This window comes from Xenopus laevis, chromosome 2L, assembly GCF_017654675.1.
Source record: "Xenopus laevis strain J_2021 chromosome 2L, Xenopus_laevis_v10.1, whole genome shotgun sequence".
Taxonomy (NCBI): Eukaryota; Metazoa; Chordata; class Amphibia; order Anura; family Pipidae; genus Xenopus; species Xenopus laevis.
In genome coordinates this window covers 1,540,610-1,612,698 of record NC_054373.1, presented here as the reverse complement: position 1 = coordinate 1,612,698, position 72,089 = coordinate 1,540,610, and the positions used below count along the sequence as shown (strand labels likewise).

General features: G+C 43.4%; 3 protein-coding genes and 1 non-coding gene across 4 annotated transcripts; 1 reads left to right on the top strand and 3 right to left on the bottom strand.

Annotated features, from left to right (window-relative positions):
• Nucleotides 1-14,246: 14,246 nt before the first annotated feature.
• On the bottom strand, nucleotides 14,247-54,645 carry tbx15.L (T-box 15 L homeolog). The gene is made up of 8 exons (XM_018245792.2): nucleotides 54,199-54,645; nucleotides 28,014-28,230; nucleotides 25,097-25,198; nucleotides 23,266-23,437; nucleotides 22,912-23,079; nucleotides 22,681-22,745; nucleotides 19,221-19,318; nucleotides 14,247-18,159 (listed from the first exon to the last, which is right to left on the bottom strand). The coding sequence occupies exons 1-8, from the start codon at nucleotides 54,392-54,394 to the stop codon at nucleotides 17,378-17,380; spliced, it is 1,800 nt and encodes a 599-aa protein (XP_018101281.1). The 5' UTR covers nucleotides 54,395-54,645; the 3' UTR covers nucleotides 14,247-17,377.
• LOC121400266 lies at nucleotides 25,967-26,083 on the bottom strand. The gene has a single exon (XR_005965672.1). It is a non-coding gene; the product is annotated as a U4atac minor spliceosomal RNA (small nuclear RNA).
• LOC121399789 lies at nucleotides 31,858-33,351 on the top strand. Its single transcript, XM_041581393.1, has 2 exons — nucleotides 31,858-32,136; nucleotides 32,197-33,351. Exons 1-2 carry the CDS (start codon nucleotides 32,002-32,004, stop codon nucleotides 32,869-32,871), a joined length of 810 nt encoding a protein of 269 aa, XP_041437327.1. The 5' UTR covers nucleotides 31,858-32,001; the 3' UTR covers nucleotides 32,872-33,351.
• Nucleotides 54,646-60,127: 5,482 nt separating the features above from the next.
• On the bottom strand, nucleotides 60,128-70,130 carry wars2.L (tryptophanyl tRNA synthetase 2, mitochondrial L homeolog). The gene is made up of 6 exons (XM_018245790.2): nucleotides 69,974-70,130; nucleotides 66,550-66,804; nucleotides 65,635-65,715; nucleotides 64,027-64,112; nucleotides 63,753-63,871; nucleotides 60,128-60,929 (listed from the first exon to the last, which is right to left on the bottom strand). The coding sequence occupies exons 1-6, from the start codon at nucleotides 70,067-70,069 to the stop codon at nucleotides 60,481-60,483; spliced, it is 1,086 nt and encodes a 361-aa protein (XP_018101279.1). The 5' UTR covers nucleotides 70,070-70,130; the 3' UTR covers nucleotides 60,128-60,480.
• Between the last annotated feature and the right edge of the window lie 1,959 nt (nucleotides 70,131-72,089).

The window sequence follows — 72,089 nt, the reverse complement described above, 5'->3', positions numbered from 1 at the left end:
CGCTGTTCCATCAGAGGGTCGTCCCCCATAAGAAGCTGCTGTTGTTCTGATCCAGGAGAAGATGCGGGTGAGAAGCTTTAGGGGGTTTGTCATTTATACTGAAGCCGAGGGAGAATCGATGGGACCCTTGAAAGAGAAATTCCTGTGGGTGACAATATATGGGGGGGCTGGAGGAGAAGCTGATCCATCACTTCTGGGGTGAGGGGACCCTAACAAGCAAACAGATTCAGTTCCAAACTGAAGAACATAAACAATAAAAGCCCCAAGAACAAGGACATCTGATGATTTACATTCCAGGTCTTTATGGGGAGAACTTGGCCAATTGAAGAGGTTGTTCAGTGTCTGTTTCATTAATAATAAATAGATGTAAAACAATAATCGTTACCCACAAATATAAACATCTTGTGCCCAGCACTGCAGCCCCCTCACGCCCTGCTTAAATGCCCCCCCAGGAGAGACTTAATGGTGGGGAGTTTGTTGCTCTGACTCTAAACACCGTAACCGCAGGGTCATTAATAACTGAGCTGAAAATAAGCCTGGGGGGCCCCGGGGGGCTCACAAACAACATGACGGACATAGTGGGACAGGGACACTGTTTTGTGCTATTTTTTGGGGCAATGAATGGCGGGTTCATGTCTCTGCTTCATTCCCCCCCGGGGGTCCCATCTGGACAGAAAACAGCACCTGATTTAGTCCTGGGGGCAGTGGGGGTAACGTCGGTGAAACTCCATGGAAATTATATTTTTACTTTTATTCCAAGTGCAGGTGATGGGCTGGGGTTCAGCTGGGGCGGGGGCAGGTAACCTGCTATTTGGGTTGGACACAGGGGGGGGGGGTTACTAACCTGGGACACTGCGCCGCTCATTTACCCCCTGAAGGTGATGTGGAAACCCAGTGTTACATTGTTACTCTGTCAGCACATTGTCTCCTGTGAGTTGCCATGGAAACCCAGTGTTACATTGTTACTCTCTCAGCATATTGTCTCCTATGAGTTGCCATGGAAACCCAGTGTTACATTGTTACTCTCTCAGCATATTGTCTCCTATGAGTTGCCATGGAAACCCAGTATTAAATTGTTGCTCTCTCAGCATATTGTCTCCTGTGAGTTGCTATAGAAACCCAGTGTTACATTGTTACTCTCTCAGCACATTGTCTCCTGTGAGTTGCCATGGAAACCCAGTGTTACATTGTTACTCTCTCAGCACATTGTCTCGAATGAGTTGCCATGGAAACCCAGTATTAAATTGTTGTTCTCTCAGCATATTGTCTCCTGTGAGTTGCTATAGAAACCCAGTGTTACATTGTTACTCTCTCAGCACATTGTCTCCTGTGAGTTGCTATGGAAACCCAGTGTTACATTGTTACTCTCAGCACATTGTCTCCTATGAGTTGCCATGGAAACCCAGTATTAAATTGTTGCTCTCTCAGCATATTATCTCCTATGAGTTGCTATAGAAACCCAGCGTTACATACTCTCTCAGCACATTGTCTCCTATGAGCTGCCATGGAAACCCAGTATTAAATTGTTGCTCTCTCAGCACATTGTCTCCTATGAGTTGCTATAGAAACCCAGTGTTACAATGTTACTCTCTCAGCACATTGTCTCCTATGAGTTGCCATGGAAACCCAGTATTAAATTGTTGCTCTCTCAGCACATTGTCTCCTATGAGTTGCTATAGAAACCCAGTGTTACAATGTTACTCTCTCAGCACATTGTCTCCTGTGAGTTGCTATGGAAACCCAGTGTTACATTGTTACTCTCCAAGCACATTGTCTCCTATGAGTTGCTATAGTTGCATATCGCTTCCTATGAGTTGCTCTGCGCACCCCCTTCCCAATGTCAGGGAGGTTGAAGAGCAATTTGTCTTATTTACAATTCTCTGCCTAATGTTGGCTTACAAGAGATTTGGTGCAAGACGGGTTTAACATCCCACCTTTAAGGGGCTGCAATAAAGCCCCTGAGCTTTGCAAAATGATAATATTTCACTTGAACAATTGTGTATTTTGCCCCAAGCTACAGAGAGAGGCAGTAATTTCCTTATGGCAATGCCATTTCTCCGCACAGGTAATAAATCCCGACTCACAAGGACAAGTAATATCCCTTCCAAGAAGTGTTTTAATGGGCACTGGTTTTTCCTCTGTGTGAGGAGGTGACGGCGGTGGGGAGGCAGTTCCCTGACATGTGTCATTTACACTCCTTCTCCAGCCACTTAACCCTTTCACTCACACAATGTTACACATTCAATTATATACATTTACTGCACTGATATGTACCCAGAGTGTCATTGTATAAGATCCCTGATTCCAACATAACCACTAAATCTGCACATTGGGCACATTCCTTCTGTGAGTGTCAGACCCCGTGTTTCTAGCACGGCCCAATCATGAATGAACCCCTGGAACCTAGGGTTTACTGTAACTTTAACTCAGGAACCCTCAGGCACTTTAATCCAGGAACATTGTTTTATTTTGCCACTGTATCCTGAAATCAAACTACGGGATAATGGAATACACCCTTGGGAATTTAGTTCAGTTTTCGCCAGGCCTCTATTTCTCATTTTCTCCGACTCGATTACATTTGGTAAAGTACCTATGGGTTGCAAGAAAGCTGATATTATTCCTATATTTAAAAAAAGATCACAATCTCAGCCTGACAATTACAGGCCAGTAAGTCTGACATCTGAGGGGGTGGGGAGTTATTGGAACGTTTGTTAATGGGAAAGTTCACCTTCCAAACACTTTTTTCAGTTCTTTTGTGTTCAGATTGTTCTCCAGAAATTACTTTCAATTTTTTTTTTTTTACATTTATCCAGAATTAAAGTGTAAATGTTGGTGTGTGAGTGCGACAGCTCAGTGGTCCTGGTGCAAATTCTGTTCCAATTGGCTGATCCATGAGTTGATCCATTTCTCAGTAGGATCTATGGGGAATATAAGTGCAACTATTGTATCAATTCTAACCGTTGCCTTTTATGACACTCAAGGATTCTGCTCAGCAGGGACAAACACATGGATCAACTCATGGATCAGTTACAGGGTCGCTGACCCCCCTTCCACATCTGCTTCACAAACACATAAAAAGGGGAAAAGGGGGGCACAATGAGACTGTGACCACAAAAAAATCATATAGACTAGAGGTCCTCTGCACTCAACCCATTACCCTGGTCTGGCCAGTCCCACACTCACTCTCATTCACTCACACTCACCCCTGGTCTGGCCTGTCCCACACTCACTCTCATCTCATTCACTCACACTCACACAATAAATAGTGAGTGTCTGTGGCATCTTACACCTGCCCCCCTGCCCTTTGCTTTATTCTCATTGGGGCCAATCAGTTTGGGGGTGCCACTGGGACGGATGTTTCTATTCTCTGGGGAGCACAATTAACGAGCCCATGACTAAGCACCCTGAGGGGTGTGAAACGCGAAGGGTGGATGGAGATGCAGCTATATTTTTACCGTTTCTACTAATAAATATATATATTTTTTAACTGAATATCTCTGGTTCTGTGGATCCGTATGAGTGTCAGCTCTGCTTCCTTATTCGGAGCACAATTAACACCTGTGACTGATGGATTTGTGGCTCCTGGACACGTGGGGGGCTGAATGTTTCCTCTGGGGGCACCTAAATCACCGCTGACACCAACACATTCCTCTTTTCCTCGGCTCAGTCCTGCAAATATTTTCTTTTCCTCCCGACAGATCCGCCATTCAAAGCTCTGCCCCAGATTAACAAGTTTCCATTCCGAAAAAAACCAGAACCAGCACCACAGCCAGGGGGACGTGCGGTGTGGCGGGGGGCCAGCGTGGGGTCGTTAAAGTTCATGATTAGGGACTTCATTTGCTTTACACATCAGAGCCGACTCGCAAGTGCCAGTTTATGGCCGACAGCCACTGCCAAGTACAGACCCCACCCCTTTATAGCAGAGACCCTCCTCCTTTTCCTGGGGATGTGCTCCCTTACAGACCCTCCAATACAGGAGTCTATGGATAATGCATTCCTGTATTTCAGATCTTTCTGGATAATGGGTTTCCCACATTATAGACCCCATATCAGTACTGTAAGAATAGTGACAGCAGACCCTGAAGCTGCAGGGGGGCCAGGTGGTATAGGGGGCCCCATTACTAGGGATGCACCGAATCCACTATTTTGGATTCGGCCAAACCCCTGAATCCTTTGTGAAAGATTCAGCCGAATACCGAACCGAATCTGAACCCTAATTTGCATATGTATATGCAAATTAGGGGTGGGAAGGGGAAAACATTTTTTACTTCTTTGTTTTCTGACAAAAAGTCACGTGATTTCCCTCCCCGTCCCTAATTTGCATATGCATAATTTGCATATGCAAATTAGGGGCGGGGAGGGAAATCACGTGACTTTTTGTCAGAAAACAAAGAAGTTCGGAATTGGTTCGGCCGGGCAGAAGGATTCGGCCGAATCTTGCTGAAAAAGGCCGAATCCCGAACTGAATCCTGGATTCGGTGCGTCCCTACCCGTTACTGAGCAATTTGAACATATATTGGTAAAACAGCACGGCCTCTGCATATGTTGGGGGCCCTAAACTGAACTCGGTAACATATAGAATATATATAATATATACTGTGCTCCCTCACACGCCCGCACCCTATATATATATATATAGATAAATATCTATATCTATATCTATATATATCTCTGTACCTCGCCTGCCCCCCGGCTTCACATTCTGTCACCTCATTTGAAGGAACGTACAGGACCCAGTGGAAATGTCATAAATCAGCAGGTCCATCAATCAAACTCCGGCCCCTCCCCATGCAGAAAGGCCGCCTCTCCCCAACTGTCATCGCAGCCCTCCCATAAAAATCTCAGCTGTCACCGGGAGGAACATACCATCCTGGAGAAGGGGCACATCTGCTGCTGGCACAGGAACATTCCATGGGCCCCCGGGATTCCTGGAGACGTGGAGCTGTCACTTCAAGGGCATTAACCCTTCGAACAACATGAAAATCAGTTTCATAATATTTATATTATATTTTAACTTTAATCACAGACCCTCAGTCCACCTACTGTATATAGAGATATACACCTACCTGCACTTACCTATATGCCCTATAGAGATATATATATATATTCTGGGCTCTGACCTAGCGGAACCCCTGCATTAGACAAACACAAATGAAAACAAAGAAGTGAAGGCTCATGGGGTCCCCCAACATCACTGAGCAACAAGTGGGGGTGTCAGTATCTGCCCATGTCACACAATGGACTTGAGCCCCAGAACCAGAGGCAGAAACCTGACATGTGATCCCTGTGACTAAATGTACAACAGGAGCAGCTAATTATACATTAACGGGATCAGTTCAGGCAAATCAGAGCAGGGATTTGGGTCGATGGAACATTTCAGATTTAGCAGAAGAGGAGAGAAGAGGAGAAGCTGGAAGGAAACAACTGCTGCAACGGCCAATAACTTCCCAAAAGATTATTCCCACCTATACTGGACCCCCAGCTTGAGTACAGGGTACAGAGTAGCCCCCCGATACATTAATAAACATATAGACCCAGTGAAAGATCATGTCATTCTAACTCCCCAATATCCATTAATTCCTCATTCTCTGCACTGCTGCTTCTGACTCCTGATACAACTTCCCAATATCCATTCATTCCTCATTCTCACTGGGTTTATAGTTCTGTGTAACTGTCATTGTGTCTGTCCCTTTCTCTTCTCTGCACTGCTGCTTCTGACTCCTGATACAACTTCCCAATATCCATTCATTCCTCATTCTCACTGGGTTTATAGTTCTGTGTAACTGTCATTGTGTCTGTCCCTTTCTCTGCACTGCTGCCTCTGACTACTGATACAACTTCCCAATATCCATTCATTCCTCATTCTCACTGGGTTTATAGTTCTGTGTAACTGTCATTGTGTCTGTCCCTTTCTCTGCACTGCTGCTTCTGACTCCTGATACAACTTCTAATATCCATTCATTCCTCATTCTCACTGGGTTTATAGTTCTGTGTAACTGTCATTGTGTCTGTCCCTTTCTCTTCTCTGCACTGCTGCCTCTGACTCCTGATACAACTTCCCAATATCCATTCATTCCTCATTCTCACTGGGTTTATAGTTCTGTGTAACTGTCATTGTGTCTGTCCCTTTCTCTGCACTGCTGCTTCTGACTCCTGATACAACTTCCCAATATCCATTCATTCCTCATTCTCACTGGGTTTATAGTTCTGTGTAACTGTCATTGTGTCTGTCCCTTTCTCTTCTCTGCACTGCTGCCTCTGACTCCTGATACAACTTCCCAATATCCATTCATTCCTCATTCTCACTGGGTTTATAGTTCTGTGTAACTGTCATTGTGTCTGTCCCTTTCTCTGCACTGCTGCTTCTGACTCCTGATACAACTTCCCAATATCCATTCATTCCTCATTCTCACTGGGTTTATAGTTCTGTGTAACTGTCATTGTGTCTGTCCCTTTCTCTTCTCTGCACTGCTGCTTCTGACTCCTGATACAACTTCCCAATATCCATTCATTCCTCATTCTCACTGGGTTTATAGTTCTGTGTAACTGTCATTGTGTCTGTCCATTTCTCTTCTCTGCACTGCTGCTTCTGACTCCTGATACAACTTCCCAATATCCATTCATTCCTCATTCTCACTGGGTTTATAGTTCTGTGTAACTGTCATTGTGTCTGTCCCTTTCTCTTCTCTGCACTGCTGCTTCTGACTCCTGATACAACTTCCCAATATCCATTCATTCCTCATTCTCACTGGGTTTATAGTTCTGTGTAACTGTCATTGTGTCTGTCCCTTTCTCTGCACTGCTGCTTCTGACTCCTGATACAACTTCCAATATCCATTCATTCCTCATTCTCACTGGGTTTATAGTTCTGTGTAACTGTCATTGTGTCTGTCCCTTTCTCTTCTCTGCACTGCTGCTTCTGACTCCTGATACAACTTCCAATATCCATTCATTCCTCATTCTCACTGGGTTTATAGTTCTGTGTAACTGTCATTGTGTCTGTCCCTTTCTCTGCACTGCTGCTTCTGACTCCTGATACAACTTCCCAATATCCATTCATTCCTCATTCTCACTGGGTTTATAGTTCTGTGTAACTGTCATTGTGTCTGTCCCTTTCTCTGCACTGCTGCTTCTGACTCCTGATACAACTTCCCAATATCCATTCATTCCTCATTCTCACTGGGTTTATAGTTCTGTGTAACTGTCATTGTGTCTGTCCCTTTCTCTTCTCTGCACTGCTGCCTCTGACTCCTGATACAATCAGTAGAATCCTCATTGGTGAATTTTCTTGCCCCTATAATTAAGATTTTTGTAACTAGGGGGCGCTGTGGGACGATTGAGTTTACAACTCCTACAATATCACCTGGGTGCTATTAACTAATAAAAGACCAAACAGCTTAATTACATATGTCAGGCTGCAGTTAACCCTTCTTTTAACTGAAAACATATACTGTGTCATCTAAAAAATATCTAAAAGTCAAAAATTTACATATTCTTTGCATGGCAACATTTCAAAAACACAATAATTTGTATATAATAAATCCTTGGAAGGAATGGGATTGGGATGAGGAGAGGAATTTGGCTGGTTGATCAATACTGCAGTTCTTATTGGTTTCCACAAGAAGAAAAAGTCAGTCCTTTCCCAGGAATGGTGATTTGCAGAACCAGTATTATGTGATATTAAGCACACAATTTTCTCTCCATAAGATAAAGGTAATGAATTATATAATGTATTGGTGGGTTATAGATTTTAATTGCGTGTTGTTATTATTAATAATGCATGGGCTAAGCCTAGATCTCACTAATGTCAATTATCTGCTGCAATGATGCCCAGGAAATTTCTACTGATCCAGAACTTCATTATAAATGCAAAAGCACTGACCAATGAGAATGCTGATTGCCAGTCCCATGTCAGACATGTTGCTGTTATGTTACATACAGAGATAATGATATTATTTGTTCTTCATTATATGACACTGGAATGAGACATGGGGATAAAGGACAGACTTGTTCACTGAAACTGGGCTTAAAGGGATACTGTCATGGGAAAAAAATGTTTTCCAAAATTAATCAATTAATAGTGCTGCTCCAGCAGAATTCTGCACTGAAATCCATTTCTCAAAAGAACAAACAGATTTTTTTATATTCAATTTTGAAATCTGACATGGGGCTAGACATATTGTCAATTTCCCAGCTGCCCCAAGTCATGTGACGTGTGCTCTGATAAACTTCAATCACTCTTTACTGCTGTACTGCAAGTTGAGTGAACAATGGGAAGGTAACCAGATAACAGCTCCCTAACACAAGATAACAGCTGCCTGGTAGATCTAAGAACAACACTCAATAGTAAAATCCCATGTCCCACTGAGACACATTCAGTTACATTGAGAAGGAAAAACAGCAGCCTGCCAGAAAGCTTTTCTCTCCTAAAGTGCAGGCACAAGTCACATGACTTGGGGCAGCTGGGAAATTGACAATATGTCTAGCCCCATGTCAGATTTCAAAATTGAATATAAAAAAATCTGTTTGCTCTTTTAAGAAATGGATTTCAGTGCAGAATTCTGCTGGAGCAGCTCTATTAACTGATGTGTTTTGAAAAAAACATGTTTTCCCATGACAGGATCCTTTTAATGTTTCTAACTCCAGTTGCAGAACAAAGAACATGGAGTCAGATTTACTCACATCAGCTGCGATTCTCATTGGGGGAGGAATTCGCATATTAAAGCAGTCATTGAATGTGGACATTTGGGGAGTTTAATTGTGCACTATTGCTTTAAAAATACAACCCTGATGTTGTTGGACTACAGCTCCCAGCATGCCTCAGCCTTCATTATCTGTTACATTATTGTGCGATTCGTAGTCCAGCAACAATGTTTGGTTGAGCCGTGCAGTGCGGCAGGAGAACTGCAGGAAACTTCATGTTGCTTTAAAAGCAGAACAATGTGATGTTCCATATGGATCCAATTAAACCCACTCGATGCCTCTGTAATGATGTGTCTGTGCCGAGGATTTGTCTGCCTGGAGCCAGGATTTGGGAATATTGAATCTCAGGGCAAAATCTGCTAAATCCAGTCCAGCTATAGACCTTTATTACCCGCAAGGGCCAGAGCCACAAATATCACCTTAAGAAACTGGAGGCGCCTCTGTGCTGGAAAACTGATGTCACTGGGGGCGGAGGAGGGGAGAGAGACGCATTTGGGCAAAGTTTCTTCTGTTAAATTAAAGAAAAAGAGGAAAAGTATTAGTAGTAGATTCATGGTCTTCTCCCTGAATACACTGGCCCCTGAGTTACGGCCCTAGGGCAAAGGTTTTCATTCTCAATGTCACAACTAGAACTTTTTTTAAATCTTGGGGTAAAGGCATTCTAATTAAAGGGTGAAAAATGCTCCCACAAATTCTGGTGCACCCTAACTGGCCTTCAGACTGGGCCCCCTGGGCCCCCTTAGCTCATAACAGGTTACACAATGTCAGACTGGGACTCAAAGGGCCCACCCAAATACCTTAGATCAGAGGCCCACTCTCAGTACTATATTCTTCCTCTCCTCACTCAATTTCTAGTCTCCTAGTCTCTTGGGTTTACATACTATAATACTATAATCTCTTATTCCATCTATTTAGGCTCTTTGTTCTCATAGAATGAGGGAATGGCCATGAAATAGGCCAACACTGAGGAGCATGAGGGCCCACTGGCACCTGGGCCTACCGGGAGTTTTCCTGGTATCCCGATGGGCCAGTCCGACACTGAGGTAAGAGATATATAGAAACATTGGGGTGTCACCCTGCTATAGTTCCAGGGGTACCCAGGGCACAAATAAGCACTCACCCCAAATCTCCCCCTAACTGACCTTCAGACTGGCCCCCTTAGCTCATAACAAGGTTACAGATATATAGAAACATTGGGGTAACAGTCACCCTGCTATAGTTCCAGGGGTACCCAGGGTACAAATAAATACTCACCCCAAATCTCCCTCTAACTGGCCTTAAGACTGGGCCCCCTTACTCATAACAAGGTTAGAGATAAATAGAAACATTGGGGTGTCACCCTGCTATAGTTCCAGGGGTACCCAGGGTACAAATAAACACTCACCCCAAATCTCCCCCTAACTGACCTTCAGACTGGGCCCCCTTAGCTCATAACAAGGTTACAGATATATAGAAACATTGGGGTGTCACCCTGCTATAGTTCCAGGGGTACCCAGGGTACAAATAAACACTCACCCCAAATCTCCCCCTAACTGACCTTCAGACTGGGCCCCCTTAGCTCATAACAAGGTTACAGATATACAGAAACATTGGGGTGTCACCCTGCTATAGTTCCAGGGGTACAAATAATCACTCACCCCAAATCTCCCCGTAACTGACCTTCAGACTGGGCCCCCTTAGCTCATAACAAGGTTACAGATATATAGAAACATTGGGGTGTCACCCTGCTATAGTTCCAGGGGTACCCAGGGTACAAATAAGCACTCACCCCAAATCTCCCCCTAACTGACCTTCAGACTGGGCCCCCTTAGCTCATAACAAGGTTACAGATATATAGAAACATTGGGGTGTCACCCTGCTATAGTTCCAGGGGTACCCAGGGTACAAATAAACACTCACCCCAAATCTCCCCCTAACTGACCTTCAGACTGGACCCCCTTAGCTCATAACAAGGTTACAGATATATAGAAACATTGGGGTAACAGTCACCCTGCTATAGTTCCAGGGGTACCCAGGGTACAAATAAGCACTCACCCCAAATCTCCCCCTAACTGGCCTTCAGACTGGGCCCCCTTAGTTCATAACAAGGTTACAGATATATAGAAACATTGGGGTAACAGTCACCCTGCTATAGTTCCAGGGGTACCCAGGGTACAAATAAGCACTCACCCAAATCTCCCCCTAACTGGTTTTGACTTTGACCTGACCTGAAGAACCCCATTACCACTTTTGGAACCTGTGAACATTGGGGTGAAGGCCAAGTTTAGGGGGGAGATTGCTACGTGGGTTACTTAATTCCCATTACTATAGATACAGAGACAGAACACAATTCCCATAAGTAGATCCACGTTTAGTTCCTGCAGCAGAAAGAGATTGAGTCTCTCACATCAGGAAAGTGGAACTAATTAAAATGTAAATTAATTTGGGAGGAGCAGATGGGCCCAATTGTTTTGTGTTTATAGAGAGAAGTGCATGTGAAATGTATATGTGCTGTTTAAAGGGGAAATCTTCTATTAAATTAACAAGTCAATAAAGTCCTAAACCAAACAGACAATTCCATTGGATCAAGTGAAGGAACTGAGCATAAAAGTTGTTTATTCACTTTGAAACAATTGTAACAACAGCAGTGACTGCTGAACTCAACTGGAATTAAAGTAAATGAACAATATTAACACAAAGACTCAGACTGGGACTTCTTAACCCTTGTTGTACTGAAGGGAAATTATAACAGGGAGAAGAGAAGCCAAGAAGTTGTTAAACACTTAGTAACTTGAATTGGGACATTTCACTTCATGGCTTAGAATTTGGCAGCAAATACCCAGGCGCTGAGACGTTGGTGAGACGTTGGTGAGACGTTGGTGAGACGTTGGTGAGACGTTGGTGAGACGTCTGAGACAAGAGGAGTCGTTAACACTTTACAGGCAGAGAGAAATGGGCACAAGTGATTTATTATATGTAGAATATCCCGTAGCCACAATGCTGATAATAAATGATTCCCAGTCATTTCATTGTGTATTAATGTGATTCCAGCCCAGAGTTTGGGGTCCATTTCCCGGTGATTCATGATAATATTTGATGTGGCTTTTTGTTTGGAAGAGTTGGAGCAACATGTGAAACAGTCGGATCACGTCCTTTTTCTTTATTCTTATATTTACATGTGGTTCAGATCATCTCATACTTTACTGATACAATTCAACTGCCCTTCTGGAACACTCGCCTGTCAGCTAGAAATGAGTTTCACCAACACTGATCCTAAATTACCCCTGCCCTGTGCCCACTCACCTCCCCAACTGCCCCCTGCCCTGTGCCCACTCATTTCACCATTGCTGAGGTTTCATAGAAAAATCACTTTGCCAATGTTATGGGTCTGACTAATCACTGATTGGTGTTGTCTTTTATTATGGGCCCCTAAAACTGTCCAGTCACAGAGCCCTGAAGACAGATGAAAAGAGAAGAACAGAAATGGGTTTGGGGAGTAGAGAGACAAATGGGGGAGAGGAGAAATATAGAAGGGGAGAGAAGAGGAAGGATGGGGGAGAGTAAGGACAAACAGTTGGGGGAGAAAAGGAAAGGAGAGGGGATGAGAGACAGAAGGAGAGAAGGGAAAGGGGGTTAGGGAGTAGAGAGACAAATGGGGGAGAGGAGAAATATAGAAGGGGAGAGAAGAGGGAGGATGGGGGAGAGTAAGGCCAAACAGTTGGGGGAGGAAAGGAAAGGAGAGGGGATGAGAGACAGAAGGAGAGAAGGGAAAGGGGGTTAGGGAGTAGAGAGACAAATGGGGGAGAGGAGAAATATAGAAGGGGAGAGAAGAGGGAGGATGGGGGAGAGTAAGGCCAGACAGTTGGGAGAGAAAAGGAAAGGAGAGGGGATGAGAGACAGAAGGAGAGAGGTGAAGGGAGTAGAGTAGAGAGAAACAGAAGATGATTCTGTGCAGAAAAACACAATATAATTTAATACAATAAGTGCTGAACCTCATATACAGAGTGGAAATTTCACAGGAGCCCAAACATCCAGAGAGAAGTGGGGATCACAGGGCAATCCCATATTAACTTTCTATAGAGATTATCACTGAGCCACAGAAAGTGCAGCCAAAATGGCCAAATCCCATCCCAGAAGTGGTCACTCAGGTCTGATCTCCGACATCATCTGGAGGTTGAAAGCTCGACGCCTTGGAAAGAGCCGTCAGTGTGGAAAGTTGCACTTGGAGTCTGGATCCCATTTGGGTCAGACTTTATACAGAGAAATGATTCTCAGGCCGCTCAGCAGGAACTGGAAATTGTGCGCAAACAAATGGCAATTACTGCTCAGCTAATATCTTCCACCTGCCGCTCACAAATTGCCCATAAACTGCACAGCCATTTCTTTTATGGACACAAAAGTGTGTTATTAGTGGGGTTATTAGAGGGGTACTGGGCAGACAGTCTGTAGTCTATATTATAGGAAGAAGCTCTCACGTTGGCACTGTACTGTAGTGGGACTGATTTACCCCCGGGGGACTATGAGTGAACACAAATGGCGTCTCCCTCCGACCCCCCCACCCATTCCAGAACTTGTGCTTCATTCAGAAAAAAAGGTAAGAAATGGCGACAGAAGCAGGTCGGCCTGTGCCCTCCAATGTTGCACTTTGCACCTTGTCTACTGAACTTGTGTTTCTTTATTACTCAAATGTACTCATGTATATTGGTTACTCTACTGAACTTGTGTTTCTTTATTACTCAGCTGAACTCATGTTTATAGGTTATATTACTGAACTTGTGTTTCTTCATTGCCCAATTGTACTCATGTATATTGGTTACTCTACTGAACTTGTATTTCTTTATTACTCAGCTGAACTCATGTATATTGGTTACTCTACTGAACTTGTGTTTCTTCATTACTCAACTGAACTCATGTATATTGGTTACTCTACTGAACTTGTATTTCTTCATTACTCAACTGAACTCATGTATATTGGTTACTCTACTGAACTTGTGTTTCTTCATTACTCAACTGAACTCATGTATATTGGTTACTCTACTGAACTTGTGTTTCTTTATTACTCAGCTGAACTCATGTATATTGGTTACTCTACTGAACTTGTATTTCTTTATTACTCAGCTGAACTCATGTACTGTATATTGGTTACTCTACTGAACATGTGTTTCTTTATTACTCAACTGGACTCATGTATATTGGTTACTCTACTGAACTTGTATTTCTTTATTACTCAGTTGAACTCATGTATATTGGTTACCCTACTGAACATGCGTTTCTTTATTACTCAATTGTACTCATGTATATTGGCTACTCTACTGAACGTGCGTTTCTTTATTACTCAATTGTACTCGTGTATATTGGTTACTCTACTGAACCTGTGTTTCATCATTACTCAACTGGGCTCATGTATATTGGTTACTCTACTGAACGTGCGTTTCTTTATTACTCAATTGTACTCATGTATATTGGTTACTCTACTGAACCTGTGTTTCTTCATTACTCAACTGGACTCATGTATATTGTGAATAGGAATGAAATGTCAAATAAAATGGAAACTTAAAGCAGTGAAAGGAGCGAGAATATTTATTGGGCACCTGCTTGTGCTTGGCACTTATAAACAGAGTGCAGAGCAGAAATATTTATACATAATATGTATATTACATAACTGATTGCTGAGCTCCAGGGTCTGGAGCCCTCTCTATGCACTTAAATACACTTATCTACAACACATCCAAACACAAATAGCTTTCTACCATCATTTGCATTTTCACACAATTTGAATAATCTTTCATGTTATTCATAAGAGCAGAAGCCCCTCGTCAGGCCCTGTAATTGAGACTGGATTGGCTGGGGGCCCCATTGAGAGCTTGAAGAGTCAGATAAGTGTGATTGGGATCGGGATAACGAGATGCTGTTGTTTTTAATGAAGCAGAATGACGGAAGGAAAAGCAATGAGCTAACGATGAAACAATTCCATGTAATTAATTGCTTGCCTGATATCAATTCTCTTTCCACTGAGTCACAAGACTGAACTGCCCACTCCCTGGAACTGTCTGCTCTTGGCTCTAGCTCTCATGGCTCAATGCATAGAGGTCCTCTTCGGGCACAATATTAGCATATTAACAGAATACTTGTTATTAGCACTTATTACTTATTAATAAACAAATATAAAATTTTCTTGTATGAGTAACAAATGAACTTATTACACTGCCGTGCAGTATCAGCATTTTTTAAAGGGCATGTGCACCCAGGAACCAAAAGTAAAGCAATGAAACAATGGGTCTTTCTTATGAAAACCTAGATTTTCTACACTCTATTACAGAGAGCCCATGGGCTCCCAGTGTGCCCAAGATCTCCATAGGCCTCTTTGTATGACATTATTGTTTTATATTAAAACCCTGAAACATAGGGGGAAATTGGCCATCACCATGGAAAATCCTGGGCAGCACTGCTCAATATGGGGATTGTATCCAAAAGCCTCCTACTTGACTAGAGTTGAGGTGAAAAGGGTCACTAGAAGCAAAGGGGGCCTATGAACGGAGTTGATGGAAGAAGATGAGTCAAGTACCAACAACTAAATGTTTCTTCTACAGCAGCCACAGTGGCATCATACCATTGTACCCATCTTCTGTTTCAAATATCTACCACTGGTGAATGACGTGTTGTGGGTATGGACTCAAATATTCCTCTACATGGTTTTATTGTTCTCTAAGATGGTATCACAAGCCTTAAATGATTTTAGAAATGGTAAAAGAGTCAAAAAGAAAGATGTCCCACAATTGGACTCACACCCTACATGTCCTCATACCAACATGTCCCACCTCTCACCCTGAGTAACCAGGACAATGTACCAAATACCCAATTAGAAGAGACATAAATTACTAGAATGAATCTGTTCCCCTAGTGGCTAGTTCTTCTAAAAACTAATATAAATCATTTTTTTTATATGATTTTAATGAACAGAACATTACGAATTGCCTTCAGGGGCAAATAAAATCTTTTGAGATGACAGTATCCCTATAGACATCCAATGATGTTGTCAGTTTCCGCCAATTCAGAATGACTGACAGAGCACTACTGCCTGGGAAACTGAACATTTTAAAGACATACCGTTAACATCTGATGGGTTATTAGCTCTATAAAATCAAAATCTTACCTATTTATATAAAGTATCATAGTTGCTCTCTTGTAGAGTCTTAAAAGATGTTCAAGAACTACTCTTCTTTGTCTTCCAGTATTTGGAAATTTCCTCCCATACACATTCAGATCCCAACTAGATTACACAAAGCATTGTAATGGTCACCCTGTTATAGTTTCAGAGGTACCCAGGGCACAAATAAGCACTCACCCCATTGGGGTAACAGTCACTCTGCTATAGTTCCAGGGTACCCAGGTTCCAGAATGGCTGATTGGAGGTTTATACTTTACTAAATAGAAAAGACTTGGATAGTGGGGAATACATTTCCCTAAATGAAGGCACTAGGAATAGTGGAGTGTATGTTCCTCAATGGCTAAGGCACAGATAGAGATGGAAGGAGACCACTGTACTAAATGTTAAGGCACCAATGGTGATAGAATAAGTGTTTACTTAGCTAAATACCCTCGTACAGGGCAATCTAATTCCCCATTTTGATAGGTGGTACAGACAGAGTGTCTCTGCTTTACTAAATGGTTAAGACACAGATAAACATAGGAGAGGACTGAGCAGTAAATGGCTAAGGCTAAGTTGTGGTGGGTTCACTTGCCTGAAAGCCTAGGACATGGGAGAACACATTGCTAAATGAAAAGGCCAGTGCTCCATTGAATTCACCCAGTAGGAAGGTGAGGGAAGATAAGGTTCTACAACAGCTGGATACAGTCTTTATAAGTTACCACCTAAATGGATACCCAACCCAAGTGTAGCCTCTCGTTTCTCGACCTGCACCATTTCCATGGGTCTTGGCTGTGCAGAAAGGAAACCTGAGCATCGCCTGTGCTTTTAGTGGTGCTACAATGTATCTCATGCATGAAACCTGTCCAAACATTTACTATGTGCTTTTTCCTTCGTTGGAGAAGTTCAAAGAAGTCAATGCATCATCCCTCACTGACCCATATTGTCTAATCTCTACCTGCTCATTGCCCAGCAGATGTCCAGCCATGAGGAGTCACAAAGTCAGCGAAACCATAAAACCATGAGACCTCCAAAAAAAAAAACGTTGTACTGATAAATATCTTTAGCGTGAAGACTGAATCCAGCTTTGCCTGTTAATCCAATAATGATCCAGGCTTTAGTGATGCCAACGGACGTGAGTTTTGCTGCATTCCCACCGGCCCTACTGGAGGGATGTTCATCTTGGTGGGTTCAATTTAGTGGAGGACCCATTAGCCAGATGGATGTTCTGATCCAGGGAAAGTGCTGGACCGATGTAATGTCATGGGTGAATAAATAAGCCCCAGGGGCAGTAGATACAACCAACAGTGATGAAGGATAAATATTGGGGGGATTATGTGACATGCTGACTAGAACAAGTGCTGATGTTGATACCAATGACCGTTCTACATGGTAAATATTGAGAGCAGTGCGATCCAGGTCTATAATACCATATATTCAGTTTGACTCCTTTGATTATCCAGGAGATAAGCCAAGGCCTCCCTCCTTGGAGCTTTCAAACTGTTCCATCCATGAAGGCACGTTGGTTCCCATGTTACACGTCCCCATTTAGACCATATGCACAGACATTTGTGATGATGAGCCTGGGACTGATCCATATTGTCTGCTGTCACAGCCATTTGCTGCCTGTTGATTGGCTGAAGGGCTACCAATCATGTGCATTGCATCCATCCCCGTGGAAAGGTACTGCCTTTCCCCAAATGGAACATTAGATGGAGAGGAGCAGAGTAAAGTGCCTTGAGGTGCTGTCAGTTTCTCTGGACTTGCTGCCAAACGGGGAGAGGATGGGAAATTGTATCCGTAGAGATTGTAGGGGTTGTGAAGAGAAAACGCATTGTAGGAGCCCTGCTGCATATGGCCACCCCCAAACATGTGTGAAGATGAGGAGCCGGAGGAGGGGTTTCCAGATTGCATCATATACTGAAACTGTGAAGTTGGATATGACCCCAGCTGGCCACTGTATGTATCCATCTTGCTGTTGCTTGGCAAGGAAGGTGGCGTGGGCATCCCAGAGATCAATGATGAAGTCCTCTGTGGCATAAAAGTCTCATGAGCTTGGGGCCCAGAGGAGTTGCCACTCTGAAGCCGGTTATATCCATTGTCACTGAGGCCGGCGTAGCTCTGCAGTGCTGCCATGTTGCTCCGGGCACAAGCTGGGTACTCAGAAAGATTCAGGTTGCACAGCTGATTCTCCCTGCAGCCAACATTGAAAGAGTTGGGGTTCAGGTGAAAGGAGGGTGGGGAGCACGAGGGGGACAGAAGGTGGGACGAAGCTGAAGGTGATGGTGTCCCAGTGCTGGAGGTTGTAGGAGACGTCCCGGTGCTTCCTCCTGGGAAAGAAAAACAACAGCAAATGAAATCGCAGTAGGAATATTTGTTGTTTAAAAAACGATGATGTTGTGAGAAATTAGCTCCTCCCCAAGAACACCTGTAAACCTAAAGGTCATGGAACTCTGCAGCCCAGCTCCGCCCTAGAGGAACCGAGAAGAATTCTGCAGTGAAGCTCCGCCCTAGAGGAACCGAGAAGAATGAACCCCCCCCCCTGCTTTGGGCACTCGCTTGTCATTCTCACGAGACCTAATGAAATCAAACCCAATATTAGAATGAAAAAATATATTCTCTCTTGGAAAGCTCTTAGTATATTGATATTTTCTACAAGAATCTTCACCAGACCTCGCCCATAGGGTTCAAGACTGATGCTTCCTACATTCATGTCCCACTGGGGGCTGGGCATGGTCTGGATACATATAGCCATATAGTGTATATTGGGCCCTGAATGAAAAAGAACAAACATCCCTGAATATTACTTTATGCCCAAGCTCAGGGCACAGTCATTTACCCCTGGCATCATCTCTACTTATGTCAATTCTCTATGTCTCACCGTTATGTGAAGTGTAGCCTTTGGGCAGGGTATCTGCGCCACTAATTTCGCCATTGGTTGCTGAAAGCAGTTGATCTGGGTTCAATCCCATTGGAGATATTATATAGATATATATATATATACACACACTTACACATATTCCTGATACCCAACTTTGAAGCACTTGGTTGTGATTGTGGATCTGGACCTGTATGTAATGTGGTGGGAGAAGAAAGCTCCTGATTTAGGGGAGATGAAATGAAGCTGAAAGCAAAGGCTCCGATGGGATGACTGTGCCGCATGTTCCTGCCTATCAAAACTCCAGGTACTTGAACTATTGAGCACGTGAGCTGACATAAATCCCCGTCTCACCACCTCTCCGCCTTAGATTTTCTATGGGTTTTTTTCCCCATCTTTAACTAAAACCACTGGATTAGAAGCTCAGCTGCTCCACAGATGAAAGAGGAGTAAAAAACCCAAACAAATGTAATTCTCCTGTATCTGGAGCTTGTTTGGGGGGGTTTAGCTCACCTTGCTGCTTCTGCATGGTTGTAAAATCTTCAAAGGTAAGGGTACGGACCGGTGGCCTCCAGAACGCATACGTCTCCATGATGGCCTCCAGGCCGGTGCTAAGGGCGAGAGAGAGAGGAGGCAAATGGGAAACAGGCAACGTCTACACAACACTTAATAACAGGGCGGCGGGAGATCCCCCTGACAAGTTGGAACAGGAGTGGGAGTCCCCCCTGTGTAGCTCTGCCATTGGGTTGGACCAGTTTGGTTCTTCAGTATTGACAACTGTCTGACTGTAGTTCTATATGTGAATTTGTCTCATGGGATCTAAGAAAGTGTCAGCTGAAAAGGTAATTACTATAATCATGTTCTAAGTCATAAAGGGCCCAAATAATGTTGCGTTTATAGGTTAAGTAGCCTGTAGCGCCCCCCAGGGGTACAGAGGAACCAGTTGCAAGCAGCAGCTACTAATTCTCCAGTGTCACTTAATCCAATCACAGAGATCAGTTTATTCTGCTTCTATAGAATTATTTCCCCTTTATTATAGGCCCAACAAACACTGAAAGGACCCCCCCCCCGCGCGCTGGGGTTCATACGCCAATATAATTAACATGGGGGCTCCCAGGGAAAAGCTCACTGTCCACTCGGTACATTTGGATTCGTTTTGTACATTTAATGGGAATGAGAAATGTGATGTATCGTTTCATCTCTTCCCCTTGTCTCAGCGCTGCACATTTTTAATATCGAGCAATAAATCAAATTCCTCTATTGTATGTAAAATGGAACAAGATGTCGTGCATTTCTGGATAATGGAACCCACATGGGTCTGCCGTACAGTCCGCGTCGGCCGTGTCACCAGCCTGGGGAAGATTTGTCTGGGGGGGATCAAGGGACAGTCACCCCAATGTTAGGCCTTTGTGTCTGGGATCAGACTGTGTCACTTTCACTTCACTTCAATCCCATAGAAGATACTTTATTGTTTAAAGGGCAACAGTCACCTCAAATGTAACATTTCTGAGTCTAAATTTAATTTGGGACGAGAACCCATTGGGCTGGATAATAATTCAGTGTGTGAGTCCTTCATAATGATTTGTTTCTACCCCATCCCATACTGATCACTATCACAGGAACATTAAACTTTACTGTCAGTTAAACGGTTAAAGACACCATGGGGTATTTCAATCATTTTTGCAAGACAGCACCAGCCTGATAGCATGAAAGTGTCACCCTATAAAGTTCCCAAAATAAATGTTCTGTCTCTACCCCTAGTCTGTGTCTGAAATACAGCAAAGTATATCCCGCTGATCTCTGAGTATCATTCATGTATTATAAGGGATAATGTACCCCCTACTGTAAATTATAAGGATATTAGAAGTCACTGAGGGGTTGTGACCATATAAAGACACAAGGCTGCAGGCTGAGTTATACAGGGAACTCCGAGTATCACTCATGTATTATAAGGATAATGTACCCCCTACTGTAAATGATAAGGATATTAGAAGTCACTGAGGGGTTGTTCTGTGACCATATAAAGGCACAAGGCTGCAGGCTGAGTTATACAGGGAACTCTGAGTATCACTCATGTATTATAAGGGATAATGTACCCCCTACTGTAAATGATAAGGATATTAGAAGTCACTGAGGGGTTGTTCTGTGACCATATAAAGGCACAAGGCTGCAGGCTGAGTTATACAGGGAACTCTGAGTATCACTCATGTATTATAAGTATAATGTACCCCCTACTGTAAATGATAAGGATATTAGAAGTCACTGAGGGGTTGTGACCATATAAAGACACAAGGCTGCAGGCTGAGTTATACAGGGAACTCTGAGTATCACTCATGTATTATAAGGATAATGTACCCCCTACTGTAAATGATAAGGATATTAGAAGTCACTGAGGGGTTGTTCTGTGACCATATAAAGGCACAAGGCTGCAGGCTGAGTTATACAGGGAACTCTGAGTATCACTCATGTATTATAAGGGATAATGTACCCCCTACTGTAAATGATAAGGATATTAGAAGTCACTGAGGGGTTGTTCTGTGACCATATAAAGGCACAAGGCTGCAGGCTGAGTTATACAGGGAACTCTGAGTATCACTCATGTATTATAAGGGATAATGTACCCCCTACTGTAAATGATAAGGATATTAGAAGTCACTGAGGGGTTGTTCTGTGACCATATAAAGGCACAAGGCTGCAGGCTGAGTTATACAGGGAACTCTGAGTATCACTCATGTATTATAAGGGATAATGTACCCCCTACTGTAAATGATAAGGATATTAGAAGTCACTGAAGGGTTGTTCTGTGACCATATAAAGACACAAGGCTGCAGGCTGAGTTATACAGGGAACTCTGAGTATCACTCATGTATTATAAGGGATAATGTACCCCCTACTGTAAATGATAAGGATATTAGAAGTCACTGAGGGGTTGTTCTGTGACCATATAAAGGCACAAGGCTGCAGGCTGAGTTATACAGGGAACTCTGAGTATCACTCATGTATTATAAGGGATAATGTACCCCCTACTGTAAATGATAAGGATATTAGAAGTCACTGAAGGGTTGTTCTGTGACCATATAAAGACACAAGGCTGCAGGCTGAGTTATACAGGGAACTCTGAGTATCACTCATGTATTATAAGGGATAATGTACCCCCTACTGTAAATGATAAGGATATTAGAAGTCACTGAGGGGTTGTTCTGTGACCATATAAAGGCACAAGGCTGCAGGCTGAGTTATACAGGGAACTCTGAGTATCACTCATGTATTATAAGGGATAATGTACCCCCTACTGTAAATGATAAGGATATTAGAAGTCACTGAGGGGTTGTTCTGTGACCATATAAAGGCACAAGGCTGCAGGCTGAGTTATACAGGGAACTCTGAGTATCACTCATGTATTATAAGGGATAATGTACCCCCTACTGTAAATGATAAGGATATTAGAAATCGGTCAATAACTCAGGTGAGTAATGTTTGTGATTATTAAGTTGCTTTATATTTCTTTTACACATATGTTTTAATTTTGAGAACAAACTTGTCTTCACAGACTCTATTTTGTGTAGTTATGACATCAGAAAGGGGTGAGTATAACTGTAACTAGATACTGACACTATATTGTGTGTGTAGAAAAGCAAAAGGAATGTGCAGAATGGCAGTTGTTCCGTGTGACGCTCATCTGAGTGGAATTATGGGTAAAACACTCATTTCCGCACTGACAGGTAGAAAAGGATAAAACTCTTTCCCGCATTCTGTTGAGTAATTATTAGTTAGTAATTATCTGTTGTATTTTGTATCTGATGGTAAAAAGACAGAATTGGATCATTTCAGAAATGTACAGATTTCCTGCTGTTTTGCAGTTGTTTGGATATAAAAATGTTATTTCTAAGACTGTGTCAGCATGTGATTAACCCTACGATTGTCCTGAGCCCCCACAACTCCCTGTTGTTAGAAGATGAGACTTGGCACATACCGGTTCCTCCCAGAGTCTCGGAATCCTTTGGCAAACGGGTTCCTGTCAATCTTCAGCCGAGTGATCTGAAAGAGCAAAGGAGTCCAAATGAAACCTCTGCACAACTGGAAGTCATTAATGTGCAAATTCATTTGTTGCACTTATATGTGTATATGTGGTGGGGGTGGGGGGAGAAGATCTTTTTCTTTTAGAACCCAAATCCTTATGCTTGAAAGTGGGCTCTGCTCTCACCTGCTGGTTCTGATAGGCGGTCACTGTGGTGAATACGGTTTCGGGGAAGCTGAAAGTCTTGACGCCCTCTCCGGTTGGTACGGGCTTTGTGGGGGACAAGTCGCTACTGAAGTCTTTGCGTATGACGTGGATGCGCGGCTGATACTTGTGCATAGAGTGCAAGATAATCTGGAACCAAACGTGCACCCCATAATAAACACTGTTATATAGTTATATATATACATATACTAAAGGACCCATTGCAATGCCTATTAATGCTCTTGCACTTGCACCCCCTAAAATCTCTTTACGTTCACTCCCCCCCATGCAATACAAGAACATATATATAGATATATTAGTCTGAGTTCCACTCACATGGCCCTGGTCATCCAGCTCGTTGTTGGTGAGTTTGAGTTTATCAAAGCTGACCACTTGTCTCATCCAAGTGTCCCCAGAAGCCAGAGAATCCGGATGGACATAAACACGGGGCGGCACCGGGGAGTCGGCATTTCCAGCCACCATCCATTTGGAGCTGTGATAGACGTACCTAGAACGAGAGAGCAGGAGGTCTTGTGATCAGGTGTCTCTCCAATCAAATGGAGATTAACAAAGGTGCACATGGAGAGCACTAATAGGATCTCAGTAACAACCAATCAGTAACAACCAAAGTTAAAGGAACTCAGCCAGGGATTGTGGTCTGAATAAGAGCGTCATTGTCTAGAACTCACACACAGAATTTGTGACATCAACAAGCCCATCTACAGAGATCATGGAATCGGGAAGCCATGTACAGAAATCATGGAATTGAGAACCCATCTACAGAGATCATGGAATCTGGAATCCATATACAGAGATCATGGAATCAGGAATCCATGTACAGGGATCATGGAATCAAGAACCCATGTACAAAGATTATGGAATCGAAAATCCATCTATAGAGATCATGGAATTGAGAACACATCTACAGAGATTGTGGATTCAGGAACCCATATACAGAAATCACGGAATCGGGAACCCATGTACAGAGATCATGGAATCAGGAACCCATCTACAGAGATCATGGAATTGAGAACCCATCTACAGAGATCATGGAATCTGGAACCCATATTCAAGATCATGGAATCGGGAATTCATATACAGGGATCATGGAATCGAGAACCCATGTACAGAGATTATGGATCGAAAATCCATCTACAGAGATCATGGAATTGAGAACACATCTACAGAGATCGCGGATTCAGGAACCCATGTACAGAGTTTACGGAATCGGGGACCTATGTACAGAGATCATGGAATCAGGAACCGATCTACAGAGATCATGAAATCGGGAACCCATGTACAGAGCTCATGGAATCGGGAACCCATGCACAGAGATCATGGAATTGAGAACCCATCTACAGAGATCATGGAATCTGGAACCCATATACAGGATCATGGAATCGGGAATCCATGAACAGGGATCATGGAATTGAGAACTCATGTACAGAGATTATGGATTGAAAATCCATCTACAGAGATTATGGAATTGAGAACACATCTACAGAGATCGTGGATTCAGGAACCCATGTACAGAGTTTACGGAATCGGGAACCCATGTAAGAGATCATAGAATCAGGAGCCCATCTACAGAGATCATGGAATAGGGAATCCATGTACAGGGATCATGGAATCGAGAACCCATCTACAGAGATCATGAAATCGAAAACCCATCTACAGAGATTATGAAATCAAGAACCCATCTACAGAGATCATGGAATCTAGAACCCATCTACAGAGATCATGGAATCGAGAACCCATTTACAGAGACCATGGAATTGAGAATTTGTCTACAGAAATCATGGAATCGGGAACCCATCTACAGAGATCATGGAATCAGGAACCCATGTACATAGATCATGGAATCAAGAATCCATGTACAGAGATTGTGACATTGTACAGGAATATGAGATGTGTAACCTAGAACTTAGTTAAGTGTCATTGAGAACCCATATACTGGCATTGTGTTAACAGGAATCCCTGTACAGAGACTGTGTACATAAAAAAACAGGGACCTATGTACATAAATCTTGACAATCTTGAAAACTGCTGAGTTGGGTAACCTAGAACTCACATGTACAGGTTGTGTTATTGAGAACCCATGTAGAGTAGAAGTTCCTAATTAAATCCCAGCTACTGAGAGAGACCCAGCAAATACCCATATAGTTACCTGTATCTCTTGTTGTCCACAGGAACGATGTCCATTGCAATGTAATATTGTTGGTGGGGATCAAGGCCTAAGATCTTCACCCTCATGGCTGGGAACATCCTCCTACAAAGCAAGAAAAGATTTAGACAATAGTTAAAGGATTTGGCAAAAGCTCATCTAGAAACTCAATAATACATGTCCCTCGTTAATTTGATGCTCATGGGATGCACAGTGTTTAGAGATTCTCTGTGATATGAGGACGAGCAGGAACAGAAAGTCTAATTGGCTGATTTATGGTAATTTTATCTTGGCAACACTGACCCATAATTAAACTAATTGTGCTTTTTTTCTGCACGGCTCAATCAAACTTCCATTTAGTTGTTGCTGGACTACAAATCCCAGAATAATGTAACAGATAATGAAGGCTGAGGCATGCTGGGAGCTGTAGTCCAGCAACATCAGGGTTGAATTCTTAAAGCAATATTGCACAATAAAACTTATCCCCAAATCTCCACAATCTCTGCAAAATCTTCCTCCAGTGAGAATCGCAGCTGATAATCTGGCTCCATGGTCTTTGTTCCTGCAACTGGAGTTGGAAACATTACAGCACTGACATGGGGCTTGGAATCAGCATTCTCATTGGTCACTTCTTTTGCATTTATAATGAGGGTTTTCATCAGTAGAATTCTCATTGGTGAATTTTCTTGCATCTATAATTATTCTCAGCTGCAGATTTTTATTCAATACACCTGAATATTCCTGTATAGTCTGATATTACCAGGAACGACAAGTTCTATCCCATTTTACTTCATTGTCAGGCAACACTATATTGACTGAAAACACTGTTACCTGACAATTAAAACACTTGATCTGTTCTTTAAACATAAAATGTAGTCCAAAAATTGCACCTTTCTATTGCAGATACAATAGTGGTAACAATGTGTTGTCAGCAGTGCAATTCTCACTATTCACTCATTAAACAGCAGCTCACCCCAAGACAAGGAGGGTTAATAACCCTAACATAGGATTTATGGCGGATACATTTCTGAATCTTTTTTTAATTGGGGAGACTTTCTTATGATTTCCAGCCAACATATAAAGTAGAAGTTTAAAGTTTAAACACCTGGTAGGAATTTGCACAGGAATAAGAATATACTTATTTTGCACAAGAATGTTCCTCCTGCTAATGGTTTGTCCCACTACCCATAATACACTGTGCCTTGTGCCTGCATATATTTGCATATTTTATGGTAATGAGTCAAACATTCCACTCTAAACTAACTTGTCCTTCCCTATTCAGCAGAAATATCTGCATATCCTATTATCATCTCTATGGTGTAGTGTCCTCTGTCCATGCGCTGCACTGTAATGCACCACAATGTACACAAAGTAGCCGGAGCAGCACCTTTCAGCTACAAACAGACAAAATGTAAATATTAGCGATCACTGCTGCTCAAACGCTCTTTACTCACTTGTCAGACTACAAATCTCACTTTAATTTAACATATTATCAAGGAATAAAGGATGTGGAGAGCTGTAGTTCAGCAAATGTCAGGGCTGTACTTTTAATGTTAATGATCCCTTTAATATGCAAAAATTTCCTCCAATGAAAATCGCAGCTGATGTGAGTAAATGTGACTCCATGTTGTTTGTTCTGCATCTGGAGTTGGAAAGATTAAGCCCAGTTTCAGTGAACAAGTCTGTCCTTTATCCCCATGTCTCATTCCAGTGTCATATAATGAAGAACAAATAATATCATTATCTCTGTATGTAACATAACAGCAACATGTCTGACATGGGACTGGCAATCAGCATTCTCATTGGTCAGTGCTTTTGCATTTATAATGAAGTTTTCAATGAGTAAAATTCTCATTGGTTACTTGGTTTCCGTGAAAATGTTTCCCCAGCTCTCCAGGGCCAAGGACTGAATTAAAGGGGATATAAACCCAGCTGTAACACTGTTACCATACCTCCCAACTGTCCCTTTTTCGGAGGGACAGTCCCTCTTTTGACAGCTCAACCCGCAGTCCCTCATTTGTACTGGAAAGTCCCTCTTTTCTCTGCACTGAACAGCCAGAAAAATAAACAAAGTTTCTCACTTAATTGGCTTTTAGCAGAGAGCCCAGAACAGCTAACAGGTGCAAATAAGATACTTTGTAACAATTTTGAGACACAAAAACACAGTTTAAATAAGGAGAAATATTTTCAAACTTTCATAACCTGCCAAATTTTGTAAAACGAACATGGTAATTAGGGGGTGTGGCCACAGAAAGGGGTGTGGTCAAAAAATTGCTGCGCTACGTGCGAAAAAAAAAAAATTGTCCCTCTTTTTACTTCCAAAATGTTGGGAGGTATGCTGTTACCACCTAGTTTTCTATAAAAGTTGCAGAAAACCGTAATTATAAATGCAAGAGAATTCACCAATCAGAATTCAACTGTTCCAAAACTTCATTATAAAGGCAAAAGAACTGACCAATGAGAATGTTTAATGTTTAGTCATTTGGACCCTAGCAACCAGACTGCTGACATTACAAACTGGAGAGCTGCTGAATAAAAAACGAAATAACTCTACAAGTAATAAAAAATGAAAACCAATTGCAAATTGTCTCAGAATATCCCTCTCTACATCCTACTAACAGTTAATTTAAAGGTGACCGATATAACTCTGATGTTGCTGAACTACATCTCCCAGAATGCCTCAGCCTTCTTTCTATGTTACATTACTGTGGGATTTGTAGTTCAGCAATAACTGAATACAGTTTGGTTGAGCCGTGCAGCACCAATGAATTGGTTTAATCACATTGCACATGCCAGTTAACTGTTCTTTAACATTTAATGGTTCTGGCAATAAATATTGACTATTTCTATTAGTCTTGTACATTATGTAACAAATGAACGACTGACTCTATATATTTCTTATATCTGAGGGGCACCTCACCTGCCTGCCTTAGTGATGATCATCTCAGTGCCGATTTCGTGGAACCTTTTCCAGAGGTCAGCGCACTGCAGCTCCACCTGGATCTCCTCCATAGAGGACACAGAGAGAGGTTGGGGGTCTGGGACCCTGGAGGGAGCCAAGTCCGGGCACGACTCATAGGAGCAAGAGGTCCGTTCGGCCAGAACTTCTGTATCAGAACTGGTGCTGTGCTCAGAATCTGTATAGTGGGGAGAAGATGGACAGGTCTGAGTGGAGGAACCGAATTGCTGCTCCTACTTTTTATTTCAATCTTTTATTCTTACAGTTTTTAGCCAAATAAAGGGGTTGTTCACCTTTAAATTAACTGTTAGTAGGATGCAGAGAATGATTTTCTGAGACAAATTGCTATTGCTTTTTATTTTTCTATTATTTGTGATTTTTGACTGGTTTAGCTTTTTATTCAGCGTCTCTCCGGTTTGCAGTTTGAGCAATCCGGTTGCCAGGGATTCAAATTCCCCTAGCAACCGTACATTGATTTGAATAAGAGACTGGAATATGAATAGGAGAGGGTCTGAAAAGAAACATGAAGAATACAAAATAGCAATTTAGATGGGGTCAGTGACCCACATTTGAAACCTGGAAAGAATCAGAAGAAGAAGGCCAATAATTAAAAAAAAATCTTAAAAAGTAAACAATGAAGACCAATTGAGAAGTTGTTTGGAATTTGCCATTCTATAACATACTAAACATTAACTTAAAGGTGATGCACCCCTTTAAATAAAAAACTTCAGCAGCAGCAGCACCAACCTCCTAAACTCTGACTGTTTTATACAGAAACTGCCCGTGTTTGTCACGAGTTTTATTTCCACTCAGGACAGAGAAACTGATACAGTTCCACTACTTATAATAACTGCCGGCAAAGGCTCAGAGCATGAACATTAGACTGACAGTTACAGTTGTGTGTTGGGTCTGACATGTAATTCTGCAACAATTACACCAAAGTTATTAATATTTATTTCATCATTCCCTCCAGAACAGCAGCAAAATTCCAGAACTCGGTGCTTCCTTCCCACCCAACCAGCAAACATAACAAAGCACTATTCAAGTTACTATGGCACATAGGTATTCCCTGTACTAAGCACAATTCAGCAGCAACAGTCCCCTAAATTTGCTCATAATCTGTAAAGGGGGATCCCATAAAACTATGGCAGCATAGGTATTCCCCTGTACTAAGCACAATTCAGCAGGAACAGTCCCCTAAGTTTGCTCATAGTCTGTACAGAGAGATCCCATAAAACTATGGTACATAGGTATTCCCTGTACTAAGCACAATTCAGCAGGAACAGCCCCTAAATTTGCTCATAGTCTGTACAGAGAGATCCCATAAAACTATGGTACATAGGTATTCCCTGTACTAAGCACAATTCAGCAGGAACAGTCCCTAAGTTTGCTCATAGTCTGTACAGAGAGATCCCATAAAACTATGGCAGCATAGGTATTCCCTGTACTAAGTACAATTTAGCAAGACACATTGGTGCACAATAACACTTTAGATTGTAAGCACACGTGGCACAGATCTGGACAGGCCTTACACAGCCTAATATTCTTCCTTTTATCACAAGAGAGAATAATAAGTAGGATGTAACTAGTGAGATTTGTTTGGGTTAATTTAGTAAATATGATTTTTGCAGTAAAACTGATTGATCCCATTGATTTCTATGTGTTTGAGATTCTGTTAATAACAGAAATATGAGACTTAATGACTGAGTTTATATCTGTATCTTTTCCCCCAACTCAAGCTCATTAACATTTCTGGGAAATTGTACATTATTTTCTGTCTTTCATTTTTCCATGAAAAAGTGTCGTTAGGATCGGGCGGCCAAATTCTCTGATCTGCTGCCCAAGAACTCCGACCACTCACCCACCAGAACCAGAATTGCCACCCAGCTGGGCCTGTGAGATTCTGCTCAGACTGTGGTTCTGTAGCCTGCAAGTCACATTGTGTGTGGTGTGTAGTCAGAATTGCGTCTATGGGATTGTGTAGTCAGAACTTCTATGGGATTGTGTAGTCAGGGATTCAGGAGTATTCAGGGAGCAGGACTAAAGCTCACAGGTTGGGTGCTGGTGCTGGTGCTGGTGCTGGTTCTGGTGCTGGTGCTGTGGGTTTGGCAGCACTGATGTGCCCAGGTATCTGATCAGGTGGCCCAGAGACTGCAGGTAAGTTCACATATTCATGGGATCAGGCATTGCTTAGTCATTCCTCCCATCTCTGCCCTTCTTTATGCAGATATATATCAGTATTAGGTATCACCAGTTTTAAATAAACAAGTAAAAGTCCGCCTATTAAAGCAGTGGATTTCAAACTCTTGGGGTTCAAGCCCCCTAAATGAACCCACATTTGTTAAGTGGCCCCCTACAAATTAATTGCCATATTGTAACACCAGCCGCCTCGCCCCAGTGCTAGCAATCAGTAGGGTAGTAAATTAATACTTGGAAAACATTTTTTACATCGCCCTCCAGGCAGGGCCCTACAAATACATTAATGAATACACTGTCCAACAAGCCCCGCCCACCAAATTCAATTTAGGGCCCCAGAACTTTTGTAGTTGCATTTCTTGCAGTGTATCACAACAGCTTCAACTAGTTGCATTTCCTGTTTCCTGCAGTTCATCAAATCAGCTCCATCTAGTGGCATTTCCTGCAGTGTCTCACAACAGCTCCATCAAAGTATAGAACAGAAGGACAAAGTCGCAGATTAACTGCTAAAGTGCAAATTTATTGTAGTCCACACGACATGTTTCGGGCACATCTGTCCTTTTTCAACTCCATCTAGTTGCATTTACTGCAATATCTGACAACAGCTCCATCTAGTTGCATTTCCTGCAATTCATCAAATCAACTCCATCTAGTGGCATTTCCTGCAGTGTATCACAATAGCTCCATCTAGTGAAACAGAACAGCTCCATGTAGTGCCAGATCGTCCATGATTATTTGGTTTTTATGACAAATGGCTGTTGGTTTGGGCTAGGGATGCACTGAATCCAGGATTCGGTTCAGGATTTGGCCAGGATTCTGCCTTTTTCAGCAGGATTTGGATTTGGACGAATACTTCTGTCCGGCCGAACCCAATCCCTAATTTGCATATGCAAATTAGGGGCGGAGAGGGAAATCGCGTGACTTTTTGTCACAAAACAAGGACGTAAAAATTTTTTTCCCCTTCCCCCCCCCTAATTTGCATATGCAAATTAGGATTTGGATTCGGTGCATCCCTAGTTTGGGCAATCTCTCTCTCTCTCTCTCTCTCTCTCTCTCTCTCTCTCTCTCTCTCTCTCTCTCTCTCTCTATCTATCTATCTATCTCTCTCTCTCTCTCTCTCTCTCTCTCTCAAAAGCCAGTGGCGGGGGAGGATCTAGCCCTGAATTTAGTGCAAGTAATGTTACTATAGAGAGAGGTACAAGACCTTTATACTACGACCAGAGGATTAGGGACCAGCGTGTGGGGTTTATATGGTGACTTACCAACTATATTAACTTTGTAACTAAAAACCCCTGTGTTTGTGATCACTTGTATTTATACTGAATTACTTATGAGACAGGGGCCCAGGGAATGTGCATTGTAAGTAGCACCTCCATTATAATTAAATATACTTTAACTTAGCCTTTGAGTTCTCCCACAACCCCCTTTTTTATGACATTGCCATAAGTTGCTGTGCCTGTCATGTCCTACTTGTGCCCCGAACTTTCCTTCTCTTGTATTACTAATGATCTATTGATATATATCAGGTTGTATTGTACAGAATTCCCATCAGCCCCGGCCCAAGTGGAGCTTATAGTCCCCTACACACAATCCCCTCCATTGATTTGATTATAATCCAATAAATTCACCCAAAGGAACTGCCCACAAACACATCTGCCCTGTGTGTCTCTATATCAGTCATGGGGCTGCCCTGCAGCATTGTGGGTAACACAACTTGTGCTACAGACTGTCTGATCCCTAATTAAGTGATGGTATGGCAATTAGGAAGGTGGCAGTTAGGAAGGTGGCAATTAGGAAGGTGGAAGTTAGGAAGGTGGCAGTTAGGAAGAGGGCAGTTAAGAAGGTGGCAGTTGGGAAGGTGACGGTTAGGAAGAGAGTAGTTAAGAAGGTGGCAGTTAGGAAGGTGGCAGTTAGGAAGAGGGCAGTTAAGAAGGTGGCAGTTGGGAAGGTGGCAGTTAGGAAGGTGGCAGTTAGGAAGAGGGCAGTTAAGAAGGTGGCAGTTAGGAAGGTGGCAGTTAGGAAGGTGACAGTTAGGAAGAGGGCAGTTAAGAAGGTGGCAGTTAGGAAGGTGGCAGTTAGGAAGGTGACAGTTAGGAAGAGGGCAGTTAAGAAGGTGGCAGTTAGGAAGGTGGCAGTTAGGAAGAGGGCAGTTAAGAAGGTGGCAGTTAGGAAGGTGGCAGTTAGGAAGGTGGCAGTTAAGAAGGTAGCAGCGAGGAAGGTGGCAGTTAGGAAGTGGGCAGTTAAGAAGGTGGCAGTTAGGAAGGTGGCAGTTAGGAAGAGGGCAGTTAAGAAGGTGGCAGTTAGGAAGGTGGCAGTTAAGAAGGTGGCAGTTAGGAAGGTGGCAGTTAAGAAGGTGGCAGTTAAGAAGGTGGCAGTTAGGAAGGTGACAGGAAGAGGGCAGTTAAGAAGGTGGCAGTTAGGAAGGTGGCAGTTAGGAAGAGGGCAGTTAAGAAGGTGGCAGTTAGGAAGGTGGCAGTTAGGAAGGTGGCAGTTAGGAAGGTGGCAGTTAAGAAGGTGGCAGTTAGGAAGGTGGCAGTTAGGAAGAGGGCAGTTAAGAAGGTGGCAGTTAAGAAGGTGGCAGTTAGGAAGAGGGCAGTTAAGAAGGTGGCAGTTAAGAAGGTAGCAGCGAGGAAGGTGGCAGTTAGGAAGAGGGCAGTTAAGAAGGTGCCAGTTAGGAAGAGGGCAGTTAAGAAGGTGCCAGTTAGGAAGAGGGCAGTTAAGAAGGTGGCAGTTAAGAAGGTGACAGTTAAGAAGGTGACAGTTAAGAAGGTAGCAGCGAGGAAGGTGGCAGTTAGGAAGAGGGCAGTTAAGAAGGTGGCAGTTAAGAAGAGGGCAGTTAGGAAGAGGGCAGTTAAGAAGGTGGCAGTTAAGAAGGTGGCAGTTAAGAAGGTGGCAGTTAGGAAGACGGCACACTCTGCCCATTCCTGCCACCAGAACCTTGTGCACTGGGGTATTACAGCAAGTCCTTGTCTGAACTGGGAGGAGCTCCTCATATATCAATAACAACAGAATCGCTGATCCAAATAATAAACCACAATCAGGATTTCCCCGAGGGCAGAAACAGTGACAGCCCTGAATCATGTTGTTCCCTCACTTTGGCCTAATGAATAACTGAAGTGAAGATACTGCTCCCCCTAGTGGCCACTCACAGGTTGCAGCCCCTGCCTGAGATGAATTGGCCGCAGCACAGTCGCTCATTGAGTCACTTCAGTCTGGCTCAATACAGACTGAAGTGACTCAATACAGACTGAACTGACTCAATACAGACTGAACTGGCTCAATACAGACTGAACTGACTCAATACAGACTGAAGTGACTCAATACAGACTGAACTGACTCAATACAGACTGAAGTGACTCAATAAAGACTGAAGTGACTCAATACAGACTGAACTGACTCAATACAGACTGAACTGGCTCAATACAGACTGAACTGGCTCAATACAGACTGAAGTGGCTCAATACACACTGAAGTGACTCAATACAGACTGAAGTGGCTCAATACAGACTGAACTGACTCAATACAGACTGAAGTGACTCAATAAAGACTGAAGTGACTCAATACAGACTGAACTGACTCAATACAGACTGAAGTGACTCAATAAAGACTGAAGTGACTCAATACAGACTGAACTGACTCAATACAGACTGAACTGGCTCAATACAGACTGAACTGGCTCAATACAGACTGAAGTGGCTCAATACACACTGAAGTGACTCAATACAGACTGAAGTGGCTCAATACAGACTGAACTGACTCAATACAGACTGAACTGACTCAATACAGACTGAAGTGACTCAATACAGACTGAAGTGACTCAATACAGACTGAACTGACTCAATACAGACTGAAGTGACTCAATAAAGACTGAACTGACTCAATACAGACTGAACTGACTCAATACAGACTGAAGTGACTCAATAAAGACTGAACTAACTCAATACAGACTGAACTGACTCAATACAGACTGAAGTGACTCAATACAGACTGAAGTGGCTCAATACAGACTGAACTGACTCAATACAGACTGAACTGACTCAATACAGACTGAACTGACTCAATACAGACTGAACTGATTTAATACAGACTGAACTGACTCAATACAGTCTATAAACATGTGCCAGGGGCATTATATGCCCCAGTGATGTTATGTGGGGGGGAGGGGTATTAGCCCAGCAGTTACTTTTATGGAATTACCGGGGCGGAATTAGTCAGGACATCAGTGGTGTAACAAGATGTTACTGGGCCCCACAGCAAATTAATTTTAGTGCCCCAAACATATCGGAGATTGTCCTGTTTCACCAATAGAAATTGCTCATTATTTGGGTCTCGTGGCCCCCCCCCTGCTTCCTCTGTAGTTCCACCCCTGCAGGACATATATTGGCCATAAAGCAGTCTGGGAATGACGTTAATAACCACTTTCTGGGAATAATGGCAGAATTTATAGCAATAGATCAAACCTAACGCAGATTAATATTATCTGTGAATATCGTCTGGACTAAACCGACCCCTCAATATCCGTCTGGATTATTTAATATAATCATTTCATTTACAACCGTCACATAATATTCCAAAGCTACAAATAAATAAGAGATAGAAAGAACATTCAAATCAAGAAGCGGCTGGATTTGATTGCTGGTTGCTAACATCAGTGACCCTAGCAACCGGCTCAGCATGTTAATAGTGAGTGACAGGGGAATCGCAGAACAAGTGATAATCACACATAATGGGGATCTTCCTCATTCACAATGAAATGAAACAACCGATACATTTGCTCATTATATAAATTTATTATACAGAGGGGGGAACTAGGGGGGCAGAAGAGGTTGGTTCAAGCAGTTGATTTTGGGGGGGTGCCTGCCCCCAAATCTTCACAAGGGTTCGAGGTACAGACAGGAGTAGAGATGTCGCGAACTGTTCGCCGGCGAACTTGTTCGCGCGAACATCGGGTGTTCGCGCTCGCCGGAAGTTCGCGAACGTCGCGCAACGTTCGCCATTTTGGGTTCGCCATTGTTGGCGCTTTTTTTTGCCCTCTCACCCCAGACCAGCAGGTACATGGCAGCCAATCAGGAAGCTCTCCCCTGGACCACTCCCCTTCCCTATAAAAACCGAAGCCCTGCAGCGTTTTTTCACTCTGCCTGTGTGTGCTGAAGAGATAGTGTAGGGAGAGAGCTGCTGCCTGTTAGTGATTTCAGGGACAATTGAAAGTTTGCTGGCTAGTAATCGTTTTGATACTGCTCTGTTATTGGAGGGACAGAAGTCTGCAGGGGTTTGAGGGACATTTAAGCTTAGGTAGCTTTGCTGGCTAGTAATCTACCTTCTACTGCAGTGCTCTGTATGTAGCTGCAGTGGGCAGCTGTCCTGCTTCTGATCTCATCTGCTGACTGCTGCAATAACAGTAGTCCTTGTAAGGACTGCTTTTATTTATTTTTTTGTTGTTTTACTACTACTACTACTACTACTACTATAAGAGCCCAGTGCTATTAGTCTAGCAGTGTTGGGGAGTGGGACTGGTGTGCTAATCTGCTGCTCCTAGTAGTTCAGCAGCACCAACTTTAATTTTTTTTTTTTAATATTCATTTTTTTTTTATTTTACTTTTTTTTATTTTACTACCGCTGTAGTAGTGTATAAGTTGACCTTTTAGGCATTATTTGCCCTGTAGGCATTATTTGCACAGTGTTTTCTTCAACCCGCCATCTAGCTGTGTGACCTTGTTCACATTCTGTCTAAATATCCATAATATTACCGTCTCCAGAAAAAACACCGGAGTGACTTTTTTCAAGCAGCCATAATATATTTTACGTAATCCGTATCCACCGCTGTAGTAGTGTATACGTTGACCTTGTAGGCATTATTTGCACAGTGTTTTCTTCAACCCGCCACCTAGCTGTGTGACCTTGTTCACATTCTGTCTAAATATCCATAATATTACCGTCTCCAGAAAAAACACCGGAGTCACTTTTTTCAAGCAGCATTCATATATTTTACGTAATCCGTATCCACCGCTGTAGTAGTGTATACGTTGACCTTGTAGGCATTATTTGCACAGTGTTTTCTTCAACCCGCCATCTAGCTGTGTGAGCTTGTTCACATTTTGTCTAAATATTGATAATATTATCGTCTCTAGAAAAACCACTTGAGTTACTTTTTTTCAAGCAGCATTCATATATTTTACGTAATCCGTATCCACCGCTGTAGTAGTGTATACGTTGACCTTGTAGGCATTATTTGCACACTGTTTTCTTCAACCCGCCATCTAGCTGTGTGAGCTTGTTCACATTTTGTCTAAATATTGATAATATTATCGTCTCTAGAAAAACCACTTGAGTTACTTTTTTTCAAGCAGCATTCATATATTTTACGTAATCCGTATCCACCGCTGTAGTAGTGTATACGTTGATCTTGTAGGCATTATTTGCACACTGTTTTCTTCAAACTGCCATCTAGCTGTGTGTATTATCGTTTCCAGAAAAACCAACTGAGTTTTTGTTGTTGTTGTTTTTTTAAAAATAATGCCAGGCAAAGGCAGGCCGCCACGCAGAGGCCGTGCTAGGGGCCGTGCTGCTATGCAATCCTGTGGCCCTAGCAAATTGCCCAGTTTTAAAAAGCCAATGACCCTGAACTCCCAAAATGCTGAAGAGGTAGTTGACTGGCTTACACAGCACACCCCATCCTCTACCGTTTCTAACTTTACCACAACATCCTCCTCATCCTCCACTGCTATGGCCACCCCACGTAACACTTCCTCCACCACCGGTGCCCCTTCTTCACTGGGGTCAGAGGAGTTATTTTCCCATGAGTTTCTTGAACTGAGTAATGCGCAACCATTATTGCCAGAAGAAGATGAAGGAGATGAGGACCTTACACCAGATTTAATTCTGGCAGAGAACACGATAGAGATGGACATAATGAGTGATGAGGAGGAGGTCCCCGCTGCTGCTTCCTTCTGTGATGTGTCAGAAGAAATTGATGCATCTGAGGAGAATGATGATGAGGAGATTGATGTTTTGTGGGTGCCTAGTAGAAGAGAGCAAGAGGAGGGTAGTTCAGATGGAGAGACGGAGAGTCAGAGAGGCAGTAGGAGAATAAGACTTAGAAGAAGCAGGGAGGACAGCCCGCAGGGATCAGTAGGGCAACAACATGTATCGGCACCTGTGTTCAGCCGGCCAACGCACCCGCCATTGCCGCCAATGCCGCCAACTTCTACTGTTACCGCCAGATCGCACACTTCCAAAAAGTCAGCAGTGTGGGATTTTTTAAATGTGTGTGCCTCTGACAAAAGCATTGTAATTTGCAATGAGTGCAGTCAGAAACTGAGCCTGGGTAAGCCCAACAGCCACATAGGTACAACTTCTATGCGAAGGCACATGAGCGGCAAGCACAAAGCACTTTGGGAGCAACACCTCAAAGGCAACAGGCAAACTAAAAGCCACACTCCTTCTGGTCCAGCATCTTACTGCTCTACCTCTGCTCTCCTTGACCCGTCTGAACCACCCTCCACTCCGCCTTCCACCTTGACCACCTGTTCCCATTCCCAGTCATCTGCCACCAGCCAAGTTTCTGTGAAGGCCATGTTTGAGCGTAAGAAGCCAATGTCTGACTGTCACCCCCTTGCCCGGCGTCTGACAGCTGGCTTGTCTGCACTCTTAGCCCGCCAGCTTTTACCATACCAGCTGGTGGACTCTGAGGCCTTCCGCAAATTTGTAGCAATTGGGACACCGCAGTGGAAGGTACCCAGCCGCAATTTTTTTTCTAAAAAGGGAATACCACACCTGTACCAACATGTGCAGAGCCAAGTTACCGCATCTCTGTCACTTAGTGTTGGGCCAAAGGTCCATATGACTACTGACGCATGGTCCTCCAAGCATGGTCAGGGCAGGTATGTCACCTACACTGCCCACTGGGTGAACTTGGTAATGGCTGGGAAGCAGGGAATGGGTAGCTCAACAACAACAGTGGAGTTGGTGTCACCGCCACGGATTGCACGCGGTTCTGCCACCACCTCTACTCCTCCATCGCTCTCTACCTCGTCTTCTTCTTCTTCTTACTCTGCTGCTGGGTCCTCCTTCTCCTCCTCCACACCTGTGCACCCCCAGCTCCCCCTAGGCTATTCGACGTGCCAGGTACGCCGTTGTCACGCTGTCTTGGGGATGACGTGCCTGGAAAGCAAAAACCATACCGGATCTGTACTCCTGTCATCTCTGCAGTCACAGGCCGATCGGTGGCTGACCCCACACCAACTGCAGATCGGAAAAGTGGTGTGTGACAATGGAAGCAATCTGTTGGCAGCGTTGAGACTAGGCAATTTAACACATGTGCCCTGCATGGCACATGTGTTAAATTTAATAGTCCAACGTTTTGTCTCCAAGTACCCAGGATTCCAGGACGTTCTCACCCAGTCCAGAAAGGTGTCGGCCCATTTCAGACGTTCCTACACAGCCATGGCACGCCTTGCTGACATTCAGCAGCGCTACAACATGCCAGTCAGGCGTTTGATTTCTGACAGCCAGACTCGCTGGAATTCAACGCTCCTTATGTTGGAACGTCTGCTGCAACAACAAAGGGCCGTCAACGAGTACCTTTTTGAACTGGGTGGTAGGACTGGATCTGCACAGCTGGGGATTTTTTTCCCCCGTTACTGGGTGCTTATGCGCGATGCCTGCAGGCTCATGCGACCTTTTGAAGAGGTGACAAATATGGTCAGTCGCACCGAAGGCACCATCAGCGACCTAATACCCTTCGCTTTCTTCCTGGAGCGTGCCGTGCGACGAGTGACAGATGAGGCTGTAGACCAGCGTGACGAGGAGCTGGAAGCGCACGATTTCTGGTCGGAATCACCAGAACGAACCCAGGCACCTGCTGCAACGCAGGGAGAGGTGCCAGAAGTGGAGTCAGAGGAGGAAGGTGGCTTTGTGGAGGAGGAGGAGGAGGACCAACAGGAGCAGGCTTCCCAGGGGGCTAGTGGTGACCTTTTGGGGACCCCTGGTCTTGTACGTGGCTGGGGGGAGGAGACCGTGGATGATGCAGTCCTTGATAATGAGGAAGCGGAGATGGATAGCTCTGCATCCAACCTTGTGAGAATGGGGTCTTTCATGCTGTCATGCCTGTTGAAGGACCCCCGTATCAAGAGGCTTAAGGAGAAGGACCTGTACTGGGTCGCAACGCTACTAGACCCTCGGTACAAGCATAAAGTGTCAGAAATGTTACCAACATACCACAAGTCCGAAAAGATGCGGCATTTACAAACCAGCCTGCAAAACATGTTGTACAATGCTTTTAAGGGTGATGTCACTTCAGGAACTCATCAACATTCCAGGGGCAGAGGTGCCAGTAATCCTGCCACGAGCACACCTGCAAGGACAAAGCCCTTTGGCCAGTCTGTAACGTCAGACATGCAAATGTTTTTCTGTCCAAGGCAGCGCCACAACCCTTCTGGATCCACCCTCAAAGAACGCCTCGACCGGGCAGGTAGCGGACTACCTGGCATTAACTGCAGATATCGACACTCTGAGGAGCGATGAACCCCTGGACTACTGGGTGCGCAGGCTTGATCTGTGGCCAGAGCTGTCACAATTTGCCATGAACCTCTTGTCTTGCCCAGCCTCAAGTGTGCTCTCAGAAAGGACCTTCAGTGCAGCAGGAAGGGATTGTAACTGAGAAGAGAACTCGCCTAGGTCACAAAAGTGTCGATTACCTGACCTTTATTAAAATGAATGAGGGGGTGGATCTCGGAGGGTTACTGCACGCCGGAAGACTTGTTCTGACTTCTATGCAGCTGTCCTTCTCTTCAAGCCTCATGACTCCACACACAGCTGTCCTTTAGCGTCCTCCTCCTCCCTCCGCCACCGTTACAAACTAGGGTGCAAACCCTACTGGTTTAATTTTTTCTGGCCTCTGTGCTTCAGTGGCTGCAACCAAAAAAACTGGGCAAACAATGTCTACAAGGTCAACGTATGGCGAAAAATGACTATTTTCAGCATTTATATGGCATATTTTTTCTGGCAACTGTGCTTCAGTGGCTGCGTCCAAAAAAACTGGGCAAACAATGCCTACAAGGTCAACGTATGGCAGTTGTTTAAAGAGAACAGTAGATTACTAGCCAGCAAAGCTACCTAAGCTAAAATGTCCCTCAAATCCCTGCAGACTTCTGTCCCTCCAATACAGAGCAGTATCAAGCAGATTACTAGCCAGCAAACTTACTATCATCTGTCCCTGAAATCACTAACAGCTCTCCCCCTACACTATCTCTTCCAAGCACACACAGGCAGATTTTTCAGATACATTTTTGCCCTTGATCCCCCTCTGGCATGCCACTGTCCAGGTCGTTGCACCCTTTAAACAACTTTAAAATCATTTTTCTGGCCAGAAATGTCTTTTCTAGATGTTAAAGTTCGCCTTCCCATTGAAGTCTATGGGGTTCGCGAACCGTTCGCGAACCGCTCGCGTTTTTGCGCAAGTTCGCGAATATGTTCGCGAACTTTTTTTCCGACGTTCGCTACATCCCTAGACAGGAGAGGGGGTGAATGTCCTGCAGGGGCTGATTTGGGGCCTGTGTATTGGTCTTAGTGCCCCTCCCCCGCTGTATCATTGGGTTTCTGTATGTGACAGTCACAGGCTTTTCCTTCATTTCTGCCACTAATGCCCCAACAGACAAATTGTGGGGTAAATTTGCAGCTTCTCACTGCTCTAATAGCCCCCTCCACTCCTGCCACACGGGGGTCTCACAAACAGAGAACTTTGGGATCCTGAAAATATAAATCACCCCGACACTCTGAAGCCTTCCAACAGGAGCACCGTGTAACAATCTGACACAACTGACACTGACACACACACTCACTGACACACACACACTGACACACACACAGACACACACTCACTGACACACACACACAGACACACACTCACTGACACACACTCACTGACACTGACACACACACTGACACACAATCATACCTCCCAACTGTCCCTTTTTCGGAGGGACAGTCCCTCTTTTGACAGCTCAACCCGCAGTCCCTCATTTGTACTGGAAAGTCCCTCTTTTCTCTGCACTGAACAGCCAGAAAAAGAAACAAAGTTTCTCACTTAATTGGCTTTTAGCAGAGAGCCCAGAACAGCTAACAGGTGCAAATAAGATACTTTGTAACAATTTTGAGACACAAAAACACAGTTTAGATAAGGAGAAATATTTTCAAACTTTCATAACCTGCCAAATTTTGTAAAACAAACATGGTAATTAGGGGGTGTGGCCACAGAAAGGGGTGTGGTCAAATAATTTGCTGCGCTACGTGCGGGAAAGATTTTTTTGTCCCTCTTTTTACTTCCAAAATGTTGGGAGGTATGTACACTGACACACAATGACACAACTGACACAACTGACATTTAAGAGAGGGGCACATGCTGCTCATTCAGCTGAATTGTATCTTCCCTGATCCTCTGGGAATCACTTACAGAACTGGGAAATGAAGGGAATAACTATGGCTGAAGATATAAAGGGCCCAGTGGGTTATATATATATATGTGTGTGTGTGTGAGTGTGTATATATATATATATATATGTGTGTGTATGTGAGTGTGTATATATATATATATGTGTGTGTGTGTGACTTACAGGTCATTATACTGAAGGTTTGGGGGGCAGACACAGCAAGGTGCCCCCACCCCCAGACAGGCTAAATTTGGTGGGAAGGATCAGACAAGGTCAGACAAGTTTGGGAATGTGCCGAGAGTTTTACTTTCCTATTTATTATATAACATCTCTGCACTGCTGTCTGTGTGTCACTAAATAACAGCACCTGAACTGACACCCACCAGCCACTCTGTATAATGGGACAATATGGGGGAGTCACAGGAAAACTTTCTCATGTAGTTTGTCCTGCGTCATGTGTGACATTAGCGTGTGTCATATCTTCTTATTACTCACACGTCTGGCACTGCCCATGTATCACTGTCTGCTTAGCATGTCTGATCATCATAGTTATAAATATATTAGGGTGAAGTAATATCCCTCAGCCTTGTGCCTTTATATAGTCACAGAACAACCCCTCAGTGACTTCTAATATCCTTATCATTTACAGTAGGGGGTACATTATCTCTTATAATACATGAGTGATACTCAGAGTTCCCTGTATAACTCAGCCTGCAGCCTTGTGCCTTTATATGGTCACAGAACAACCCCTCAGTGACTTCTAATATCCTTATCATTTACAGTAGGGGGTACATTATCCCTTATAATACATGAGTGATACTCAGAGTTCCCTGTATAACTCAGCCTGCAGCCTTGTGCCTTTATATGGTCACAGAACAAACCCCTCAGTGACTTCTAATATCCTTATCATTTACAGTAGGGGGTACATTATCCCTTATAATACATGAGTGATACTCAGAGTTCCCTGTATAACTCAGCCTGCAGCCTTGTGCCTTTATATGGTCACAGAACAACCCCTCAGTGACTTCTAATATCCTTATCATTTACAGTAGGGGGTACATTATCCTTTATAATACATGAGTGATACTCAGAGTTCCCTGTATAACTCAGCCTGCAGCCTTGTGCCTTTATATGGTCACAGAACAACCCCTCAGTGACTTCTAATATCCTTATCATTTACAGTAGGGGGTACATTATCCCTTATAATACATGAGTGATACTCAGAGTTCCCTGTATAACTCAGCCTGCAAGAATCTCAGTTCAGAGGGAAAAGAAAACTCAGTTCAGATGGAGAAAACAAAACGACTGAACTCTATGAACTAAATGGTTGAACTCTGAATCTGGGGTGTGAGTGCAGCTTTTATGGGGGTGTTTAGATCAAGTAATAAAAGACATGAAGTTATTGGCAGTGACAGTAGGAAATATACACAGAATATATAGAAGTAAAGAAATATCAGAAATAACAGAGAAGGATGGTGAGAATTGCAGTGGAAGAGCTGGGGGGCTCAATAGAAGTAGGTTGGGGGGTGCACAGACTGATACTAATACCCCAGGGTTACAAGGGAGTGTTTCCCCAGTAGTAGGAGAGGAATGGGAGTTATTTTCCCATATCCGTAATACACATTTGTGCTGGACGTGACTCCATCTACCGCAGTATCTGGGGCTGCACTGCAGAGGATAATGTATCTCCCCACGGGCCCCCGAGCCTGGGAACTGGCCCTCTCCACGCTGGGGGATTTATGACTGGATTTAGGGGTGTCAGAATGTGAGCCCAGGCGTGAGAAAACCCGCAGCTCCTGGAATATTTGTACCTTGTGTATTAGACTGGACCAGGGAATGTGACAGTTATATACAGACACCCCTGTGTATTCTCTGATGCACTAGCAGAACCCCCACACTCACTATTATCAGGATTTGTGCGAGGGAGAGGCCTCCATTTGGTTCCAGATCTAAGGGGTCGGCGGCGGGTGTGGGAAGAAACAAGTCAATACCCAGTATTACACACAGGTGTGTCATTACACTGTACAATTGTGTGTGTGCAAGGGAACTACAGGGAATTCCAATATATTTACAGTCATATGAAAAAGTTTGGGAACCCCTCTCAGCCTGCATAATCATTTACTCCACTTTCAACAAAAAAGATACCAGAAAAAAAAAAAAGATTTCCCAGGAACATCTGAGTACTGGGTTTTTTTTCCTGAACAAAGATTTTTAGTGAAGCAGTATTCAGTTGTATGAAATTAAATCAAATGTGAAAGACTGGCTGTGCAAAAATGTGGGTACCCTTGTAATTTTGCTAATTTGAATGCACGTAACTGCTCAATACTGATTACTGGCAACACCAAATTAGTTGGATTAGCTCGTTAAGCCTTGAACTTCATAGGCAGGTGTGTCCAATCATGAGAAAAGGGATTTAAGGTGACCAATTGCAAGTTGTGCTTCTGTTTGACTCTCCTCTGAAGAGTGACAGCATGGGATCCTCAAAGCAACTCTCAAAAGATCTGAAAACAAAGATTGTTCAGTATCATGGTTTAGGGGAAGGCTACAAAAAGCATCTCAGAGGTTTATTAAACTGTCAGTTCCAACTGTAAGGAATGGAATGAGGAAATGGAAGGCCACAGGCACAGTTGCTGTAAAACCCAGGTCTGACAGGCCAAGAGAAATCCAGGAGCGACATATGCGGAGGATTGTGAGAATGTTCCAGACAAGCCAAAGATCATCTCCAAAGAGCTGCAAGAAGATCTTGCTGCAGATGCAGGTGTATCTGTACATCGTTCTACAATTCAGCACAATTTGCACAAAGAACATGTGTATGGCAGGGGGATGAGAAAGAAGCCATTTCTGCACTCACACAAACACACTCGCTTGTTCTATGGAAAAGATCATTTACACAACACACAGGCATTTGGGACAAAGAGCTTTGGACTGAGGAGACACAAATTTAGTTATTTGCTCATAACAAAAAGCGCTTTACATGGCGGAAGAAGAACACGACATTCCAAGAAAAACACCCGCTACCGACTGTCACATTTGGTGGAGGTCCCATCATGCTGTGGGGCTGTGTGGCTAGTTCAGGGGCTGTGTGGCTAGTTCAGGGGCTGTGTGGCTAGTTCAGGGGCTGTGTGGCTAGTTCAGGGGCAGTGTGGCTAGTTCAGGGGCTGTGTGGCTAGTTCAGGGGCTGTGTGGCTAGTTCAGGGGCTGTGTGGCTAGTGCAGGGGCTGTGTGACTAGTTCAGGGGCTGTGTGGCTAGTTCAGGGGCTGTGTGGCTAGTTCAGGGACTGTGTGGCTAGTTCAGGGGCTGTGTGGCTAGTTCAGGGGCTGTGTGGCTAGTTCAGGGGCTGTGTGGCTAGTTCAGGGGCTGTGTGGCTAGTTCAGGGGCTGTGTGGCTAGTTCAGGGGCTGTGTGGCTAGTTCAGGGACTACTGGGGCCCTTGTTAAAGTCGAGGGTCAGATGAATTCAACCCAATATGAACAAATTCTTCAGGATAATGTTCAAGCATCAGTCACAAAGTTGAAGTTCCGCTGCAGGGGTCGGATATTCCAACAAGACAATGACCCTAAACACACTTGGAAATCTACAAAGACATTTATGCAGAGGGACAAGTACAATATTCTGGAGTCCCCCGACTTGAATATCATGGAAAATCTATGGGATGATGTGAAGCAGACTGTCCATGCTCGGCAGCCATCACATTTAACTGAACTGGAGAGATTTTGTATGGACCAATGGTCACAAATAGCCACATCCACAATCCAGACACTCATCAAAGTCTATAGGAGGCGTCTAGAGACTGTTACATTTGTAACTAAGTATTAATGTAATATCTCTGTTGGGGTGCACAAATGTATGCACCTGTCTAATTTAGTTATGATTCATATTGTATATTTTCTGTTAATCCAATAAACTTGATGTCACTGCTGAAATACTACTGTTTCCATAAGGCAAGTTATATATTAAAAGGAAGTTGCTACTTTGAAAGTTCAGCCAATGATAAACAAAACTGCAAAGAATTAAGAGGGGTTCCCAAACTTTTTCATATGACTGTATATAAATATTAATGAGAATAATGCCTTATTCCCAAAGTTTAGGGGGGCCTGTGATGCTTTTGCTGTGGGCCCAGTAACTGCCACTGACTGTAACAATCAAACCAACTCCCCAGTGGGAATAATTCTCTGTACAGTTTGGCACATAGAAGGTTAATGCTCACAGTGACACACAGACTGGGGGTGATTATACTGTAAGTGCAGTTGTGGGTGCAGAGGGGCAATACTCAGACTGGACCCCACATTTACAAATACCCTATATAAGGTGTGCCCCTCCCCCTATATATCTAACCCAGACTGTGAGTGGCTCATTAGCAGATGATTAGGGGAGATTTAGTTGCCTGGCGACTACTCGCCTCGACTTTGTGGCGACCAATCTCCCCAAATGCTTTCCCTCACTGTGCACTGGCTAAAATGAAAAATCGCCGGCGCTAATCACACGCAGCGATTCATTTTCCGAAGTCGCCTGAAGTTGCCTCGTGAGGAAACTTTGGGCAACTTCGGAAAACGAATCGTTGCGTGTGATTAGCGCCGGCGATTTTTCATTTTAGCCAGTGCACAGTGAGGGAAAGCGCTTGGGGAGATTGGTCGCCACAAAGACGAAGCGATTAGTTGCCAGGCGACTAAATCTCCCCAAAACGCCCAGTGTGACCTTACCCTAATGAGTCTTGTTTTAATGGGGGTGAGGTGTCAGTCTTATTCCTGGGATAATTAGGGGACGTCTCATATTCTACTGCAACAGCCGCTCTCCCTTATGCTCAATGTGAAACTTCCCCTGAAAGGCAAGGGTTAATGCTTACCAAGCAGCAGGAAAAGGGTTAATGCATCCTGTAGCGACAAAAAAGTTACAAGGGTAACCCCCCCCCCCATCCATCCAGCCCAAACCTGCAGGGTAAATTGGAAACAACTCACTGAGCAGCAACTAAAAATGTTTACATTTCCTGGACTTTCAGAGCAGCAGGGAAAGGGGTTAAATTCTGTTATAAAGCAACAGTGAAGGGGTTAAATCACCCAGGCCTGCAGAGGCAGCGTGACATGGGAAGGGTTAAACCAACCCCATAAAATTAATTTCACAGTAAAACCGTGTCTTGTGTGTTAGTTCCAGATATACACGTGTGTGAGTGTTTGAGTACAAGTTGTGAGTGTGCGAGTACAGGTGTGAGTGTGAATACAAGTGTGTGTTTGTGTGATGTACAAGTGAGTGAGTGTTCAAATAAAAGTGTATGAGTGTGCAAATAAAGTGTGTGAGTACAAGTGTGTGAGTGTGCAAATAAAGTGTGTGAGTGTGAGTACAAGTGCGTGAGTGTGCAAATAAAGTGTGTGAGTGTGAGTACAAGTGTGTGAGTGTGCAAATAAGTGTGTGAGTACATTTTCTTGCAATTCTCTATTATTCAGGAGAAAATTTCTCCACCAGAAGCAGTAAAATTATTTCACCCAAATTGCCAGTAAAGCTCCCCATAGACACGACAATTCTTCTTGCCGAACGACCGATTTTAGCAAAGTCCGACTAATCGAAATTATCGTGCGGTTAGTGGGATTCGAACGATCGTACATCTTACGATTTTTCGTGTGACATCTGTCAGGAAATAGATGGTCAGGTTAATAAACCTTTGTGGGTCCCAGTGTATCTATGTCTGCAGGGCCAAGCAGCCCCCCTTTGTTTTCCTGCCAAGGATTAATCCCTCTCTCTACTACTTTGTGTGCTTGGACCTCTGGTAATGGGGAGAGTGATAGATAGAGAGTGATAAAGGGATTGTTCACCTTTAAATTAACTGTTAGTAGGATGTAGAGAGGGGTATTCTACAACAATTCGCAATTGGTTTTCATTTTTATTATTTGTGGTTTTTGACTTATTTAGCTTTTTATTCAGCAGCTCTCCAGTTTGTAATCTCAGCCATCTGGTTGCTAGGGTCGAAATTCCCCTAGCAACCAGGCACTGATTTGAATAGGAGACTGGAATATGAATAGGAGAGGCCTGAATAGAAAGATGAGGAATAAAAAGTATTAATAATGTTAAATGTGTAGTTTTACAGAGAATTTGCCTTTTACATGGGGGTCAGTGAGAATTATTATGTGAATAAAACTTCTCCAGATGAAATGATTGAAACATCCCAACTACAGAGACTCTGACACCAGATATTCCTCTTTTTTTCATCTATAATAACGTGGTCTTTGCATTTGACTTGATATATTTTCCTCATGGTTTCCCATTACCGTTTGGATCCCCAATGTTCCTCTATGGGGGGGGGGGAGGCGGCCATATTTGTGCTGCATCAGTGTCAGACATTGTAACTGTCAGCTTGAGAAGTGACAGTCACGTTCATTACAAAAAAGTATCACCTTGTATTTCAGGGAACCTTTACTGTACATGAATATTTGGATCTTTACAATCACTAAAGTCCATTACAGCAACAGATCAGATCTTACTGTGTGTGACCAGTTGTAGCTGAGGACACATTGATCTTACATCACAGACAGACAGACAGACAGACACCACAGGGTCTCCCATTGGGTCTCAGCCAAGGACAATTCCCAACAGCCCATTGTATTCCCATCATGTTACTACTAGGGATGTGCTGAATCCACTATTTTGGATTCGGCCGAACCCTAAATCCTTTGCGAAAGATTCAGCCGAATACCGAACCGAATCCGAATCCTAATTTGCATATGCTAATTAGGGGTGGGAAGGGGAAAACATTTTTCTTTCCTTGTTTTGTGACAAAAAGTCACGAGATTTCCCTCCCCGCCCCTAATTTGCATATGCAAATTAGGATTCGGATTCGGTTCGGCCAGGCAGAAGGATTCGGCCGAATCTGAATCCTGCTGAAAAGTCCGAATCCTGGATTAGGTGCATCCCTAGACATGAGAGCCATTTTATAAGCCCTGTCTAAATATGTGGCCCTCAGTGGGATGTTCTGTGCGGGGCCCCAGGGGGCTCATCCGAGCAATGGAAATAAAGACTGACAGACAGTCATTGGCCAATATAACATTAACCACAAAAAAATGTTTTTCCAAGAATTCCAAAGAAATTGTGGGTGCCCCCTGTATGTGTACTTGCCCCGCCCTATGCACTTGGGTGCCATTGTATAGAATCCATGAGATCAGACCCAACCAGCATATTCATGATAAGAGTAAATTGTACATGAAAAGGGAATCACATGATTTCCATTTGGGCATTTGCTTGTAAAGTGAAATAGAGACAGACAGACAGACACAGAGACAAGGAGAGAGACAGACAGAGATGGAGAAAGAGAGACAGAGAGAAAGAAAGAAAGAAAGAAAGAAAGAAAGAAAGAAAGAAAGAAAGAAAGAAAGAAAGAAAGAAAGAAAGAAAGAAAGAAAGAAAGACAAAGACAGACAGAGAAACAGAAAGAGACAGACAGATGGAGAAAGAGAGACAGACAGAGAGACAGAGAGAAAGACAGGCAGAGAAACAGAGAGAGACAGACAGAGAGAAAGAAAGAAAGAGAGACAGACAGACAGAGAGACAGACAGACAAAGACAGGCAGAGAAACAGAGAGAGACAGACAAACAGAGAGACAGACAGACAGAGAGACAGACAGACACAGAAAGACAGAGAGACGGACAGACAAAGACAGGCAGAGAAACAGAGAGAAAGAGATAGAGAAACAGACAGAGACAGAGAGAAAGACAGACAGACAGAGAAAGACAGACAGACAGAGAGACAGACAGACAGACAGACAGACAGAGAAAGACAGATAGACAGAGAGACGGACAGACAAAGACAGGCAGAGAAACAGAGAGAGACAGACAGACAGAGAGACAGACATAGAGACAGACAGAGAAAGACAGAGAAACAGAGAGACAGACAGACAAAGAGACAGAGAGAGACAGAAAGACAGACAGAGAGATAGAGAGACAGTGAGACAGTTAGAGAAAGACAGACAGAGGGAGAGAGAGAGGTGGAAACAGAGACAGACAGAGTATAATATATAAGATAGAGATGAGAGAGATGCACATGAGCGATGCACCGTTACACAGACAGACAGACAGATCTGAATTACAGACCAATTGCAGGGAGTAAAGTAGATCGTTAGACTCAGGCCTCAGCAATAGAGAAAACTTTTGGTGGCCCCTGTGTGGCCCCATTTCGTTGATTTCCCTGGGACAAGTCTGACACTTCAGAGAATATAATTTATAGGGAACAAGTCGCACTTTAAATAACCGAATCGCCCGACCCGCTTCTCTCTCTGCCCAACAATTCGGCTCCGATCCTGATCCCGCGAACACCGCGAATAAATCGGGAATCGCCGTTTGCCCACAGCTCCAGTGACAGTGTCTGTGAGTGTCAGTGTGAGTGTGTGTGTGTGAGTGTCCGTGTGAGTGTCTGTGAGTGTGTGTGAGTGTGAGTGCCCGTGCCGTTAATTCAGTGCCCCCACTGCCCAACACAAGTAAATGTCACCCCTGCACCAAGTTATTGTCAGTCAGTTGAGGAGCCTCACAATAGGACTCCATGAGACTGAGACTGAGCGGAACCCACAGGGGGACAAATCTGCCCAAATTTCTCAACAGCCCCGACACATCAGCCTCTCCGACCCCTTATTTACTTCTATATCTATATTCCCTATAGTCCAGTCTATTCCATTACAGCCTGGGGGGGGGGGATTAACTACAGACAAACGTGGCAACAAGGAGTCAGTTGTACTGGCCCAGGGCACAAACTCAACGGAAACTCCCACTCGCCCTCATTTGTGTTTTCTTACAGCTACAAATATTCTCAATATAAAGACTTTTATATATTATACCATTTATTACATGATCTCATTTATTGTATCATTTATATTTTATATGATATCATTTATTATATTATTTATTACATTATATTAATCTATTACATGATATAATTTCCCCAGATTAGATTTTCTTCTATAAAAAGAACCAGTAACTTGTCGGTCCCGCTCACAATTTAGTCCCAAATCCCTTCAGTAAACTTTTATTTCTTTTATTCGTTCACTTTGATCCAAATCTCGTTTTTTTCTAATAAATACAAAGTGACCCGGAGAGAATAATAGAAGCTGAATGGGATTAGTTCACAGACTCAGTATTTACATCATTTTGGGTCATTTTCTACCTAATACTCCCCCTCCCCTATTTATTTACATTACACTTGGATTATTTGCCCTTTTTTATGCTCTGACACCATTTAGTACTCACCAATGGGATTGTTACTCACCAGTGGGATTGTTACTCACCAATGGGATTGTTACTCACCAGTGGGATTGTTACTCACCAATGGGATTGTTACTCACCAATGGGATTGTTACTCACCAATGGGATTGTTACTCACCAGTGGGATTGTTACTCACTGGGCTGCATCATAGAACTTTTATGGTTTCCCAGTGTATCAGTCCCAGGATTTTCTTATTTTCCCTAAATAGACACAATGTGCCCCCCAGTCTGATCCCCTTATTCCCGTCTGTCATTTCATCAACTAAATTATAGGAACCTTCTATTACTGAGTCTGTTATTTACCCCAAACTTTCCGCTTTATTACAAGGCTCCTCTTTACCTTAATTCCACATTATTTTATACAGTTTCTTGTTCACTTTATTCAACTTTTATACTTATTCTGCCCCATGTTCATATCACACAGGGCACTGTCTGGCATAGATACTCCTTTTATACTTACTTTATATTCACTGTATTTCTCCTAAATTATACTCACTGTATATCACTTTTATTAGATTCACTGTATATCTATTGTATTATATTCACTGTGTATCCGTTATATTATATTCACTATATATATATTATATGAAATGTATATCCATTTTATTACATTTACTGTATATCTCATTATATTATATTTACTGTATAGCTATTGTTTTATATTCACTGTATTTCTTCTATATTATACTCATTGTATATCTAGTTATATTATATTCACTTTATTTCCCTTTTATTATACTCACTGTTTGTATATCTATTACACTCACTGTATATCACTTTTATTTCATTCCCTCTGTATATTATAGTCACTGTATATGTATTATATTATATTCACTGTGTATTCGTTTTATTATATTCACTATATATTTATTATATGCAATGTATATCCATTTTATTAGATTTATTGTATATCTCATTATATTATTTTCACTGTATGTATCCTATATTACAGTCACTGTATATCTAAATATATTATATTCACTATAGATCCCTTTTATTATAGTCACTGTATATCTAATTCTATTCACTGTATATCCATTTTATTACATTCACTGTATATCTCATTATATTATATAATATAATAATATAATTATTATATTCACTATATATCCCTTTTATTATAATCACTGTATATCTAATTGTATTCACTGTATATTCATTTTATTACAGTTACTGTATATCTCATTATATTATATTCACTATATATCCCATTTATTGTAGTCACTGTATATCTTATTATATTCACTATGTATCCCTTTTATTACATTAACTGTATATCTCATTATATTCACTGTATATACACAGTGTTAAGGAAGATTTTCTGTATTTTAAATAAAAGACAATATTTGGGCAGATTTAGTCCATGGGAGAATATTTGATATACATAAGTAGAATGAATACTATAAAGGCTGTGAGGTTGGACTCGCTGTTTCTGAAATGATTTTATGTCTGAGGGGGAAGATAAATAACTATAGAATCCACTGGATTTGGATTTATTCGCATATTATTCACTTGTATCATTCGTAGCGATTTATTCTCCGCCTAATATCACATAGATACACAATATAATTATTTACACCGTATCCTGCTCCAGTTATTACATAGAAATAAATAGATACACAGCCCGAAATATCACATATTTGATATTAATAGATTTACACTGAGTCCTTCATTGGGCCTGAATCCCCAGGCATTACATTTATATATAATTATATACATTGAGTATTTCCCAATCATTTAAATCCCCCCAAATATTCCCCAGATATAAAGACACAGGTTTTTAAGCTGGATCTCCTAAATATTATGTTGGAATAAACTTATAAATCCATTGTGTCTGTTATAGGAACAGGTATATTACATAGATAAATAACAATAAATATATGGAATCCCCTCTGTTATTACATAAATATAAATAAACACCTTGTACTTCTCAGCCGCTCAATTTCCTCGGATATATCGAACATATATTGATATACATAGGGGTTTAATCCCCCCAAATTACAGAAATACTGCACAGACACACACTCATATAATATATATAGATAGATACAGACAGACATATATGATATTTATACACATTGTTGTGCCTATAGAACATATTCCCCAAATGTTACACATTAAATAAATATAATATATAGACCGTGCTCTTCATACAGACTCAATCCCCCAAATAATTCGATTAATATTATATATGTGTGTGTGTGTGTATAGTTGTTACTAGGGACTTATCCACATATATTACATGAATAAATAAATATTTACACTGTTACACAAACACATACCCTTGGCCAAATCTTCCCAAAATATCACAGTGATATTGATACACACTGAGGGCTTTCTATGGGCTGGAGACTCCCAAAGATATTACATACACTCACATATATATATATATACACACACACAGTTACACACCCACAGTAACACACACTCACACACATCAATATACACTCAGACATATTGTATATATTGTACTAATGTGTTTCCCTTCTGTTAGTGATTGTGCAGTTGTCACAGTTTTTCACACTCATTGACACGTCCGACAGCTCCGCGGGGCCACAAGCAACATGTGAGAATGACTGAGAGGTAAATGTGATGTGTGTGTAATTGTGTAATTGTGTGAGACTGTCAGTGACAAGGACACACTCATTCCCTTGTATTGACACAGTGACACACAGTCCAGGGACAGAGAAGTTTAATGAGTGGGTGGAAATGTCTCAGTCAGTGACTTTGTCCCGCGTGTAACACACTCAGTGCGAGTGAAAGAACTGGGGCAGGAGATGAAGCAGTGAGTGTGAGTGTGAGTGTGACCCAGAGAGACTGATGATAAAGAAACAAGCGAGTGTCCCGGTTCTGTCCAGTCTCAGGATCTGGTGCCAAGATGATTGTGTTAAAGCCCCGGAGTTAGAGTCCCACTTTCCCCAACTGTCAGGTCTGTGTCATTTATGTAGGAGAATTGGGGAGCGGGAAGATTGGGGGGTCGCCGATAATTGTCTCCAGTAAGAGGTTGGGGCGCCCCTACAATTCTCCTCCTGTCACTGGGGGACATCCCCCCCCCCCACACTTGTCCTGGTACCACCGACTCGTCGCACACAACTGCCTGGGGGCTCCTCTTGTTCTGGTCTGGGGGTCACACTCACCCCAATGTCAACAGTCTCACCCCTTGCCCCCCCCATATATATATATTCATATAGTGACCCTCAGCCCAGTATCCACACTCAGACTCACACTCAGACGAGTGAGGGGACTGGAGGTGTCCGACACTCACACAGGGGGAGACAAGTGGTTACTGACCGGGGTTGAGGTCCAGGCAGGGCCCCGAGTCTTCCCCGAGTTCCCCGCGGGGGCTGACACTTCCCATAGACAAATCCAAGCGTTTCTCGTCCCACTCGCGGATCTTGCGCTTCTTGTTGGCCCCAATGAGCGACTCTACAGAGAAGGCGTGAGCCCGGGAGCTGAGAGACACTGGGGACCTTCTCCTCTCGCTCATCTTCCTCCTCTCACTCCGCTCTGTCCCGGGGCCGGGGGGCCGCTACATGGGGGCAGAGAGCCGGGGGGCCGCGCTGTCTCCTCGTGCGATTGATCCGGACTGGGACAAACTTTCCTTCACTCGCGGGACACTGAGACTCGGGGAGGGACTGGGACCCCCCAGCAGCCCAATAGGGGGAGGAGTCAGACTCAGTCCTGGGGGGAGGGGCCAGATCAGTTCCGACTTGGACAAACCATTAACCCTTTCCTCTCAGCTGCCCCCCAGCCCCTCGGCTCTTATTCTTCTCTTGTGTCACCGACTCACTCACTTATTTCTACCCCCCCTCAGCACGAGGAGGAGGAGCCGCTGTCCACTACTACTTTATATCATGATACACTGCTGCCCCCCTGTTGTCTCCTTATATACTAGCACATCTCCCCCCAACACACTCACACTCATACTCACACTCACTTATACACATACACACAGACTAACACACACTCATAGACTGACACACTCACACTCACAGACTGTCTGACACACACTCACTTATACACATACACACAGACTAACACACACACTCACAGACTGACACTCACTCACACTCTCACCCACTCACACTCACTTATACACACTCATAGACTGACACATTCACACTCACACTCACAGACTGTCTGACACTCATTCACACTCACACTCACTTATACACACTCATAGACTGACAAAGTCACAGAAAGACACACTCACACTCACAGACTCACTCACACACTCTCTACAATCCACAGCCTGACACTCACTAACAGCAACAACTAGACTGACCCACAGTGATTGTCACTGACACACAATGACTGTTACACACACACCTCATTTACACAATTACACAAAGACACAACTGGAAATAGAGGGACATTATCATTAAACACAAGGGTTAATAAGTCTCTTGTACAACTGCACAACTTGCCTGTCAGAGAAACTGCAACTTCTAATCATCACATAGGGGGGTTATAGCCCCCCCCAACAGCCTTTATTATAATCCGACCCATCTCTATCTATAGGGGGTCCTGTATAAAGGGACATTTTCACCCCTCCCCAGAGGACAATTATTCGCTGATTGTTACAAATTCCCACAATGTGACACAAGGTCAGACTCACCGGCAGCCCCTGGGCTCTAAACTCCCCCAATATCAATCAGCCACTGGGCAGGGCTCTGTTATATCAGACACACAATGATGGGGTGTTACTGAAATATCGGAATTTTATTTAGGATCTTATATAAATACCCATGAGGCAGAATTTGGGGATTTTATTTAAACACCCACTGGGCAGAATTATTTATCAATTTTATTTCTTCACAATTCATTTGCATTTTGTCACATATCAGATGTAACAGATTTATTCTGAAAATGATCAGAAACTAAGAAAATTGTTTCGAAACATAAATCGATATTTCCGGTTTATTTCAGGTATTTGTACCCCAACCCCGGGCACAGAATCCCCCGACACCCTGTTATACACAGTAACAATCTCACCTTACAGGTGTTGTTCACCTTTAAATTAACTGTTAGTATGATGTAGAGAGGGATATTCTGAGACAATTTGTAATTGGTTTTAATTTTTTATTATTTGTGGTTTTTGACTTATTTAGCTTTTTATTCAGCAGCTCTCCAGTTTGTCATTTCAGCCATCTGGTTGCTAGGGTCCAAATTCCCCTAGCAACCATGCACTGATTTGAATATGAATAGAAGAGTGAATAAAAAATTGAGTAATAAAAAGTCACAATAACAATACATTTGCAGCCTTAAATAGCATTTGTTTTTAGCTGGGGTCAGTGACCCCCATTTGAAAACTGTAAAGAGTCACAAGAAGAAGGCAAATAATGAAAAAGCTATAAAAAAATAAATAACAAAGACCAATTGAAAAGTTGCTTAGAAATATCCATTCTATAATATACTAAAAATGAACTGAAAGGTGAACCCCCCCATTTAATAACTGCAGGGAGAATCCACTGGAACCTTCTGCCCCTTCACTTCCCTGACCCCTCTCTACTTACCGACCCAGTGATGAGCTGAACTATTTCTGGGGAGATGATCATATTGAATTAATATAAATATCCCCTGTTTGTGTGGGGGGGGGGAGTTTTTGCTTTAATAAAATAAAATATATATGAATTTATTATAATAGAGAGATGCTCTTGGGGGGCATAGGCTCCGGTGTAGAGATGATTTCCATATAATCAGACGTTATTATGGGGTCTGTAAGGAAAAGAGAGGGGAAAGTAAAATGAGCCGAGACTGACACTTTGCAGAAGGAAAGAAGAGATGGTTATTACTGTGTTGGTGGCAGCGAGCACAGCAGCCCTACTAACCCTAATTCTACCAACCCTAACCTTACTAACCCTAATTCTACTAATCGTAACCTTTCTAACCCTACTAACCCTAATCCTAATAACCCTAATCCTACTAGCCCTAACCCTAATCCTTACCTTACTAACATTAATTCTACTAACCCTAATTCTACTAACCCTACAAACTACAATCCTACTAACCCCATTACTACTAACCCTACTAATCCTATTAACCCTAATTTTACTAACTCTAATCCTACTAACCCTAATCCTACTAGCCCTAACCCTAATCCTTACCTTACTAACACTAATTCTACTAACCCTAATACTAATAACCCTAATCCTACTAACCAAGATAACCAGATAGTCGCAATAAAATGGCACAAGTTGTTTTTCTTTGACCTCTGGGAACTGAAATAAAATCTTACTGATTTTAACTTCCAGTCATTACTCACCGAGAGAGAGAGAGAGAGAGGCTCAGGCTGCAGTTCCACGAGATTCCTATCAATATAAAGAATTAATTAATCAATATGGCAGCACCAATGAGCCAACATCTCAGCAAGTGATTCAGGCCCAGTTAGTCCATCACATCATTTATAGTCTCATTATTATCCTTTATATGTGACCAACTGATGATTCTCTTTACTGACATCTTCATTTATCAATATACAAATAAGGGATCAGGTTTCATTCTAAGTGAGTTCCCCATATCCAGGTGTGTAAGTGTAATAAGTGTAATACAAAAAGTGTAAGTGTCTGGGATGAATTTGCCCCAGTAATTTACCCCGCTGCCTCTTTCCCTTATTCACAAGTTCTTTTTACCCCGCACGAATCAATCAGTAAATCCAATAGAGAACAGGTCGCTGTGCCTTTAAATAAACGTTCTTGTAGCGCAAACACCGCAGCAGCTCAGGTCAGATTTGGAGGCTGCGCTCTCCCCCTGCTGGAGGGAACCGAGTACTGCAACCACTTCCTGACTGAGCTCCCATAGACTATTGGCATTTCCTTTTCCTCTCTCTATTCACACAGGTTATACTCCTCCTCTGTATTCACTCACTTCTACACATTAGGTTTTGTTAAATGGGATGTTCACCAGGGGAAGGAACATATGGTGTCACAGAGAGGGGGATAAATACAGGGAACAGACTCCCAGCAGGGGTGGTAGGACTAATACAGTAAAGGAATAGGAGGGAGAGTGAAAGGGGGATAGATACAGGGAACAGACTCCCAGCAGGGGTGGTAGGACTAATACAGTAAAGGAATAGGAGGGAGAGTGAAAGGGAACATAAGGAAGTGATACTTTACAGAAAGGGGGATAGATACAGGGAACAGACTCCCAGCAGGGGTGGTGGAAGAAATATGGAAGAGGAGGGAGTGAGCAGGGCAGGAGACATGGAAGGATGGGAGAGCAATAGAATGTAGGGGAGCAGGAGAGAGGGGTGACACTGAGTTATAACATGGTTGCCATAACAACCACCAAAAGTGAAATGAGAAGGAATCACCCCAGGACATTACATAAAAGGACAGTGTAATTAGGGGAAGGTGATGCTTGAGCTTCTTTGGATTTATGAAGATGCCCAGGTGAGAGTCATTAGGTGCATGGGACAGGTATTGGGGGACACACACAGAGGCCCAAATAGCCCCGAAGTGCCCATAAATAGTATTTATAGCAACTTACAGTAACCCACCTGGGCATAGACTTTTACATGGGAGGGGGGAATTCTGCCTTGTGTAACTATTACTCACTATTACACTGTGTTGTGCAACTATAACACACTGATACACTTGTGGGGGGGGGGAAGGGGTCGGGGGCAATCAGGTTTCTGGGAGCTCAGAAGAGTCAGTTCAGATTCCTCTTAGTCTGGAGCTACTGGTGCTTTGGCCCTGGCCGACCCCTCTGTCCCTCTGTAGGTGTTAAATGATATGTAAGTGTGTGACATTGTGTTACTGTCACATTGTGTTACTGTCACATTGTGTTACTGTCATTAAAGCCTAATAGTCCCCAGATACTGCCTTTGTTCTGCAGCCCCCAGGCCAAGGGAAACCCGACCTATTGACTCGTCCGCTCCAAGAAATTAGAGGTAAGAAAAGTCTGATGACTCCGGGCCCCGGGGCCCAAAATGGGACAAGTCCCTGGATCAACTTGTACTATGAGCTATCTCCCATATCCCTGTATTCCCTTACTTACTAAACACCATCCAACCCCTTCTTATACCTATCTAATGTATCAGCCTGTACCCCTGATTCACTTCCCAGCTCTCCCTGTAACACCCCTTTCCCTCCTCTAATCTCATTGGCTCCCTCCTGTCTGCTGGGAGGAGCTACTGGTGAATAAAGCATCCGACCCTTCCTTGTACCTATCTAATGTATCAGCCTGTACCACTGATTCAGGGAGACAATTCCACATCTTCACAGCTCTCACTGTAACAAACCCCTTCCCAATATTTAGGCGGAACCTCTTTTCTTCTAATGGGAATGGGTGACCTTGTGTCACCTACTGGTAAATAAATCATTAGAGAGATTATTATATGATCCCCTTATATATTTATACATAGTTATCATATCACCCCTTAAGCGCCTCTTCTCCAGAGTGAACATCCCCAATTTGGCCAGTCTTTCCTCATAGCTAAGATTTTCCCTTTACCAGCTTAGTTGCCCTTCTCTGTCCCCTCTCTAATACAATAATGTCCTGTTTGAGTGATGGAGACAAAACTGTAGGGCATATTCTAGATGGGGCCTTACCAGTGCTCTATACAGTGGGACCCCCTCCTCCCGTGACTCTCTGCCCCATTTAATACAAGTCAAGACCTTATTTGCCCTTGATGCTGCTGACTGGCATTACTTGCTACAGACAAGTTTATTATCTACAAGGACTCCAAGCTCCGTCTCCATTATGGATTTGCCTAGTGCAGTCCCATTAAGGGTATAAGTGGATATTGTTACATCCCAGGTGCAGGACTTTACATTTATCAACATTGAATCTCATTTGCCACTTAGCTGCCCAGATTGCCAGTTAGTCAAGATCCTGTTGCAAGTGCCACATCCTGGATGGAATTAATTGGGCTGATAGTTTTGTCTCATCTGCAAACACTGATACATTACTTACAATCCCCTCCCCTAAGTCATTAATAAACAAGTTAAATAAAAGTGGCCCCAATACTGAGCCCTGAGGGACCCCACTAAGAACCTTACTCCAAGTAGAGAATGTCCCATTAACAACCACCCTCTGTACCCGATCCTGTAGCCAGTTTCCTATCCATGTGCAAACGACTTCATTAAGCCCAACAGACCTTAGTTTAGAAAGCAGTCGTTTGTGGGGCACAGTCCAGAGGAATAATTAATAGATTCTGTAAAATTCTGTTAAAAATAAGTGCAAAATAACGAAAGTAAAAACACAAAAAGCTCCCAAAAACTCTTAAAACCAGTATTTACAACATAAAATAATAATAATAATTCTGCCCGAGGAGTAGCAGAGATTGTTCTGTACAGTCAGTAGAAAGAATCTGCTCTTGTGGCAAGTGATTAAGTAACAAATGTGCCCAGAAATGTGCCCCTTCATGATAATGAAGAACCAGCCCTTTGGGATCAGCCATCAGCTTTGTGCCCATGAAAGAAGTGGGTTATCCAGAATAATCAGGAATGTCAGCTAAACCCAGCAGAGTAATGAGGGGAGCCCGTATCCCCAGCAGAGTAATGAGGGGGTGCCGGTATACCCAGCAGAGTAATGGGGGACACCAGATAAACCCACAAAATGACTTGTGTGTCACCTAAACCCAACCATTCGGGCGACAGAGTCATAGACAGGTGCCGCCATTTCCTGTGCCCTCTGTGCCCCCTGGTACAGCACCTCCCGCAGGTAACTCTGCTCTCTCTGGAGTCTCTGCATTTCCTCTCTGATTGGGCTCAGTTTGTGAATGACGACCTGTGCAACTGTCAGTTTGTACTGTGAGGTGTCCATGCCACGGCTCTGCTGCACAATTTCCTCTGTGCCACGTCCAGTGAGGGCAGAGTCAATGGCCACTAAGTTGGACACCCCTGGCCGCCCCTCGGGGTCATAGGTCACTTCAGAGGTGAAATCAGTAACTGCCTTTTTGAACTTCACGACAATTTCCTCGGGGGTGTCTGTGAGACGCACGGTAGCCAGTTTCTGGGGGTCCGACTTGGACATCTTGGAAGATGGGTCTCTGAGGGAGCGGATTTTCTTAGAAGTACCTGGAATAGAAAATAAAGTAATGTAAGAATTGTTGTTGTCAACAATCAGGTCCCACCTGTCAGCACTGAACTGAGCCACAAACCTGTGGGGATGGAAATACAGACTGAGAACCAGCATGAAATGAGATCAGGAAACTACAGATATGTCAACCTGCCCCCAAACAGCTCTGATTCTCTGTACTTCCTGCTCCTGGGCTGTTCTCTTTCCCATGGTCAGACAGGAACCTCCCCCTGGGTAAGTGAATCTCCCCCAGTACTTACCCAGGTACAGAGCTCTGATTCTCTGTACTTCCTGCTCCTGGGCTGTTCTCTTTCCCATGGTCAGACAGGAACCTCCCCCTGGGTAAGTGAATCCAATCTCCCCCAGTACTTACCCAGGTACAGAGCTCGGATTCTCTGTACTTCCTGCTCCTGGGCTGTTCTCTTTCCCTTGGTCAGACAGGAACCTCCCCCTGGGTAAGTAAATCCAATCTCCCCCAGTACTTACCCAGGTACAGAGCTCTGATTCTCTGTACTTCCTGCTCCTGGGCTGCTCTCTTTCCCATGGTCAGACAGGAACCTCCCCCTGGGTAAGTGAATCTCCCCCAGTACTTACCCAGGTACAGAGCTCTGATTCTCTGTACTTTCTGCTCCTGGGCTGTTCTCTTTCCCATGGTCAGACAGGAACCTCCCCCTGGGTAAGTGAATCCAATCTCCCCCAGTACTTACCCAGGTACAGAGCTCGGATTCTCTGTACTTCCTGCTCCTGGGCTGTTCTCTTTCCCTTGGTCAGACAGGAACCTCCCCCTGGGTAAGTAAATCCAATCTCCCCCAGTACTTACCCAGGTACAGAGCTCTGATTCTCTGTACTTCCTGCTCCTGGGCTGCTCTCTTTCCCATGGTCAGACAGGAACCTCCCCCTGGGTAAGTGAATCTCCCCCAGTACTTACCCAGGTACAGAGCTCTGATTCTCTGTACTTTCTGCTCCTGGGCTGTTCTCTTTCCCATGGTCAGACAGGAACCTCCCCCTGGGTAAGTGAATCTCCCCCAGTACTTACCCAGGTAGAGCTCTGATTCTCTGTACTCCCTGCTCCTGGGCTGTTCTCTTTCCCATGGTCAGACAGGAACCTCCCCCTGGGTAAGTGAATCCAATCTCCCCCAGTACTTACCCAGGTACAGAGCTCTGATTCTCTGTACTTCCTGCTCCTGGGCTGCTCTCTTTCCCATGGTCAGACAGGAACCTCCCCCTGGGTAAGTGAATCTCCCCCAGTACTTACCCAGGTACAGAGCTCTGATTCTCTGTACTTTCTGCTCCTGGGCTGTTCTCTTTCCCATGGTCAGACAGGAACCTCCCCCTGGGTAAGTGAATCTCCCCCAGTACTTACCCAGGTAGAGCTCTGATTCTCTGTACTCCCTGCTCCTGGGCTGTTCTCTTTCCCATGGTCAGACAGGAACCTCCCCCTGGGTAAGTGAATCCAATCTCCCCCAGTACTTACCCAGGTACAGAGCTCTGATTCTCTGTACTTCCTGCTCCTGGGCTGTTCTCTTTCCCATGGTCAGACAGGAACCTCCCCCTGGGTAAGTGAATCTCCCCCAGTACTTACCCAGGTACAGAGCTCTGATTCTCTGTACTTCCTGCTCCTGGGCTGTTCTCTTTCCCATGGTCAGACAGGAACCTCCCCCGGGTAAGTGAATCCAATCTCCCCCAGTACTTACCCAGGTATAGAGCTCTGATTCTCTGTACTTCCTGCTCTGGGGCTGCTCTCTTTCCCGTGGTCAGACAGGAACCTCCCCCTGGGTAAGTGAATCCAATCTCCCCCAGTACTTACCCAGGTACAGAGCTTTGATTCTCTGTACTTCCTGCTCCTGGGCTGTTCTCTTTCCCATGGTCCGACAGGAACCTCCCCCTGGGTAAGTGAATCTCCCCCAGTACTTACCCAGGTACAGAGCTCTGATTCTCTGTACTTTCTGCTCCTGGGCTGTTCTCTTTCCCATGGTCAGACAGGAATCTCACCCTGGGGAAATGAATCCAGGGTGCACATGTGGGGTTACTATGCTATACAGTGTAGTTGTGAGAGCCCCCCGTTCGTGTGTATCTGCCCCTCACAAGAAAGGTAGAAAGAGTCCCTGAAAGTAAAGGTAAATTGGAGGTGGGGGGCAACTTTCATATCCATAAAGCTTAAAGGAACAGTTCAGTATACAAATAAAAAGTGGGTAAATAGATAGGCTGTGCAAAATAAAAAATGTATCTAATATAGTTAGTTAGGCAAAAATGTAATGTATAAAGTCTGGAGTGAGTGGATGTGTAACATAATAGCCAGAACACTACTTCCTGCTTTTCAGCTCTCTAACTCTGAGTTAGTCAGTGACTATAAGGGGGGCCACATGGGACAGTTCAGTGAGTTTGTAATTGATCCTCAGCATTCAGCTCAGATTCAAAAGCAACAGTTATGTCCCATGTGCCTCCCCTCAAGTCTCTGATTGGTTACTGCCTGGTAACCAATCAGTGAAAAGCAAGAGTGCTGAAAAGCAGGAAGTAGTGTTCTGGCTATTATGTTACACATCCACTCACTCCAGCCTTTATACATTACATTTTTGCCTAACTAACTATATTAGATACATTTATTTATTTTGCACAGCCTATTTATTTACCAGTTTTTATTTTTATACTGAACTGTTCCTTTAAATAAATTGCCCAATATTGTTAATTATTGTAGTTCTTCCAGACCAACCAGTGCCCAGCAGTCAATAGTGTACCGGGCATTCTGGGAGATAAAACATGGCCGCTCTACAAAGACGTCAGCAGGTGGAGGTTGCTAGGTAATTTCTCTCTGGGATACTCACTCATGATGGCTCTGGGGATGGGGAAGAAATCTCCATAGATCCGATTAAAGAGACGGGCAGTGTCCTGAGTCAGCTCCAAGTGCTGCACTTGATCATCTCCCACTGGAACGTGAGTAGACCTGTGAGTAAGAGTCGAGAGCAGCCAATGACCATGTGTCTACCAACATATGCCGTCCCTACTAGAGCCAATCAGAGTCAGGATTGAAAATTACCGGAGTCACCATTACACCGGAGGCAAAGGGGTAAGTAGAGTGTAAGTAATGGGGTCTCTTACCTGTAAAGTAGAATGTCAGCAGCTTGGAGAACTGGGTAAGTGAATAATCCAACGCTCCCCTCGTTCCTCTGGGTCTGACTCTTTACCTTACGGAAACAAACAAGACAAACTCACCTGTGAGATATATATATGGTTACAGGTGTGTGAGTGAGTAAGTGAGAGGTACAGGAGTGAGTGAGAGGTAAAGGAGTGAGAAGTACAGGAGTGAGTGAGAGTTACAGGAGTGAGTGAGAGGTACAGGAGTGAGTGAGAGTTACAGGAGTGTGAGGTTGGAGTGAGTGTTACTTGGATGGGGGAGGTGCTACCAGTGAGAGAAATGGTGCAGATGTCTGGGTATTTAGGGCCCCACCTTACACCTGTACAGGTAAATTGAGGCGATACATTTATTTATTGCAACTGTTGCCCTGGGGTCAGACTAGAACATGGAATGGGGGGGAGGGGACTATAGTGAGGAGACAGTGGGGCAGATACTGGGCTCAACCTTATTGTCCACCCCCCCATAGTGGGAGAGACACAATGTGAGTTAAACAAAGCCCGACAGGTTCTCTCATATATAGTGTGTGTGTGTGTCACTCATATACAGTATATATAATATATATATGTCACTCATATACAGTATATATAATATATATATGTCACTCATATACAGTATATATAATATATATGTCACTCATATACAGTATATATAATATATATATGTCACTCATATACAGTATATATAATATATATTTGTCACTCATATACAGTATATATAATATATATTTGTCACTCATATACAGTATATATAATATATATATATATATGTCACTCATATACAGTATATATAATATATATATGTCACTCATATACAGTATATATAATATATATTTGTCACTCATATACAGTATATATAATATATATATATATATATATATATATATATATGTCACTATGTCACTCATATACAGTATATATAATATATATGTCACTCATATACAGTATATATAATATATATATGTCACTGATATACAGTATATATAATATATATTTGTCACTCATATACAGTATATATAATATATATATATATATGTCACTCATATACAGTATATATAATATATATGTCACTCATATACAGTATATATAATATATATATATGTCACTCATATACAGTATATATAATATATATATATGTCACTCATATACAGTATATATAATATATATTTGTCACTCATATACAGTATATATAATATATATATGTCACTCATATACAGTATATATAATATATATATATGTCACTCATATACAGTATATATAATATATATTTGTCACTCATATACAGTATATATAATATATATATGTCACTCATATACAGTATATATAATATATATTTGTCACTCATATACAGTATATATAATATATATATATATGTCACTCATATACAGTATATATAATATATATTTGTCACTCATATACAGTATATATAATATATATATGTCACTCATATACAGTATATATAATATATATTTGTCACTCATATACAGTATATATAATATATATATGTCACTCATATACAGTATATATAATATATATTTGTCACTCATATACAGTATATTTCTATATGTCACTCACCTTCCACTGGGGCAAATGTCTGAGTCGGGGCATAGAGGTGAGACAGCTCAGGATCCAGGCGAGTTCCGCGTGTTCTGTCACCTGGGGGGGAAGCAACGAGCAAAACCCAAATGACTTCACTTGCAGAGTTTTCTGTCTGTACATCAGCCCCAATATCTCTCAGACTTATTGACCCCCCCCAGCCCTTGCATATCTCACAGTGACCCCCATGAGGTTAATAAGGGCAATACCATGTGCCCTGCTCTTACCTGCATTACCTGCATTACTACTGATGTTATACAGGGGCAGTGCCAGGGAGATGCTCTGGGCAGGGGCACAATAAGAACATGGGCATCAGAGTGGGTCACACTGAGTACGGAGCCAAGTCCTTTATAAGGGAAGAGAACCAGTCAGACTACCCCCCCCCCCATCTGGGCAGAACCAGGGCTAGACTGGCACTTTCTGTTCTTACCCACAAGCCCAGTGAGACACAGTCAGTACTCAGCAGATGCCAGGCTTGGAGCCCACTGACCATTTATAATCACGGGCAATAATGACTGTATGGAGCAACCTTACAGAGACGCTGCAGTTCTGCCTGGTACCAACACTCTCCCCCGTTAGTATTTTACTTGCAAGTCCGGAATATTTGGACAAGTGGAGGAGAGAGGGGATACAGGGGGGTACTGAGAGTACTGGGCCGATTATTTGAATTTGTCTGATCAGAACACTGGTACTGACTGGCACCACTTAATCAAGGGGGCTCCCACCACCCACAACTCACACTGGGCCACGACTCACACTGGGCCACGACCAACACTGGGACACGACCCACACTAAGGCACAACTCAAACACAGTTTAAAGGGCCAGCGTCTGCTCATTGAAACATCTGTCAGAATCACACCCCCATTTAGACCCAACAGAACCAACTGACTGACCTGGGACTGCTGGAAGATGCAGCTCTTGGAGGGGTTAATCCCGCAGGCCAGTAGGCACGCTGCCATGTCTAATATGCTTGCCCGCAGGGTGCCGGGGTCCTGTGGCACAGTGATGGAGTGCAGATCCGCTATACTGTACAGCACTGTGTTGTATTGCTCCTGTAACTGTACCCAGCTCTGGAGGGCACCAATGTAATTGCCCAGGTGGGGGATGCCCGTAGGCTGAATGCCAGAGAACACACGGGGCTCAATATCCTGCAACACAAAATAGAGGGGGGATCTCAGCTGGACCACTTTGCCCTATGGGGACCCCCTGAGCATGAGGGCATAGAATATATATATAAATATATATATACATAATACACAACAACCAAGAATATTCTGTAAATTATATCCTTTTAATCGGTGCTTAGTGACATCATCGTTATAATCAGAGCTTAGTGATGTCACTGAAACGTGTGTATTATAATAAATAATGTACCCCCTGTTGCAAACTATGAAAATATTAAAATTCATTATAAAAACACTCAGTCTTTGCTCATGGAACTCCTCGGTGACTTAGAATATCCTTATATTTTACAATAGGGGGTACTTTATTCACTAGGTGCTTAGTGATGTAACTAGAGCTTAGTGATGTCATTTCTGTCACATGACTCACAAAGTTGTGTATTATATAGTGAATAAAGTACCCCCTCTTGTAAAATATAAGGATATTATAAGTTACCGAGGAGTTTCATGACCATATAAAAGTACGAGGCTGAAGGCCGAGTGTTTTTATACAGGTCATGGAACTCCGAGGTACCTTCTAATATCCTCATATTTTGCAACTGGGGGTACTTTATTTATTATAATACACAAATTTCAGTGAGTCATGTGACAGAAATGACCTCAGAACTCACCGTTTATAAGGATATAATTTACAGGATATTCATGGCTTTTGTGTATTATAATAAAATAATCCCTGTCGCAGAATTCAGCTTTGTGCTTTTATATGGTCACGGAACTACTTGGTGACTTATAATATCCTTATACCTTACAATAGGGGGTACATTATTCACTATATAACACACAGCTGCTTCTATACGTAATGTAACCTGTGTGAGAGCCGCACAGATCTGGGGTAAGTACAAAGCATAATTGTAACAGGGGCAAAGGGGAAGACCCCCATCTGTGCAGTAGAGAGAGCGGGGGGCAAGGAGGGGAGAGCAGAGGATGGACAGGAGGGGCATCTCCCGCTGATACAACTGACAGGGAAGATTAATGGTTTCTCCCATGAGTCCAATGGGGGCGACAGACAAGGAAGCGCAGACAGAGGAGCCGCTGTGTTTAATGCGACTAGTTCTGCGAGTGGAGGGGGGGTGATTAATGAGGCTGCTCACTGGTTCCTCATCGCCCCCTCTGTATAAAGCTCCGTTCCCTGTATAACACTAATTAACCCTCTGCAGCACCAAGGGGGCACTTTATGACACAACAAAACCCTGACGCTCCCTCAGTCTCACTAATTAATATGAACTTGTACCACACTCCCCGGGCATCTAGTATAAACAACCCCCCCCCCCGAGCTAAACTAGAGGGAGGTTCTGATTATAAAACTATAGACTTGGGTTCAGTTTCCTATTCCAGCAAAACCCAATCCAACCGGCTTTGTCTGATTAACCCACCGGGAGTTAATGGGTTGGTTCACCTTTCAGTTAACTATTAGTGTGTTACAGAATGGACAATTATAAGTTATTTTGCAATTCATTTTCATTTTTTTCTTTTTATATAGTTGCTGAATTGTTTGCTTTCTTCTTCTGACTCTTTCCAACTTTCAAATGGGGGTCACTGACCCCATTAAAAAAAAACAAATGCTCTGTAAGGCTACAAATGTATTGTTACTTTTTATTCCTCATCTTTCTTTTCAGGCCTCTCCTATTCATATTCCAGTCTCTTATTCAAATCAGTGCATGGTTGCTAGGGGAATTTGGACCTTAGCAACCAGATGGCTGAAATTACAAACTGGAGAGCTGCAGAATAAAAAGCTAAATAGCTCAAAAAACCACAAATAAAAAAGGAAAACCAATTGCAAATTGTCTCAAAATAGCAGTCTCTACATCATACTAACAGTTAATTTAAAGCCGAACAACCTATTTAACAATCTCTCCCCATTATCCCTTTAAGGGGATATAAAAAGCAACAGGGCACCATCACCCTCATATTATTTATTTTCTTTAATAAGTCACTGAACAACCATCCCATACATTATCCCTTATAATACATGAGTGATACTCAGAGTTCCCTGTATAACTCAGCCTGCAGCCTTGTGCCTTTATATGGTCACAGAACAACCCCTCGGTGACTTCTAATATCCTTATCATTTACAGTAGGGGGTACATTATCCCTTATAATACATGAGTGATACTCAGAGTTCCCTGTATAACTCAGCCTGCAGCCTTGTGTCTTTATATGGTCACAGAACAACCCCTCAGTGACTTCTAATATCCTTATCATTTACAGTAGGGGGTACATTATCCCTTATAATACATGAGTGATACTCAGAGTTCCCTGTATAACTCAGCCTGCAGCCTTGTGTCTTTATATGGTCACAGAACAACCCCTCAGTGACTTCTAATATCCTTATCATTTACAGTAGGGGGTATATGATCCCTTATAATACATGAGTGATACTCAGAGTTCCCTGTATAACTCAGCCTGCAGCCTTGTGTCTTTATATGGTCACAGAACAACCCCTCAGTGACTTCTAATATCCTTATCATTTACAGTAGGGGGTACATTATCCCTTATAATACATGAGTGATACTCAGAGTTCCCTGTATAACTCAGCCTGCAGCCTTGTGTCTTTATATGGTCACAGAACAACCCCTCAGTGACTTCTAATATCCTTATCATTTACAGTAGGGGGTATATGATCCCTTATAATACATGAGTGATACTCAGAGTTCCCTGTATAACTCAGCCTGCAGCCTTGTGCCTTTATATGGTCACAGAACAACCCCTCAGTGACTTCTAATATCCTTATCATTTACAGTAGGGGGTACATTATCCCTTATAATACATGAGTGATACTCAGAGTTCCCTGTATAACTCAGCCTGCAGCCTTGTGCCTTTATATGGTCACAGAACAACCCCTCAGTGACTTCTAATATCCTTATCATTTACAGTAGGGGGTACATTATCCCTTATAATACATGAGTGATACTCAGAGTTAGAGATATAATGGGGTCAGTCAGTAAGTGAGTCAGAGTGAGTTGTATGAAATGAATTGAGGGGTAGAGAGAAGTAAGAAGGTGCAATAGGGAGACAATTAGAATGCAAGCTCTGCAGCCCAGTGTTTGTTGTTGTTATTCAGGAGACAGGGGGAACCTTTGTCCCGTGTGTCAGTCTCAGCCCGGGGAGGACACTCAGTAGCTCAGTTGGTCGGTACCTTGTCTCCCCGCTCCTTCCCGCTCTCCCGAAGCCCTCGGCACCCGCTCCCCGGCCGGTACAGCAGAGCAGCACGTCTCCACAAGGGCAGCGCCATCTTGTAAACGTCACGGACGGAAGCCGTCAGGGGTCAGACGGGGTGGGAGGGTAAATTAAAGGGCGAGTGCGTGTGGTTAGTTCCCTGTAACTATGAGGGCGGGGACTGTCAGTGTCAGGCGTGGCCTCCAGTCAGGAAATGGGGGCGGTACATTGAAGGACAATTTCTATTGGCCACATAGTGAGTATTTGCCCAGTGGGAGATACAGGATCACCTTAAAGGGGAAATAAAGCTAATTGTAAAAAAAAAAATTGCCTTATAAAAAAATGAAAAATTCTCACTGGTTTTATAGTTATGTGTTTCTAGTTTCTAGTTATGTGTTTATGTGCAAATGTAATTGCTATGGAATTATCAGTATCGTGAGTTCTCTGCACTGCTGGTTCTGACTGTACTACTGGCACAAGGTATAAGAGGAGTCAACTCTCCGCATCTTTCTTACAACAGAGGCACCCAGACTGTGGGGCCCAGAATATTGGGGTGGGGGTCACAGTCTGAAGGTCATTTCGAATGAGTTTTGTGCCCAGTGCAAGAGCGATCAGTAAGTCGCTGAACTACAACTCCCAGAATTGCACCAAGAAGCTGACATTTGTTGTAGTTGTACCTGGTGTGTCAATAGGTCAGACTTTAATAATAAATGGCACCTGTATAATATTGTCTGGAGGGAAGAGGGGGGGCAGACAGGGCCTTATTAATTAGGGTTATTTACACAAAGTCATGTGACTGTAGAGATGGGGAGACTCTTCCTCAGGGCCCTTATCCCAAATCCCTGAAAAATCACATTAGTGTAATGGAATTCCTTCCTTTTCGCCAGTGTTTCCATTAAATCCCCCAGTCGCTGGTCAGAGTCGCAAACTGCAGTGCAGGGGGGGGGCTCCTTTCTTCTCCTCCTGCCGGTGCCTGAGACCCCTCTCACTTAATAATTAGCTCTTTCTCCCCAATTCTGCTGTCAGCAAAGAGCAACTCATGACATGACACGACGTGAAGAAGACGCAGCGTTCGCATCTGACAGTCGTGTCGTGGCTGACGCACGCAGTAACAAGGTCCGACCTTTCTATTACTCACCTTAATTTTGACACATCCGTCTCGTCGCATCCGTTTCCACTCAGCGCATCGGATCTCAAGAAGACGCATTGTGTAGTTCCAGCCTAAATGGCCTATGGATTTGTAGCAGGTTGCAGGTGGTCATCACTTTTACTTTTATTCTAGTGGGGTTTTTTTTTTCGATGACCTTTTTTTGTACTTCAGCTCTGTGGCATTGAAGCATTTATTCAGTTGCTAGGCAAGTCACTAGACGTAGCAACCAGGCTCACCCCAGGACTAGAGTCCAACACCACAGGCTGTGGGAAGAATTTAAAAAGAACTTCTGGAGAAGAACTGACTTCTGCTCCATTGTTTCAGGAATCAAAACCAGTAGTGCAGAAAGGAACAGACACTCAGACTGCACGGGTCCATTTTTTGGAACCCATACCCGACCCGTACCCGCAACCTGCGACCCGCAGACCATCAAGAATCAGGAAGTGCTGTCATTGTAAACCGGAAGTGGCATCGTCGGAAGTAGGCGTGATCAGAAAAAAGGAGTAAAAATCTCTGTTGAGAAGACCCGCAGCCCGGAAACCCTCAGAACCGCCGACCCGTGTCTATACCCGTACCTGGAACTTCTACCAGCAAACCCGCAGGGTACCACAGGTTTTTGCGGGTACCTGACCCACTTCAGGACTCTAACTCAGACAGACGCTGCTTTCAGTATTAAACCCAGAGACGTGACCTTGGTTTTGCCCCCAACATTACCCCTTGGAGCAGACTTTAGTGATGGGGCGGAGAATGGGCAGTGAGACCCATGAGGGGCATGACACCCGGCTGTGGTGGGTCACTCAGACCCCATTAAGGGCAAATATACAAGTGTGGCACTCATTTTTAGGTTGGGGGGGGGCATTTCCGGTGCAATTGGACCAGTTGTTATGTTTTGGTAGCCGAGGATGAGGTGCAACACACTGAAGCCCCCCACACAGTCCTGTGCCCC

Coding starts and splice junctions, on each gene's coding strand:
- LOC121399789 (XM_041581393.1), top strand. CDS start 32,002: ATGGCAATTAGGAAGGTGGCAGTTAGGAAGGTGGCAATTAGGAAGGTG. Junction 32,137..32,196: donor GGAAGAGAGTAGTTAAGAAG/GTGGCAGTTAGG, acceptor GCAGTTGGGAAG/GTGGCAGTTAGGAAGGTGGC.
- tbx15.L (XM_018245792.2), bottom strand. CDS start 54,394: ATGAGCGAGAGGAGAAGGTCCCCAGTGTCTCTCAGCTCCCGGGCTCAC. Junction 25,199..28,013: donor ATCATCACTAAGGCAGGCAG/GTGAGGTGCCCC, acceptor CTTGCTTTGTAG/GAGGATGTTCCCAGCCATGA. Junction 19,319..22,680: donor CGAGACTCTGGGAGGAACCG/GTATGTGCCAAG, acceptor TCTCGCCCTTAG/CACCGGCCTGGAGGCCATCA.
- wars2.L (XM_018245790.2), bottom strand. CDS start 70,069: ATGGCGCTGCCCTTGTGGAGACGTGCTGCTCTGCTGTACCGGCCGGGG. Junction 66,805..69,973: donor GGAAGGAGCGGGGAGACAAG/GTACCGACCAAC, acceptor TTTGTGTTGCAG/GATATTGAGCCCCGTGTGTT. Junction 64,113..65,634: donor GACATTTGCCCCAGTGGAAG/GTGAGTGACATA, acceptor TGTTTCCGTAAG/GTAAAGAGTCAGACCCAGAG.